The sequence below is a fragment of the Aedes aegypti genome, chromosome 3 (genome assembly GCF_002204515.2).
Source record: "Aedes aegypti strain LVP_AGWG chromosome 3, AaegL5.0 Primary Assembly, whole genome shotgun sequence".
In the NCBI taxonomy this organism is placed as follows: Eukaryota; Metazoa; Arthropoda; class Insecta; order Diptera; family Culicidae; genus Aedes; species Aedes aegypti.
The window spans coordinates 69701893-69773981 of NC_035109.1; the positions used below are offsets into that span (position 1 = coordinate 69701893).

The 72089-nt window shown below is 40.4% G+C and overlaps 2 protein-coding genes and 1 long non-coding RNA gene across 3 annotated transcripts; 2 read left to right on the plus strand and 1 right to left on the minus strand.

Moving 5' to 3' along the window:
• The first annotated feature begins 3491 nt into the window (after positions 1–3491).
• Positions 3492–11615, plus strand: LOC5567546. The gene is made up of 2 exons (XM_001657491.2): positions 3492–3949; positions 10972–11615. The coding sequence occupies exons 1-2, from the start codon at positions 3716–3718 to the stop codon at positions 11491–11493; spliced, it is 756 nt and encodes a 251-aa protein (XP_001657541.2). The 5' UTR covers positions 3492–3715; the 3' UTR covers positions 11494–11615.
• A 4481-nt stretch (positions 11616–16096) lies between these two features.
• On the minus strand, positions 16097–52216 carry LOC110677739 (PAX-interacting protein 1-like). Its single transcript, XM_021848995.1, has 8 exons — positions 51878–52216; positions 50330–50680; positions 26095–27168; positions 25755–26026; positions 25584–25686; positions 21617–25535; positions 17243–17471; positions 16097–17185 (listed from the first exon to the last, which is right to left on the minus strand). The coding sequence occupies exons 2-8, from the start codon at positions 50504–50506 to the stop codon at positions 16612–16614; spliced, it is 6348 nt and encodes a 2115-aa protein (XP_021704687.1). The 5' UTR covers positions 50507–50680; positions 51878–52216; the 3' UTR covers positions 16097–16611.
• A 2727-nt stretch (positions 52217–54943) lies between these two features.
• LOC110679403 lies at positions 54944–55292 on the plus strand. The gene is made up of 2 exons (XR_002502460.1): positions 54944–55098; positions 55169–55292. It is a non-coding gene; the product is annotated as an uncharacterized LOC110679403 (long non-coding RNA).
• Positions 55293–72089: the final 16797 nt, after the last annotated feature.

Below are 72089 nucleotides of genomic sequence, written 5' to 3' on the forward strand. Positions count from 1 at the left end.
CCCGAAATCGCAACTGATTACGTGCAAAGCCTTAAAGCAGCGTTTCCGGATGAAGGAGAGCTCACCGAAGCCCCACTTGAGGACTGCTAGAGTAGTGTCAAAGCAGCCATTAACAACGCAGTTCGTGGCACGAAATCGAAGAAACATTGATTTAACGAGGAGTGTCAGACAGTTTTGGACGAGAATAATGCAGCGTGGGCGATTATGCTGCAGCAAGGCACCCGTCAAAACGTGGAACGATACAAACAGAAGCGAAGACAGCAAACCCATCTATTCCGGGGTAAGAAGCGTGCTGTCTGGAAGAGTTGGAGCGCGCTGTATCGTTTTCGATAAACGCATAAGTGCTACAAGAAACTCAATGCATGTCGCAAAAGCTTTGTGCCGCGAGCCAAAATGGGCCGGGATAAGGATGGAGGTATCTTGACGGACGAACCTAGGGTGATTGAAAGGTGGGAGCCGCCCTATGATGAAAACCTGAATGGCGCAGAGGAGGAAGACCAAGGTAGCAGGAGGAATGGCTTCATCAGTACAGAGGATGAGAGAGACGTGCCAACTCCCACATAGGTGAAGTAAAAATTGCTATCCAACAGCTCAAGAACAACAAAGCAACTGGGAAGGATGGTATTAGAGCGGGACTTATTAAAATGGGCCCGGACAGGTTAGCTACTTGTCTGCACCGATTGATAGCCAGAATCTGGGATACAAAAAAGTTACCGGAGGAGTGGAAGGAGGGAGTGATATACCCAATATATACAAAAAGGGTGACAAGTTAGAACATGAGAACTAGCAGGCGATCACCAGTCTTAACGCAGTCTTCAAAGTGCTTTCCCAGATCATCTTCCTCCGTCTGTCGCCGCTAGCAAACAAATTTGTTGAAAGTTATCAAGCCGATTTCGTGAACGGGCGATGTTGTCGATCGCAACCAAATCTTTATGTTGCGAAGACTATAGTAAATTGTGGACGAGAATGGTTTTCCCGGGAGACTGACTAGATTGATCAAGGCAACGATAGATACAGTACAGTGTTGTATGAAGATTTCGGACATGCAAACATGCAAAGGACTTCGACAAGGCGATGGTGTTTCCTGCCTTCTGTTCAATATTGCACTTAAAGGTGTTATGGAACAGGCGGGCTTCAACTTGCGGAATTCTTCTATGGACATGAGACGTGGACAATGCTCGAAGAGGACTGTTCAAGCATTTTTTTTCCTAGTTTTTGAACGACGTGTTCTTAGGACGATCATTTGCGGAGTATGTGAGAACGGCGTATGGATGAGAAGAATGAACCACGAGCTTGCGCAACTTTACGGTGAACCCAGTATCCAGAAAGTCGCCAATGCTGGAAGGGTACGATGGGTGGATCACGTTGTGAGAATGCCGAGCAACAATCCCGCAAAAATGGTGCTCACCTCGAATCCGGCCGGTACAAGACGAAGAGGAGCGCAACAAGCTAGGTGGTTTGACAAAGTGGAGCAGAATTTTGGAAGCATGGGACAATAGAGAAACTGGAGGCTAGCAGCCATGGATCGAGTTTGTTGACGTAACATTGTGGTGCAGGTCATGTCTTGAAGGACGTAGCGCCATCAAAAGTAAGTAAAGTACGCCTAGCCTCGCTGTCTCCTCTTCAGAGGCACGATATCACGCGATCAGTGATATTGATCTCATCCTTCCCAGGAGCCTCACAGTTGTTCGACTCGCTAATAGCCTCTCTTATAGTGGTTTCTGTTGAAGAGCTAGTCCGCTAAGACCACGCAGATCCTAGCGAGGCTAGCCCGTTCACATCCGATTGCAAATCATTAAGAAATACAATACAGTAGATGTCTCCTTCAACTGGGCAGCTAACTGACTGATACCTCAATCAACAGCTGCAACTCTCTTTATTCATTCCAGGTATATATTTACAATTCAATCACACTTATCCAAATATCATACCTCTCGATAAATCTTCCACACTTTTACCTACGACGACGAATGCTTCTCAACCGACGATTCTTCTACCTGAGGTGCGACACTACCTCTATTCCAACCATTCCAACAATTTCGCAGTGCCATTTCACTAATACATTATCACTTGTGTAATCGTATAAAAACGAGTTGTTTTACACCAGCAAATCCGCTGTCAAACGTTTTTTTTCTATCTTTATTAACGAGATTTTTAGCCCTGGGCTAGTTCATCTCGGGACCAACGGAAAATCAAAAGAACTGGATTATATTTTTGAGACGGCTAGGCTTAACGGATATAGGAATAGTACAATACAAGCAGTAGTAGATAAGAGGGCAAGGGATAAATATAGGAAAAGTATGACAACACTTACTGCCGAAAAAGAGGATTTAAAAAGAGTAGCGGTGAATTTTGATACTAAGATTACACAGCCTTTGGCTAAGAAATTTCGAAAATATGGAGTAGATTTGGTTTTCAGCAGTGAGAGTAGTCAGCTTAAATCTAGATTAGGATCAACAAAGGATAAAATCAATAAACTGAATAGAGCAGGAGTATATAAAATTTCATGCCCCCATTGTAATAAAATCTATATAGGACAAACAAAACGAACTCTAGAAATAAGATTCAAAGAACATATTGCTGAGGTAAAAAAAGCGGACAAGGAATTAGAAAAGGGATTAGCGTATGATTTTAAATCAAAAGTGGCTGAACATGTTTTCCAGGATGGACATCAAATGACAAGCGATAACATAGACATCGTACTGGGACAGAGCCTGCTTCTTAGCTTAGTGTTCTTATGAGCACTTCCACAATTATTAACTTGGAGCTTACTATGCCATGACCATTTTTGCATCGTATATCGTGTGGCAGGTACGAAGAGACTCTATGCCCTGGGAAGTCGAGAAAATTTCCAACCCGAAAAGATCCTTGACCGGTAGGATTCGAACCCACGACCCTCAGCTTAGTCTTGCTGAATAGCTGCGCGTTTACCGCTACGGCTATTTGGGCCCGGTAGCGGAGATCATGAAACATATTAATTTGCACCAAGATATCATTCATTTTGAGCTTTGAAACAACAGTGATACAATGGAACTTAATAGTATCATCACATTTTTATGTCCCCGGGAAAACATTAAGAAACCTACTCAAAAAGAATTTCATTTGCTCGTTAATGATTGTTTATCGCACTACTCGTTGCAAATCCATTTTGACACTCAGCCTAGATCACTGATGCAACAATAAAATATCATTGCAATAAATACAATAAAGCCAGTTATAAAAGAAGTTCACTCGTCTTGGAACTTAATAAAATGCATCTGCATCCTGTGGCACCCTCCTGCCTAGTGACGCCACTGGTCACCACGCTGTATGCAAATTGACCCCATCGCTGGGACCACTACCGGATTCTAATCTTCAACGACCCATCACCATAATGCAAAAGATGTCAGTCAATTGATCCGCGATCGGCGATTGGGTGATATATTGCTAATGGCTTTTAATGTCGCCGTTATGGACGCCTCTTCCTTTCTTCTCTCACCTGCTACTGATCATTCCGTTTGCTGTCGCCCATAGAGATTAGCCACCACTCACCACGATGGCTCAGAATCGATCCAGAGCAGGATTTAACTCAGCCATTTCTACCGAGCACAAAACTTCGTGCATTCTCAGTTTGGATCGGACAGCGATTCACGCAAGACGTGTTCAACTCTAATCTGCTTCGGCATCAAAAACAAAAATCCCCGCGAGTCTACGCGAAACACCTTAGTTCGAAATCATGTGTCGAGTAGTGATTTCCAATTGTATAATTTGGCTTCCACTATTGGTATTGCTGAGTGCATTCACCGACTCCGTACCGGCACCACCGGTATCTCCGTGTCCTAGCCTATTTAGCTACCAGTACGATACCAACCAATCCGAGTATTACGGACTGTTGAACCTGCAATCTCAACCAGTGAAGAACACGGTAGAAGTGGAAGTATCTTTCTCGATCGCCGGCGAGTTACCATCGGTAAGTAGGCTTATTTCAAGTAGCTATGTTACATCAGGGGCATAGCGTAGTGACAAACTAAACTAAAATCGCTTCAACAATGGGCTACTAAACCAACGAAAAGTCAAACCATGCTTTTAAGAACGCTCCAGTAATGAAGTCATCACACCGTCAAGATATAGAACAGGTTCTCCGGCAATCTCTGCCCACGATCTTGTTGGCACAAACAAGTTGCTCGGTGATTATAGTGATATTTAAGCGGTTACGGTTAATTCTGTTAAATCATCGAGTGTTGGTAAAATTTATCGTTGAGCAATACTGAGTAATAAAAGAGAAAAGCTATTTGGAACGTACACAGTAATTAAAGTTTGATTGCAGTGGGAATTCCAAATAGGATGTTGACTGGTATTTTCGTCATCGTCGTTCGAGCTTTGAGAGTAGTCACAGACAAACAGGCATAACAGCTAGAAAAATTATCAATTCAAAACATAGTACCGCGAATACTTACGCCCAACGCCAAAAACACTATATTTGGCCAACCACGAACTAGGTGGCGGTAGTGCACAAACGTCATACTGAACCACAAGCGATGCGAGCACCACGAGTGAACAATGTATTGTAATTGAACGCTATTTCACTGTTCGATGAAAATAATTCGAGTGTTACGTCTGTTTGTCTGTAGAGCAGTCATTTTATCAATTTAAGTTTTAAAATTGGTTCAACCTTGGCATTTTTTCATTTGTCAGGAAAATATGCCACTGAACAAATTTGTTAAAATTATCAACTAAGAATGATAGGCTACTCTCTGGAAGTTTCTTGATGAGGATGTACAAAATTTCATCATCACTTTCATATTTCTAATTTTTTTTTTTTTTTCAATAATTCCGAATCAGTCCCCAGGAATTTTTGAAAACGTTCTTTTCATTGAGAACACCTTCAAAATCCTGAGTTACTAGATTTTTAATTAGGCTAAGGAGTCCTAAATTAAAATCTTGCGCGCTTTCAAACTGTTTACAAAGATTTTGAGCTTTTTCACAATTACCTAGTTGGTAATAATTTGAGGAGAAGGCAATTCAATGCCAAAATTGGCTTCCGGTTTTTTTTTTCAAATTTTTGAGAAATTTTATTTTTAAAATTTTTGTTTTCCAGTTGAATAAAAAGATTTTAAAATTTTATTGTAGATCCTGCCATATAATTTTCATAGCAGGATCACGAGTGCGTTTGTCATCTTGTCGTTTTTAAGAGAGATCAAAAGTTTAAGATCATCGTCTATAACCATGGATTCGAATTTTACTTCACATTTTGATATTGCAATGACCCTTTTTTTTCTGTTCGGAACATAAACCACTGCGACCAAGATTTGATCTATTGTAGTATATCCCGCGTCCTTTGTTTAGTGCATGTCGTGTTACCTTATCACTATTGAGAAGTGATAAAGTATTCGGTTTTCTTACAGTTGTAATTCCTAACTTGATCACAGGAAAGGATTCTAATTGAAAGGTTCCGCTATTTATACCCTCTGAAGAATGTGGTGGGTACACTCTCCACAGGTGCGCCCCTTTATCAGTCAAAATCGGATCCCTTGATAAAGCCAAGAAATTGCACCGATATTGTCCATGCATCAGAATCCTAGTCCTTACTTCTTCAAATTAGAGAACTAAATAAATAAAAGATTAGAAAACAAATTGTTGTATTCGACTCATTTTTTTCCTTGTCTTAAGATCATTCTCGGCAACCGGGTAAACCGAGACTTGTCACTTTCAACAAGGTTTACAATTGTAATAAGGACTAAAAAATGTTCCTTTGATTACTATAATATCCTGTTCTCTTCGTTTGAAGCAGTCAGGACTAGGGTTCACTGGTAGATCTTTACCCCATAACGCACCACGAAAAGGTGATCTACCCGCGTTATGGGTCCATGCACGGCATGACCCTTGCTTCAACAATGGAATTTGTTAATGTTTCGAAAGCATTGCAAATATCAAGTTTTGTTTGCAAAGAAATGTTAGCATCAAGTAATCTTGATCGATATATGTTTTATATTTATTCCAGTCGGATCGTAAATAGTTGAAAGTGGAGTTGATAGAATTGAGAATCGCTCCATGGGATGTTTGAAATGCACTAATGTATTGGGGTTATTGTGAAAAAAGGGTAAAAACGTGAAATTTGCAAACTTGTCACCGCCAGATCGCATGAGACGGACACAAAGATTGGAAGGATGAAAGTAGTGATGTAGGTCCCCACGACCCACATACCAATTCTCCCTAATAACCAGGTTCAAATTAGCAGAACCAGAGACAAAGATTCGAGTCACTTCGTATCAAAGAAAAAGGGATAATTTTTACATGGAAAAGAGTGGGTGTCTTTATTAAACGGTTCTTCTTACTATTTTGTGTCCTCAACTGCTATGAGTTTTGTACTTATCCTAGGGTATGTGGTAACCTAGTGTTGTGCATGTATCCCACGGCGGCAGCGTATGGTCACTTGGAACAAAAGGAGTTATGCTCACCTGCATCAAACCAGAATCTCCAGGAACTGGTCAATGCAGCGGCTATGGTGGGATATCGCGTGACCAAACCGGCGGGCATCGCCACCACCATTTTTGAATTGAGAGAAAGGCCTACATGGAACAAAATATGCGAGCAAAGGCGGCACTTTATTCGTCCATCACAGCACTAGTTGGGAATAGGTTTAGAATTTTCGTCTACTGCTTAACGATCTCAGTGATCATTTTTGCTCTATTCCAATAAAACATCATCATTGGAACGTGAATGGCTATTAATTATAGCATATGAGAGGTAATCACATCCATTTCTATGAGAATTTCCAGGGTTTTACCTCACAGTAACTTCCACACTCCACAAATTTCACGGAACCACACTTCACCACTTTCTTTTCTAGCGTTCTGCTAGTCAGGCTACGAAATAGTTCCACTGCTAGCTTGTCCATCAACTCAATATTGGTGAGTGTACTTCTATATCACTCAGCGGTGGTGATAAGGACAATATAGGTAGACTCATGAGGGATTCTCCCTTATGACGGATTATCGAAACCATTTTATGACACTTACTACTGCTTTGAGAACGATATGGTTGACTTATAATATCTGAGTACCACGATTGCTGCTTTGCCAGACTCATTCTCTGCTCTGATCGATCCCGATCTGTGATATGGGAGCTGAGCACGGGTATTCGTCATCAAACGTCAACATCCCACCGCAAAATCGCTAGTGTTTGGAGGATATTTGACCCACCAAATTGGCAAATAAATTCAAAATCATCACCTCCAAGTTAGTTCTAATAACCTCCGTTATACAGTCAGTGACATAAGTTAGTAACCAAATGCTGTTTTTCCATACAAAATGCCCAAGTTTGGGGTGCTGTATCTCAGCTTCTGGTAGTCCGAATTGGCTGAAATTTGGATGACGAACTACAAATAACTTGAAATTTTGCCTGTAAGGGAATTATTACACTGCTGTCATTTTCCATAGAGTATCAGAGGGTTGTTCAAAGGCAAAAGTAAGTAACCGAGAGACTTTTTAATTTAATTCTAAAACGGTAAGTTGTCGGCTGTTGGTATGTTCCACAAAGTTGTTCAATTTCAGATGTCACACAAATTTGCAGAACACAACAACATTCCACGACTTACCGTTTTCCAATTAAATTAAAAAGTCTCTCGGTTACTTACTTTTGTCTTTGAACAACCCTCTAAAACTCTATGGAAAATGACAGCAATGTAATAATTTCCCTGCAGGCAAAATTTCAAGTTATTTGTAGTTCGTCATCCAAATTTCAGCCAAATCGGACTACCAGAAGCTGAGATACAGCACTCCAAACTTGGGCATTTTATATGGGAAAACAGCATTTGGTTACTAACTTATGTCACTGACTGTAGAAAATATGGGGATTTTTTTTTATTATCAAACAAATTGGGCCGAAGGGTCTCAGATTTTCATGAAACTTTTTCCACAGGCAGGGCTCATGGATATATGAATAAAAAAAAATTGAGAAAAATTCAGGGTCGCCTATTTTTCCGGAAAACTCAGGTGGAAATATTTTGTTTTCCCTTGACACTACTTACTTTGAAAAATCATAACTCAAGAACGAAGCATCGTAGAAACAAAGTTTTTATATGAAAATTTGAGCAAATTTTCTCAAAAATCCAAAAAAAATATGAACTGGAAAAAGTTTTCCACAAAATTTTCCACCGTTGGGAAAATTCGTAAAGAAAAGCCGGAAAAACTATGCCCGAACTCGTGGAAAATTTTCAAAAAAATATTTTCGAGAAGGTAATTTTATAAGCTTTAATCACTGAAATTTTTGGAATGCACTTTTTTTTCGTTTTTGAGTTATGGCCAATTTTGTGAAAAATGTCCAGATGTGCCATATAAGACTTTTCTTTGAAAAATCATAACTCAAGAACAAAACATTGTAGAAACAAAGTTTTTATATGAAAATTTAATAAAATTTTCTCAGAAATCCAAAAAAAATATGAACTGGAAAAAATTTCCACAAAATTTTCCACCGTTAGAGAAATTCATAAAGAAAAGCTGGAAAATCTATGCCCGAACTCGCGGAATTTTTTTATTAAAATATTTTTGAGAAGGAAACTTTATAAACTTCAATTCTAGTAACTTTTAGGAAGTACTTTTTTTTTGTTCCTGAGTTATGGTCAATTTTGTGAAAAATGACCATATTAGCCTTTTCTTTGAAAACAAATCTTTGCATTTTTTACAAAATTGACCATAGATCAGGAATTAAAGAAAAATACAACCTAAAAGTTATCAGAATTGAAGTTTATAAAGTTTCTTTCTTAAAAATATTTTATTAAAAAATTTCCGCGAGTTCGGGCATAGATTTTCCAGCTTTTCTTTACGAATTTTCCCAACGGTGGAAAATTTTGTGGAAAACTTTTTCCAGTTCATATTTTTTTGGATTTTTGAGAAAATTTGCTTAAATTTTCATATAAAAACTTTGTTTCTACGATGCTTCGTTCTTGAGTTATGATTTTTTAAAGTAAGTAGTGTCAAGGGAAAACAAAAAATGTCCACCTGAGTTTTCCGGAAAAATAGGCGACCCTGAATTTTTCTCAATTTTTTTTTATTCATATATCCATGAGCCCTGCCTGTGGAAAAAGTTTCATGAAAATCTGAGACCCTTCGGCCCAAACCCGTACGGTAATAAAAAAAATCCCCATATGTTGGCGCGTCGATCGTCCCAAGTTTATCGTTAAACAGTCAATGGACCAAACGGCGAGTGTGAGCAAATGATGACCCCAGCTACCGCTGATTTTCTGTTGTTTTCTGAGTGTTGTGGTTGACACACGATAAGGGGTCGTCCATTAATTACGCAAGGGTTATATTGGGGGTGGTTCTGACATTTCTTAATCCCTGAATAATACCCCATAGGATTTTCTAAACTCTAGGAAAACATCGAACGCAATAAATAAACTGCAATAAATTTATACATGAATAACCGTAATAAATGCAGTCCGGTCTGAAACCGTAAAACAAATTTGGTAGAATTAATACTGTTCGTTAACCTTCATCCAGCCAACATACTTTTGCATGCTGAAAACAGGCTTGATAGAAACTCCTCTGCGAGGCAAAGAGGAGGCGATTTTGCCGTTTTTCTGAGGAGAAAAAAATAAACTCAAAATAAGATAAACTCAAACTCAGATCCTCAAGCGATTCGAGTGAGAGTGCAGAAAAATGCGAGGATTTTTTCAGACACTCTCTCTCTCTCGTTGCGATGCTCACCATCACTCACACTTCAAACGAACTCTCGAGTCTGCCGCCCGAACAGACAGTCCTCGGGGAGTTGTGAGAGCACCCTTTTTTGATGGAATTCAACTCGTTTTTTTTTTTGTGCTGCATCTTCCTCGCTCATTTTTCGTTGCCTCGCTGCTTAGCATTTTTTGGCTCCCTCGCAAAGAGGCACTGGCAGCACGCTGCTCTAGAGTATGTCACCGAACTCTGATGATGTTGAGGAGAATTATCAAGCCTGGCTGAAAAACACATTATATTTTTTTTGTTTCTTGATTGATTTTGAAGTTTCCTAAAAACTTTTCAAGTCTAGGACTGAATGTTTTGGAAATAAGGTCCAGGCGGTTCAGAAGTTATTCCGGATTGCCTTGGGGTACCGTAATCCGGGGTAACATTGATCAGCGGGGCAACATTGATCGGTATGACCCTTCTCGAAAAAGTTCGAATCATCATTTATTGATGGAACATTTTTAAAGCATGAATTATGCCGCTCTTTTTCACATTCATTAGCTAATGAAAAATGAGGTTTGTGCGAAAATTAAATTTAGTTCATGCCTAAGTTTTGCAATTTTTTGAATCAATGATTTTAATCATTATGGATGACACTACCGTAGATTCTTGTCTTACATGAGTTCTGCAAATGGTAAGAGCAAGGGAAATGTGATTGTCACTAAAAATGGGATCGCCGACAACAATTCCGTAGTCAAATCTTTCATAAGTTTATTCAATTAAACTACATTAACGAACTACTATTAACAATGCGGAAATTGCCTACTTTTAGGCGTTTTCCGTTGTTCAAAGAGGTTTTCTTTATGTAATAACTCGAAAAGTAAATTACTTGTAAAAGTTTGGTCTTCATAGTTGGCTTCAGGGGATATGATTCAAGTAAGTAACGACATTTTCAATACTACCGAACGTTGTTTACATGGGTGATCAATGTTACCCCATATCAGCTGAATCAGAAAATCACTTTAAACATTTATTCAAACATACCTAAATCTCTTGAAAACCAAAATACGGTATATAGTCACGAGCGGTGGGTGCTAGTACTTGTTTTAAAAATACAAGACTTTTGACTTGCATTTTCAAATGAAACGCTAGTAACTCATGATGTAACGCTAGTAACTCATGATCCTGATGAGCTAGAAAGATTTTCATCAGGATCCTGAGATATCCGTTTAAGGGATTACAGTAGTTACTGCATCCAGCAATCGGCATCCCTACACATCCTTCAATTACATAGTTTCAAACGAAAATATTAACTTCCAATTTCTTCCAGAGTTACGTTGGTTCCATCGAAGCTATTGGCGATAACCGGCAGTTGTTGGACCAGATTTCCAAGGGACGCGGTGTCAGCTACCGGGTGAACCTTCCGATTCAGGATCCCCTACCTCGGCTCACCAAGCTGAGCCTCAACGGTAAAGTGCTGTGCACGGGACAATCGGAAAAGGGTGGATTCGTAACCGAAACCAGTCTACGACACTTCTTCCGCACGGATTCCAATTGGCAACAGTACAATCAACACAAAAACGCTGGCAACACCCACAGCAACAATCTGCATAACGATCACAGGGCGGTCGTCAGTCCCACTCGAAAGATACCGGACGACTTCAAGTTGGTATCGGAACGCGAACAGAACCACACCGTGGAGGAAACGGAACATGCGGTGAGTCCCACCGGAAACAGCACAACGTACAAGTACATAACAAAGGTGGCTACCTACAAGGAGTACGTATCCGCGCCGATGGTTCAAAAGACGTCGCATTATTACGTTAACTCGACGACCCGGGAGCAGGTGTGAGGGGTTCGGTGATTGTTCTCCTCCAAATATCTACAATAAAGTTACTTCCTAAGTGTGCATTACCTTACGATCTATGTTAATTATGTTCAGAAAATTGAAATTAAATGCTTGAATAATTGAAACTGTTTTCTATTTCTTTCCCTGATATCTATCATTACATTCAGTTAGCCCTAATGAAATAAAACACATAGTTTGTTATTGAACGCCTTTTTGTACCAATCGTATCTAAGACGAACATCTTCTTGCTGTGATATCTGCAGCCTTTTCAAAAGTTTGACCAAGGATTTTCATATCACAAATATGAGAACTGGATCTATTCATTCGACATAGACTCTTGTACGTTAACATTAAAAATCCCATACATTTCCTTACACCTGATTTTTAACATTATAAAAAAAAACTTTGAATGGCTCGACGCTAAAAGTATCGACTAACCATATGCTGATAGAATAAAAATTCTTTCCGTGACAACCATGGAGATGCAGAGGTGATCTAGTAACAATGGATGTCACACTAACATTCCTTCCCTTCCCAGATGATCGTAAGGATGTGGCCGGCGCCGTTATTGACTTTTTAATGTTTGGAATTCTGGAAAGTGTACATTGAAGATGGAGAGCTACTCCCAAGCTACATCTCTTGCTTCCTTGTGCAGCTTCGATTATTCTGGTCAATCACGGAGTAGCAACTACGATTTTTTTTGTTTTTTTTTTTCAAGGGGGAAATCTGCAAACAGACCCCAACGACATGCTCCGCTGTTTCCTCCACACCAGCACAATTGGGGCACTCAGGAGATTCTGAGTGCTCGAACCTATGCAGGTACTGTCTATAGCAACCATGTCCTGACAGAAACTGCGTCAGGTGAAAGTTCACTTCCCCTTGGTCTCTACTATACCAATCTGACACATTTGGTATTAGTGTAGTATTAGTGAAGGTATCCCATTCCTGCTGCCAGCTTCTGAGCGTTTCCTCTTTACACGTGTCGCGGACTCCTCTGGTACCCCTTTGGTTGAAGCATTGAACATCTCCCTTGATGATGAGCCCGATGGGCGTCATCCTGGCTATGATGCACACGGCCTCTTTCGATACCGTCCGGTATGCACTTGCTACTCTTAAGCACATTATCCTGTACGTGCTTTCCATCCGCTTTAGGTTTCTGCTCGTTCCAACCCCGACTGCCGGGTCACATTTTGAAACATATCTCAATTGAACGAACGAAGCGCATAAAAAATAAAACTTTTGTATCGAACAACGTATTGAGTTTTGCATGATTGATTCTGGAAATAAAATATATATTTCACATCGCCATTTTGGAATTATAACTGAAACACGGTATTTGGAACACATAAGCAACCGTGCCCTAATATCTTGTGTTGGCACCAGGTGATTATTTTTGTTTGTTTGTGTGTGCAACTTTAGTTCAAGTTTGTCATGGCTTCCTAAATACTACTTAATGTGCTAACGTTTGTGACAATCATTTAGAAAAATAAATAATATAATATGCTAGAAATCCACATAATTCCCAAATACACGGTATTAGGCAACACACGGAATTAGAGCAGGTCACGGTAACTGTTTTAAAAGAGAACATTGATTTCAATCAAATCTATAAATAGAGGTGCTAGAGAAAAGTCGACTTCAATTGCTTTTCACACTCCGCTTGGATCGCATCACAGCAGGCAACATATCGGTTTGCTCTGACCGGGCGTGCTTCTCAGGCACAGACATCAATAGCGAAGGACCTAGAAGATGATTTACACAATTTGAGTAGTAGACGATGTTCCTCCCTTCCGTATTCTTCGCCATTTTCTGATCGACCAATCTGGGACATAAGGTGAACAGTATTTAAAAGCTGTTGTAATTTTAAAAACATTTCCCAATTTACGTTCTCGAGAATTTAGGAAATATTCCCCATATTATAAATCAACGATGCTGTTAGAAATCCATACAATGCTAAGAACTATGATGTTATTAAGGTCCGACGGCGCTGCAGTGGCGTCCACGGGTAAATTCTCAAATTTCATGAGATTATGTGGGATAAATTATGTGAACTAAATCAAGTTTTGTTCAATACCGCTAGATTTAGATCATGATAGATAAATCAGGAAATATTATTCAATAAACCCTTTGAAGAACGTTTGTTGGCCCTGAAAAGGGCCGATTGAGCTTGTATGCTTTCTCAGATTAATAGCACTAAGGGATGCTATCAGTTGATTGCCATGGTTAATTTGGGAAACCTCAACGAAAGTGTATATGTAAATAAGTTCTCTGTTTATACGACAAACCAGCTGTATATTTCATGGGTGCACAACAGCAACAGGGTAGCGGATCACAGGGATTTAGTTGAAATCTGGAAACGTAGCTCAATCTTGAAATCTTGAGTGATTTCACAAGCCAGGCGCTCGATAAACAGCTCCTCGGATCAGCCACTCAGGAGGCTCTGGTATTGGTGCCTAGCGGGCTTGTTTCTTGACTGCACTACCGATGCTGAGTTTATCACGAGTCAAAATCTGGAAGCGCGGATCGGTCAACCTAGAAATCTTGAGCGATTTCACAAACCAGATTCTGGATTGGGGGTCGTCCATTAATTAGGTAAGGGTTTATGGGGGGAGGAACGGTTTGAGATTTCTTACGCGCCATACAAATTATTTTTAATTTTCATACAAAAAACCTTACTAGGGGGGAGTGGGTGTCTAAAAACCGCCAAAATTGTCTTACGTAATTAATGGATCGCCCCTTGGCAGCTTGAAGATCAACAGCTCAGCAGGTTTCTAGCACCGAGGTACTTCTCGCTAAGCAAGTTCGGAGGAGCTCTTACCAGCTCGAAAGCGGCAATGGAATGAAACTAAGTCCGACGAAGGAAGCTTGTTTTATAACCTTAGAATAGCAGGTGATGCTCCTCCCTGTTGTGCTCTTCGCTTTCTGATCGACCAATCAGGGAAATAAGTATTTCCAATAAAATGTTGGGCTTAGAATTACTTGAAAATTGCGAAGAATGCTAATGTGTGAGAAATTGGTTGAACATGAATTGTTGCCATGTATGTCTTTTCAAAAGCATTCTAAATATGTCACAATTTTATTACATGTGATAATTTTCCTAATCAAAGTGTTCCCATATAATATGGAACATCATAGACGCTGTTGGAAATGTCACTCTATTTTACAATCGTTGTGAAATGTTGAGCACCCACCCCGACGGCACTGCAGCAGCGTCCGCGAATACAGTCTCAAATTGTTCAGTCATAAATTATTCATGATAAATGAAATTTTGTATGAAGCTGTGAAATTGATTTAGGAATATAAGAAGTCATAAATAAAGTCGGAAATATTTCTCTTTTAACTCTTATCCACAAATTTAATGGCCCTGACAAGGGCCGATGGCTTTGTTAGCTTTGATGCTCTTAAAGATAAATAACACTGTGGGATGTTATCAGTTAATTGCCATGGTCAAACGGGGAATCCTCAACTCGAATGTATAAATTTGAGCAAGTTATTAGCTTATACGACGAACCAGCTGAATGTTTTGTGGTGTGGATGGCGCACAACAGCAACAAGTAGTGGATCACCGGGCTTGAGTCGAAATCTGGAAACGTTGCTCTCTCTTGAAATCTTGAGCGGTTAGTCCAACGCTCGATTAGCAGCACCTTGGACCAGCAACTCAGGGGTCTTCTGGTATTTGTTCCTAACGGGATTGCTTCTTGACCACCAAAGCTGATTTTATCAAGAGTCGAATTCTTGAAGCGCGGGTCAACAGCTCCTCGACTGATGAAATTTGCGGCGGCGATGACGATGGCTGGGTGGACGATGGCTGGGTGAACGCAAACAAGCGGTGATCCGCAAAACGACTGACTCGCCCGACCGTGTTCACAGTTGGACCGCAAATTATCCTGTGGACTGCTTCCTCTTCTTTTTCTTGGCGGCGGCAACGGTGATGGCTTTGGCTTCGGACGGCATCTTCTCTCGCTCGCTCGACAGTTTGATTTGTGCGAAGCAAGACAAACGGGGGGGTCCTTCGCTATCGATGTCTGTGTCTGAGAAGCAAGCCCGGTCAGAGCAAGCCGATCTGTTGCCTGCTGAGATGTGATCCAATCGGAGAGTGAAAAGCAAATGACGTCAACTTTTCTCTAGCACCCCTATTTATAGATTTGCTTGAAATCAACGTTCTCTTTTAAAAACAGTTATTAAACTGTTTGGACAGGTATGTGGGATTCAGTAAGTAAACGACATGAACCTTTGATGTCTTGTCTTTCTTGGAGGTGCTAATCAAGGAATTCCGTTAAGCCAGCAAAAAGTTATAAACGTTTAAAATATTTCATGCCAACGTAATGCTCTTGGTTTTGAAATTCCAATTTCACCCCCGTATAGAGAAGAAAGACTTAGTTCTACGTCAAAACCACAAGTAGGTCAACATTTGGCAATAAACAAGACCGTTCAACAATTGGTGACTTACCTCATCAGATTTCGAGCGTGTGTTTTACAGATCAGATGTGACTTCGTACTTGAGGAGGCCTCTTAATATCACAATTCTGGAAAGCATTCGGACGTTTTAGAATACTTAAAACTGCAGTAATGCAGAGGATATTTCTTTCGATAAAAATGGTGAAGGTTGATTTGATAATTTAGCGTCATATTTCTGCATTCAATTCGCTTTTGAGTTTGTCAACCCAAGTAGTTCGAATTCTTAATATATCTGACTAAGGGGTATGTTTTTTAATATATACTGTATGTGTGTGGCTCATATTGTACGTACTCTCCTACAGGGGTATTAAAATGCACTCGTGAATTCTACTGTCTCGTATGTATGTATATTTACTTTAAATCTTCGATCAAAAGCATTACTTCGAACCTGCGTTGCATTTGCTCCATAAATTACAATTATACTTCTGTCAGCTTTATACACATAAGATATAGCGTTCTTTGAAAATATATCCGCTCGATATAGTAACTATAAATAATTTTCCACGTAAACTCGATAAGTTCATTCATATAGCTCTTATAGTTTCCAAGATCTGTAACCTCTACAATAATACACTCTGTACCAATGTTGCCCACTATAGTATAGCGCATTTAACACACCTGTTTTATTGCTTTCCATGCCACACAAACCCATCCACTACACTTTTAAGAACCGAGTTCCCACTTGATAATATGCGGTTCAATGGTCAATTTCTGTAGCAGAATTGACTGCATTACGTACTCGGTCGTACAGATCTGACACGCACCGTGTTTGCCTTTCTGGATGAACGGTTGGATAAAGATCCGATCTTCCGGACAGCCAATGATCACATAACTGCCCGGTTTCTCCAGATTTGTTTCACGGATTTTCTTCACTGAACGAGGATTCTTTTCCACCACTCCGCCGCTCAGTTCAATCATTTGTTTTACATCCTTGCTGGATGGCTTCACCTGAGGTGTAATGAAGAAAATCTTACCTTCGAAGAGCTTCCTGCGGTTGGGCGATTCGAGCACCTTGTACAGATCGCACTTGAACATTTCGTCCAGCTCTTTCACGTCCAGTTTGTACGGTTCGATGGGCAGGAAGTGGCCAGCTATGGCGCTGTCGGTGATCCACTTGCTTGAAACTAGATACCGAACCGTGATCAATGCGGTTACCAGTTTAACCGTTCGCGCCACCCTTGTCATTACCAGATGAGTTGCGTCTGCCGGGCCACTGGCAATGCGACCTCCAAGAGTCCTGTAAAATGAACGGATTAAGTAAAACTGGCTAATGTTGTCGTCGAATTACACTCACATGACAGCCCTCGTCAAGCCTTCGGTGTTATCGATCTGCGAGAACAGGATATTTGGTATACTATCGGCGTCCGGTTGCCGTTGGCATATAATCTCGGCCGGAATCGGTTCCAGCGGGGGCAGAGTGCGCAACTTCTTCACAGCCGTTGCCGGCTGGGGTGGTTCCGAAAGACTACGTTTGACTCGTTCGTGAGATTCCGGAGTTAGGTTGATCGGAGATTTCCAAGCAGCTGCAAGGTATTAGAGTATTATTTGAACATGTGTTGGAACGAGTACTGCAGAAACAGAACTTCTTCTTCTTTCTGGCGTTACGTCCCAACTGGGACAAAGCCTGCTTCTCATATTAGTGTTCTTATGAGCACTTCCACAGTTATTAACTGAGAGCTTTCTTTGCCGATTGACCATTTTTGCATGTGTATATCGTGTGGCAGGTACGAAGATACTCTATGCCCTGGGAATCGAGAAAATTTCCTTTTACGAAAAGATCCTCGACCAGTGGGATTTGAACCCACGACCCTCAGCATGGTCATGCTGAATAGCTGCGCGTTTACCGCTACGGCTATCTGGGCCCCTTAGAAACAAAACTTAATTCAGGGGAATAATCTTTCAGGCGTTCGATTATTGAACCAATGAGGGAAGCATGATATAAGACAAAACCTCTACAGATCGCGAACTATTTTACAAACCGGTCGCTGCATGGATGCTAAATTCATGATTTGAGGAGAAACTTTTCACGTTAATGACACTTGTTTTTAATTATGAATCGTGGTTTACGGCTAACCAGCCGAGTGGAAGTTTAACAACTACCGAAAAGCTAAACATTACATATAATTTGCAATTCTCACTGAGAAGACGTGTAACTTTTTCGCAAATCTTCACATCAATTTGTCCATCTAATCCAATTGGAAGCCTTGGATTGATTGGATTGGATTGGAAGCCTTGGAATTGGATCTAACCCATTGGAAGCCTACACAATAGAAATCTCAGCCACCACGTCGGTGGAGAGTGTTGTGTGGCATTTCACTACCTAAAAAATAATGCGCTCTCGGGCTAGGCATTGGATATATATAGAAAGCGTTGTGTTTGGATGGGCATCTAATTCTTCCGAAAGAGGTGCACTTTGCGAAAGAGGACCACGTGATTATTGAGCTGAAATCGAATTCAGGTTAACTTCTGCGTTCATGAGTCCTCTCATGGCGTAGTGGTTAACGCGCCCCAACTAGAGATCGGGGAGTCGTGAGTTCGATTCTCACTGAGAAGACGTGTAACTTTTTCGCAAATCTTCACATCAATTTGTCCATCTAATCCAATTGCAAATTATATGTAATGTTTAGCTTTTCGGTAGACGTTAATGACGTTATCGTGTGAAAGAAGATAACATTTATCATATCAATAATTATGTAGGTAGAATCTCAAATTTTCAAAATGAATAAATGTTTCGCAAAATTTTAATATCCGCCGTCGTGATTGTATAACCCTTTGAAAAGACATGTTCTGCTACCGATTTAAAATCGTGGGTCATCCCCTTGGCTATCGTCTTCCGAGCTTTTCCTATTTCCGCTAAGTGTTCCTTGAATATAACATCGAGAGACCGCTTTGTTTGACCAACGTAGGTCTTGCTGCACTGAGTACAACTGAGTTTGTAAACGAAAGCCTTGTTTAGTGTGTTAACCAGGTCCTTGGTAGAGCCTAACGACGTCTTAAGTTGATTGTCTCTGCTGGAAAACACCAAATCGAATCCGAAATTTCTAGCTTTGGGCGGAGCTGATTGGTGATGTATCTGTCGTATGGGATAGGGGCTCTCTTCATGTGTTCGATAATAGGGGCGTATCGTCAAAGCACTCCGAATATGCTGTCTTTCCTTTTAGTCGAAGATGACTTGTACATATTAACGACGATGTAGACACATTAACAAGACGCGAACGTACAAAACAAACATGCGAAAACTCGTTGGCTGACAAGAAATGTGCAGACGTTGATGGAGGTTCCGTCGATGTTGGAGACACCTAGACCAGGTTTGGTTTAGCAGGCATAGCTTGCAATGGTGTCGAATGTACTGGTCGTGCTGCGTGCGACGATGGCGGCTGTGACACCGGAACGGATGGTGCTGGTGCGGAGAAGGGCGTGACAATTGAGGCTGATGCAGATTGCAGGCTTGAAGCAGACTTTCCAAAGGTAACTGATGGTTAACTGCGTTGGACTAAATTGTACCGGAAGTTTGAGTACTACCGGCACCAGTTCGGTTACGCAGCGGGTTGATGTCCAACCGAAGCATGCGCCTGGCTTCTACTTACACGTTGTGCATCACGTTGTTGTCAGCCGTCAACAAGGATCCGAGGTAGACGAACTCGTCCACCACCTCGTAGGTATCTCCGTCTATCGTGACACTGCTTCCTAGGCGGGCCCTGTCGCACTCAGTTCCGCCTACCAGCATGTACTTTGTTTTCGACGCATTCATCATTAGCTCGACTCTTGTTGCTTCGCGTTTAATTCGGGTGAACAAATCTGCCACCGTTTCAAATTTTCTCTCAATAATGTTCATGTCGTCCGCGAAGCAAACAAATTGGCCGGATCTTGAGAAAATTGTGCCTCGACTGTTAAGTTCGGCTCTCCGCATGACACCTTCAAGCGCAATATTGAACAACAAGCACGAAAGTCCATCGCCCTGTCCCCGCCGAGTCTCGAACGAACTGAAGTGTTCGCTCGAGATCTTTACGCAGTTTTGTACACCGTCCATCGTTGCTCTAATCAACCTTGTGAGCTTCCCGAGAAAGCTGTTCTCGTCCATGATCTTCCATAGCTCTACACGGTCGATACTGTCGTATGCCGCCTTGAAATCGATGAACAGATGGTGCGTAGGAACCTGGTACACACGGCATTTTTGGAGGATTTGCCGCACGGAAAAGATCTGGTCCGTTGTCGAGCGGCCGTCTATGAAACCTGCTTGATAACTTCCCACGAACTCATTTGCTATAGGTGATAGACGACGGAAGAGAATATGGGATAGCACTTTGTAGGCGGCGTTTAGGATGGTGATATTGCATGATAATTTTCACACTCCAGTTTGTCGCCCTTTTTGTAGATAGGGCATATAACGCGTTGCTTCCACTCCTCCGGTAGCTGTTCCGTTTCCCAGATTCTGAATATCAGCCGACGCAGACAAGCGGTCAAACTGTTCGAGCCCATCTTGATGAGTTCGGCAGTCTGTATCGTTCCACGTTTTGCCGCGTATCATGCTGCAGCATTGCAGCCCGCGCTGCATTCTTCTCCTCCAAAACCTCCTGGCACTCCTCGTCGAACCAATCGTTTCTTGAGCTCCGTTCCACATATCCGACAATGCTTTCGGCAGCATCGTTAATGGCTGCTTTGACTGTCCTCCAGCAGTCCTCAAGAGGGGCCCTATCGAGTTCGCTCTCATCCGCCAACACTGCCTCAAGATGCTGCGCGTACGCATTGGCGACATCCGGTTGTTTCAATCGCTCGTGATTGTACCGAAGCGGGCGTCGGTACCGTTCATCATTGATGACGGACAGTTTTGGGCGCAGTTTGACTATCACCAGTGGTCGGAGTCAATGTTAGCGCCACGATAGGTTCTGACGTTGGTTATGTCGGAGAAGTGTCGTCCATCGATCGAAACGTGGTCGATTTGCGATTCTGTCTGCTGAGGTGATCTCCAGGTGTACCGATACGGGAGGCTGTGCTGGAAATAGGTGTACGAATGGCCATGTTCTTGGAGGCGGCAAAATCTATCAGTCGTAGGCAGTTCTCGTTCGTCAGCCGATGGGCGCTGAACTTTCCAATCGTCGGTCTGAACTCCTCCTCCTGGCCAACCTAAGCGTTCAAATCTCCTATGATGATCTTGACATCGTGGCTTGGGCAGCGATCGTACTCGCGTTCAAGCAGCGCGTAAAATGCGTCCTTGTCGTCATCAGTGCTTCCGGAGTGGGGGCTATGCATGTTGATTATGCTGAAGTTAAAGCTTTAACTTTAACTTCAGCACTTCGTCATAAGCTTGTCGTAATGGGATTCAATCGATTCCGTGATGTACTCTTTCTCAGCTTTTCAATCTAATAGTCCATCTTAATCATATGGCTAACGGATGTTAACTTTTCTTTTAGACACTTTTTCAGAAAGATTCTATAACATTCCCAAAAAAAACATTGTCCTGAAAACCGTTCCAATCATTTCATTCCCCAGAAAACCAATCACCAGAATCAATTATTTCCCAGCAAACTTTATACCTACTAAGTTTCAAAATAATAATCATGAACAAGGCTTTTTTACTTATTGTACCATATTAGGATGATGGTGTTTCCCCATAAGATAAAGCCAACCAAAAAAAAAGCTAAGGAAATACCAGAAAAAATATACTCACTCATCAAATGCATGACCAGGTTGTAATCGATCCGGAACGGAGAATTCAGATTGAACTGCTGATACTTGGGCCCGTCGCACTGCTGCATCGCGGTCAGATTGCCCAGAAGAATATCACTCAGCCAGACCGTATTAACCGTCGGAATGTTCCACTCCTTGGCGTACTTATACTTCTGATTGTCGATCCGTTTGCAGATCAGCACGGTGTTCGATTTGCTGAAGTACGGTGTCATCTTGGCTCCCGATTCTTCGATCATCTGTTTTATGCGGAGACGCTCTTCGCCTTCGAAGCCCGTGATGGACATGTTGTGTTTGGTGGCCGGTTTCTGGTTACCGAAGATGGAAGGCGTCGGCAGATGGAGAGCTTGCCACGGTGGGAGCAGTTGTTTCTGCAGGACAATGTCGTTTAGCCAGTAGCTAGTGATGCACCGTTTGGAGTCGCGAATGGCCTGCATAACGACACCATGGCGCTGCGTTCTACAGAGGACATGCGTAACTTTGGGGCTATAGTACTGCTCTATTTCGCCGCCATGTTTCTTGATTACCGTTTTCCAGTCTTCGATATCGTTTTTGTGAGTTTCGTCGTACTCAATTATGAAGAAGGTGCAACCCAGCAAGAACAGCTCCGGGTGTAGTTTAAGGTTCGGATTGTGTCCGTAGTATTGCGGTCTTGGCAGTGGGGCTCGTCCGGGGCTAAAGGGCGGAGCACCCTTCATAGTGGAAGGAGATTGTGGAATTCCAGGGGTTCCCGGAGGTACTTGCTGAACGATTTGATTCACAACTGTACCTACAGGAGCTCCCGAGTTGGTAATGTTACCCAGAGTACGACGTTGCTGCTGCTGCTGTAGAGCTAGTAATTCTTGGGGTGAACGAGGAGTCATGGTTTGCTGTAGAGCTGCATTGTGCTGAGCAGTCATCAATCGCAGAGTTCCAGCAGCAGATGGTTCAGCAGCCGCAGCTACTTCCGGGATATTAGGAACTACGCTGCCATTAGCTCCAAGGCGATTGCTCAGCATATTGGCTAAAGCAGTTTTAGTTTGGTTCTTCATTTGTTGCGATCCCGGTGGAACATTGGGATCTTGAGGCTGACCAGCACCTGGTGGTCCCACAATTGTTTGCTGAACAATAGTGGCCGTTCCGTCACCAATTACATCCGAAGGAAATGCGCCAGCTCCTCGAGGGGAAATTGCCTGACCTTGTTGGGGTTGCCCAGGGACGCCTTTTTGAGCTTGCTCACGTTGGATCTGCATTTGAATGAGTCGGTGCTGTTGTTGCTGGCGCTCAAGTTGCATTCGCTGCTGTTGCTGAGGCGAAACGTTTGGATCCACAGGGAACTGATTCATAGGGCTGCCCGGAGGAACCACATTTTGTTGAGTGATTGGGCTAAGTCCTGGTGCTCCTGGACGAACAGCTCCTTGTCGAGCAGTTTGCTGCTGAATCCACTGCATTTGCTGTTGCTGATTCAATCCTGGTGGCATAGGACCTCTGTAGATGATCTGCTGCTGACGAATGCCTGGTTGAGCTCCGGGATGGCCTGGTCTTGCTTGGAAAGCAGCAGCTTGCTGTTGCCTCAACATCTGACGCTGCTTCGCTTGCAAACGATCAATGTACTCCTGGCGGCTAGCAGGATCCAGCTTTTGCAAAGTGGCATGCGTTTGCGGATCTAACTGGATGAACTGTCTCTGAACTTGAGGTCTTAACGTAGATCTAACGAACTGTCCACCCGGTTGACCGGATACTTGTTGTCCAGGAACTGCAGCTCCAGGTGGAACGATCGTTTGCTGAATGATCGTGGCACCAGGAGGGATTCCTTGTGGCGGTTGGGAAAACTGCTGAATTGGTGACTGATTCGGTTGATTTGACTGCTGAATAGGACTTTGAGGGGTCCATTGTTGTTGTTGACCCGTGGATTGCCCGGATATCAACTGCTGCTGAATGATTTCACCATTGGGACCTGTCTGTGTCAGTATTTGTCCGCCATCCATAGATTGTTGCGTTTGTGGTGTTCCTGGACCAACAATTTGCTGTTGTACCACCATGCCTTGGATATTTTGCTGACCTGGTTGCTGGAGCAATTGATGAACTGTTCCTCCACTGGTTGACAGCGTTTGTTGGATGATTTGCTGCTGGGGTTGGCCAGTTTGTCCGCCCTGGATCGGTTGCTGAATAATCAACTGTTGTTGTTGGGACTGTTGCTGCTGTTGTTGCGATAGCATTTGCTGCTGAATAATGGTTTGCTGTTGATTGGGTGCCATTTGCTGTTGGACTACAATGGTTTGCTGTTGTTGTTGTTGCTGACCCTGTTGTGGACCAGACATCATTCCAGGACCAACTGGTGTCATAATTTGCTGTTGTTGTTGCTGTTGCGGACCTGGCATGCCCTGTTGTTGCAAAGTTCGTTGCTGAATTTGAACAATGTTTTGTCCCATTGCAGAGCCGGATTGGACTGGTTGTTGGAGCATTTGTTGATTTTGCGGCTGTCCCGGAACTGGACCAGCCCCACTAACGATGATTTGCTGACCTTGCTGTTGTTGCTGCTTCTGCTGCAAATTTTGCATGTATTGGATTCGTTGCTGTTGAGTCATGGCTTGCATTTGACCCGGAAGAGGTCCCGAGGAGGAAGTAATGATTTGCTGCTGATTGCCGCCCTGATTGATAATGACAATATTTTGTGGTTGTCCTCCAGGTTGACCACTGGTTGAAGGCCCTTGCAACACCTGTTGCTGCACAATGCGCTGCACAATCTGCTGTTGTTGAGGCTGCTGACCCGGTTGCAATCCAGAACCACCAGGCTTTTGCATTTGCTGTTGCTGTAGAAGCTGTTGTTGCGATTGTTGTTGCTGCTGCTGTTGTTGTTGATTCTGAGGTTGACCCACTATCAGCTGTTTTGTTATATTTTGATAGTTTCCGGAAGAAGAAGGATGAATGATGGTTTGTTGGATAATTTTTGGTTGCTGGCCAAGACCACCCGGAAGTTGCTGGATGTTCTGCTGTTGGATCATCTGGCCACCTTGACCAGCCGGTTGACCAGGTTGGGTAATCTGCTGTTGAGACAGCGTCCGCTGTATCATTACGGGTTGCTGCTGCTGCTGAACCTGACCAGGTTGCTGTCCCGGAAGCTGTTGTATCGTCTGTTGGCTGATCTGAAGCTGTTGTTGCTGCTGTGGCTGCCCAAGTTGCATTTGCTGCTGTTGTTGTTGCTGCTGCTGTTGCATGCTCGTGGGAGGTCCCTGATTGATAGTTATCTGACGAATTATCTTTTGCTGCTGGATTTGCTGCGGCCCATTTGGTCCTTCCACGCCCGCGGTAAGGTTTGACATGATTTGTTGGATTTGCTGTTGTTGTTGGGTTTGCTGTTGTTGCTGAAGGTTTTGGCCACCTTTGAACACGACCTGGATGTTCTGTTTTGGTTGACCGGCCTGTTGCTGCTGAATAACCTGCTGTATTATCTGCTGATTTGGTTGTCCTTGTTGCATGGATATTTGATTCTGCTGAATCAGCTGCTGCTGGGATTGAACAGACTGCTGTTGCTGATGTTGATGCAGTACTTGCTCTTGCTGCTGAGACTGAATGATTTGCTGTTGTTGTTGTTGTTGTTGCTGCTGCTGCTGTTGTTGCATTTGCTTTTGCTGCTGTTGCAACAGTTGTTGCTGTGCCATTTTCTGCTGTATTTGATTGACGTTGTGCTGTACTTGTTGTTGCAAGGTTTGCTGTTGCAAATTCTGTTGCTGTAGCTGAACCTGATTGGGTTGCTGCAAGACTTGTTGCTGTATCTGCTGCATTTGCTGATGCTGTTGTTGCTGAAGTTGGACATTTTGGAGCTGTTGTTGTTGTTGCTGCTGCTGCTGCTGCTGCTGTTGCTGTTGAATTTGTATTTGTTGCTGTTGCAATTGCTGTTGTTGTTGTTGCTGCAATTGTTGCTGTTGGTGCATCTGCATCTGTTGCATTGAAGGTTGCATAGGCGATTGATTTGGTTGCTGCATCTGCTGTTGTGATTGCTGTTGTTGTATTTGTTGAGGCGGATGCTGTTGCGGCTGCTGTTGTTGATGTAAAGTTTGTTGTAAAACAATACTGTAAAAAAAAGGAATAAGAATTAAGATATTGTACCTAATAAACAATAAACAGTAAAATTTCGATACCTTTGTCCTTGAATGGTCTGCTGCTGCTGCTGTTGCGAAAGTTGTTGTTGTGAAATTTGCTGCTGTTGGAGCTGTTGAGGAATATGTTGCTGTTGTGGATGTGGTTGTGAAACTTGCTGTTGTTGCTGCGGTTGCTGTTGCCCTTGATTGGCAATCTGCTGAGATGGTTGTTGCGGCGTTTGCTGTGATGGCTGTTGTAATTGAACTTGTTGTATCGGTTGTTGCTGCTGCTGATGCTGTTGCTGAGTATTCTGCGACTGCTGCATTGTAATCTATGCAACAATCGATGTTTATTGAAACACGTGTATATGTAATAAATGTTAATGTTAATATTTCTTACCTTTTGAAACTGTTGCTGGACTTGCAACTGAGATTGTTGCTGTTGAAACTGTATTGGTTGCTGCTGTTGTTGTTGTTGAGATGTTTGTTGATTTTGGATGAGAATTTGCTGCTGTTGCACAACTTGATTGATGGGTCCGCTAGGTCTGTTCTGATTCTGCGACGACTGTTGTATTATGTGTTGCTGTAGATGCTGCTGCTGTTGTTGTTGCAAATGTTGTTGAAGTTGTGCTTGTTGAGAACCTGGTGGCCGAACGAGTCTTGGCCCAGATGTTTGCTGCGAATTCTGGAAATTCGGCTGTATCTGCTGCTGGGGAGACTGTTGCTGCTGTTGAGAATGAGGTTGTGCTGGTTGCTGAACTGGTACCGCTTGAACTGGGGTCGTAGGTCCTTTCTGAGGTTCTTGATTCACAGAGAGACCTTGTGTCACTGGGATTTCTTCTTCTTTCTTTGTGTTGCTACTTGTCGGAACTTCAGTCTTGGCAAGATTTTCTTCGAAATCGAATCCAATTATATTGGATAGAGCTTTTTCTGGTTCCGCTTTTTGAGCGGGAGTTGCAGGGCGTTGCACTTGTTTAAATATTCGTGGAGTGATAACCAATCGTGGATGATAGGATTCACTTGCTACGAGGTTCTTCACCTTCAGACACTCAGTAACCCAATCTGGAGTGACAACGGCTACGTCGGTAACGGTGATAGCCTTAGCGTAGATCGACCCTTTGGTGTTTCCACTGATGAGGTGAGTTGTCTGCTTGTCAAACAGATTCCGCACGTTACCTCCGTTGAAGGTGATAATAGCGTACAATTTCTTCAGATCACGGTTGTCCAGCTGAGTTGCGGCAAATGTGAGATTGCTGAACAGTGCTGACTTCAGCGGGAAATAGGCCTTTGTTGACACCAGACGACCGAGGCGGATCGATGCTAGAACCCACGCTTCTGTTACTGATGGAACGTCGTACAGTTCCGCCGCTTGTGTTATATCGTTTTCATCGTAATTTGCGCCACAAATTACGTGCGTAATAAAATCCATATACGAGGAGATTGATGCGCCGCCATCTTCAAGTAATTTGGCGATCTGTCGTGAAGTATAAAAATAATGATTGTTTACATTCGTTATATTATGTGTTAGAATCGTGAGATCAATTCTCACAGAAGTTCTTAGGCATAATGGTAGTAGAAATAAGGGGTACATGCTATGCTAGCCAATCGACAAATCTCCTCTGAGCTAAGTGGTTCGTGCGTCACTGTAAAGGCTACAAGGGGGTGCCCACAAGGTGGGGTACTTTCACCGTTGCTTTGGTCACTGGTGGTGGACGAGCTTCTAGATAGCTTAGAAAGGAGAGGCTTCGAAGTGGTAGGATATGCAGATGACGTGGTCATCATTGTACGAGGCAAATTTGAAGACGTTATATTCGAAAGGATGCAGCTAGCTCTTGATCATACCTTTTCCTGGTGTCAACGAGAGCAACTAGGAATAAATCCTTCCAAAACCACCATCGTACCTTTCACAAAACGTAGGAAGGTACAATTGACATCCCTTCTCCTAAACGAAACACAACTGACTTGCTCAAAGGAAGCCAAATATCTTGGTGTCATACTTGACTCCAAGCTAAATTGGAATTCACATCTTCAAACAGTGGTGCAAAAAGGCCTCTATTCACTCTGGGTATGCTCCAGAGCACTTGGTAAGAAATGGGGCCTGAAACCAAGTATGATTATGTGGATCTATAAAACCATTGTTCGTCCTAGAACAACTTATGCTTCTCTTATCTGGTGGCCTAAAACAAAAGAGGCTACGGCAAGGGCAAAGTTAAACAAAATCCAACGTATTGCCTGTATAGCAATTACTGGTGCAGCATGCAGTACACCCACCTCTGCCTTAGACGCGATGCTTAATCTGCCCCGGCTGGATCAATTCATAAAGCTGGACGCTGAGAAAAGTGCGTTGAGGCTGAAACGAACAAAAACCCTACTATCAGGTGATCTTACGGGTCACCTCAGTATATTAAATGAATTTTCTATAAATCCAATTGTAGAAAAGTGTAGTGACAGGATGGAAATGGTAGTCAACTATGACATACCCTATAAGGTGATCATGTCTTCTCGTCAAGAATGGGAAGAAGGTGGACCCAACATCCCTCCAGGGTCTATTAAATTCTACACAGATGGTTCCAAAATGAATAATCTGGCAGGTTCTGGAGTCTACGCATAGCATACCATAGCATAGCATAGACTGACTGTACATGTCAATGGTTGCTACTCCGTGATTGATCAGAACTGGTAATAATTGCACTGCGATCCAAATGAATAAGGGATGGGAGTTTCCGCTTACTCTCGGAGTGCAATTTTAGCAGATCTAATATTATTGATCAATAACGGCGCCGGCCAAGTCCTTACAGTCAGTTGGGATAGGAAAGGAATGTTAGGGTGTAATGATTGTTGCTTCTAAAGACCGAGAATACCTCTGCATCTCCACAATCACCACGGGAAGGGTGTTTATTAGTGGAAAAGGAAAAGATCTGGGAGTCACCTTTGGTCGGTGATGCGATCCATGGATAAGGAGGAAAAATACGATTTATACCTTAAGCTAGTTTTTAGTTTTGTCTCAAAAAGTTTTTGGTAGAAGATTTAAAATAAACGTCAACATCTATAATGTCGAACCATTCAAAAGAAGTTTTTATTAATGGCGAAAAGAGAAAAATATATGCGTTTATTTTAAATTATATGAAACAGGAATAATGCCGACACTTTTAGTGACGAACCATACATAGTTTGTTTGAAAATTATATTAAAGTATTATTGAACATTTATGCCTCAAGAAGAAAAGTCTTTGGTAGAAGTTTTAAAATAAACCTCGACATTCATAATGTCGAACAATTCAAAAAATATTTTAAGTAAAGTCAAAAATTTTATATGTATATTAGAATTGTATGAAACAGGCATAATGCCGACACTTGTAGTGACGAATCATACAAAGTTTGATTGAATATTACAAAAAAAGTAACGCTTTCATGAAAAAATGTGTTATCATAAGCATGAAACGAGCTCACCAGTTGGTAATCCATCCTCGACTGAACACGAATATCTTTTCGCACTCACACAGCGCGAACAGCAAAACTTCTCGGCGCCCCGAAAACGAACCGTCTTGCTTGGGCTTTCCAAAACACTGCCCAGCAAAACCCGCGAAACGGAAACCAAACTCCCGGCGTCTCGAAAACGAAGCGTCTTGCTTGGGCTTTCCAAAACACTGCCGTGCTGGGCACGCGAAACAAAAAAACAAACTCCCGGCGTCTCGAAAACGAAGCGTCTTGCTTGGGCTTTCCAAAACACTGCCCAGCAAAACCCGCGAAACGAAAACCAAACTCCCGGCGTCCCGAAAAAACGAAGCGTCTTGCTTGGGCTTTCCAAAACACTGCCCAGCAAAACCCGCGAAACGGAAACCAAACTCCCGGCGTCCCGAAAACGAAGCGTCTTGTTTGGGCTTTCCAAAACACTGCCCAGCAAAACCTGCGAAACGAAAACCAAACTCCCGGCGTCCCGAAAAAACGAAGCGTCTTGCTTGGGCTTTCCAAAACACTGCCCAGCAAAACCCGCGAAACGGAAACCAAACTCCCGGCGTCCCGAAAACGAAGCGTCTTGTTTGGGCTTTCCAAAACACTCACTGGCAGGTTCTGGAGTCTACGGACCCCGAACAAAAACCTCAATTCACTTAGGACAGTGGTCTACAGTATTTCAGGCAGAAATATATGCTATCTTAGAATGTGCGTTACTATGCCTGAAGAGGAAATACAGACACGCAAATATATGTATTCTCTCCGACAGCCAAGCGGCTCTTCAGGCGCTTAACACTTACACGTGTAACTCAAAACTAGTGTGGGAATGCATTCTAGCTTTGAAAAAACTAGCTCTCTGCAATCGAGTTAACCTATATTGGATCCCAGGGCATGCGGGTCTAGAGGGAAACGAAATTGCTGATGAGCTGGCCAGAAACGGATCTGCTAATAGGTTCACTGGCCCCGAGCCATTCTTCGGAATATCAGACAGTTTCTTAAAAATGGAACTGAACAACTGGCTGGTTAGCCAGACCTCATCAAACTGGGATGCATCTCCTAATACGAGTCAGTCAAAAAGGCTTGTAAATATAAACCCAAAGAAAACCCAACAACTATTAGGTCTCAGCAAAAGGGATCTCAGTTTATACACTGGTCTAGTAACAGGACACTGCCCCAGCAGATACCATTTACAAAAGATCGGTGTTGTTCAAAACTCCAACTGTCGCTTCTGTGACGATGAGCGAGAAACATCAGAACACCTCATCTGCTATTGCAGTGCACAAATCCATCGTAGGTCCAGGATATTTGGTAAGCCCTTCTTAGAGCCTGCCGATATAAGGATCGCAACCCCCAGCAATGTTATAGGATTTATTAAGCTAATTGCACCAGACTGGGGGAATTCTCACACTGCAGCTTAGGACCATTATTTCTCAATAATAAGGTGTTCATGAGCTCAGAAGTACATAGATCATTTAGTGACATACATGTCACTGGATGATGTATGTACTATACATACAGTAAAAGGGGATATCACAATAGTTCAAGTTAATTGGACGCAGTGATTCAACACCCGACAAAGAAGGAAAAAAAAGGGTGGATTTGCAAGTGAAAATTATTTTGGAGACCTTGCGGAATGTGAGGATGAAAAAAAATAATAAACTGGGTAAGAACAGATTGAACATATTATAACGATCAACTTTGGGATTAAGGTACCGTGGGGCAAGTGGGTAATGGAATTCGCATAGTTGAGATTCTTTAAATTCTAGAGACTTAAAATTGAAACAAAAGAGGTCGTGTATATTTTTTAGCTTGACTCCCACCAAATATAAGCAGCATGCTGAAATTAATTTTTATGAAAAATTGAAGAAAAAAATACAGAAAAAGTTTTTGAAAAATGTCTCCTTACTTTTCATTTTCCCTAAAAGTGGGGCAAGTGAAAAGTTTACCGTTTTGAACAATAATTTCAAAAAGAAACAGTTATATTCACGATTTCTATTAGCTTTAACATTTGTTAAGGCTTCCCAATGAACAATAACACAAGTAACATGTAAACAAAGAAAATGTTATTCTTTTCACTTGAATTTTCTTCTGTTCAGTTATGTTAGTTGAAATGATTCGACAACATTATAACTGCAACATTTCCAATGTTAGTTCTTACATTATAGGACAGCAATTGCATTTCTGCTCTGTAGAATTTCCACCGCTCGTTATTTGTTTTTGAGAAAGTCGAATATGACGTCGGGTAACTCTTCGGGAGAAATCAAACGGAATTCTTCAATAACGTATTTAGAATATTTTTTATGCGGATAGACCTATACCCCATTTTTATGTTTTGAACTAGTTTACATAGACATTCCACGAGATTTCCGTGTGTTCTCTAATATTGCAACTTTTCAGTCAACGTCTTCCTTTTAATTAGCTGCCCGAAGTAGACATATTAATATTGCAATGTTTGGCAACATCTTTTAGAGAAGTTCCATGATTTCTAATAGCTTTTAACGCTTGAGTATAGTGTTTCTTGAATTATCAGCACGTTATGTTTTTCTATGATGATTGCGAACCATGTTTACTTATGGTTACTTAAGTACGCAAACTCAAAATCAATCTTTTTTTTTTTTTTTTTGTCGGTAGCGATAGGGGTAGTACTGGCACTCTTAATCTACCCTAAGCTCCTTCCCAGCGTTTGCTTTTATAAGCCTCTATTGCGTTCATCACACAGACGTTCCTAAGCAATGTTGCTCAAATGGTCACTGTGTACCCTAGCAGCAATCAGCCCTTACCGTAGTAGTTTTGCAGTCTAGTACTTTAGACTACTATCAAACTATGATAAGACCTGAAATGCTACTAGAGTGGTTAAAGTGAAGAACGAAATAGTTTTATTAAAAGGTCCTCATTCCCCATTTCATTTCATCACTCACTATCGTCACTTTTATTTTCGACACTATCACGTTTATCACCGATTATCACTCATCAACTTTCGTAATACACTTCAGATATACTTTCCATTATATCACTTTTCACACCACACCATTTTTATATAAATTCATTGTTATTAGCATTCACCATCTGTTAGCATTACTAAGTAATTAAAAGATATTCAATTTAAATGTTTCATTATTTTTGTTGCTGTAGAGTCATTACAATTCAAACTACAATTTAGCACTATCAACAAAGTTACAGTAAAACAAAATCACTTCGATCCATTTTTCTGCACTCGCTGTCATTATTAACACTTTTATCATGCATATTTGAAGAACTAGGCAATAATGTTTATATTCAGAGAAATGATTGCAAAATGCATTATGGCCTTTAATAAATTAGTAGAGTTCACATCATTATACATCATTATTATTATATTTTTAACAAAACTATCAGAATCACTTAGAATTTCATTTTCATATTTTCATCACCATAGATTTTATTATAAACACACTATTAGCACCAACACAATCACTAAATTTAATAACAAGTGTTACGCGCAGTTCCACCAAACACCCATTCTTTGTTGCATTATAAAACGATTGATCACACGTTAGCTTCGAAACTTAACAACCATTACTGATTAGTACAAAGGATGCTACAGCTCGTGGTAAACGAACTGAACCATCAACAACCAGCACTGGTTTATAAGTAACTAATGAGCCCTGGCGGTCCCTCCGTTCGAAGAGGACCTGATAATATGCCGAAACATATTAACAGATCCTCCGCCTGAATGCAGCCGTTTCATGATAAATCATGAACCGTTAGAGGTGTGCCAAAGTATTGGGAAGGTGATATGTTTCACAGACGGGTATTATTATGGCGCACCTTCTACTTTGGCACCGTCAAACCCTGTGATCGTGGCCAGGGAAGTACGAAAACTCAAAATCAATCTCTAATGATAAACTTTTCACTTGCCCCACCTGATAAGAAAATTGACGGTGTTTAAATTTAGTTATTTTTAGGTCTACGTCGAAATAATTCTAAAACTTTTTTATTGCGGTTTGAAACTGTCACAGAGGACAACTAAGAAGTGGTACAGGAAATTATTTTCCGCAACTTTTTTCCACTGAAAAAATTAAAATAAGATTGTACGCCGCCAACTTGTTATGGAGTAACAGTTGACAAATTAATAATTTTTCGCTGTATTATGCAAAAATGGCTGAAAAATCTCAGAAATCTCTTACCTATCGTAATGTTCTGAATGGCCTCAAAGGTTTACGCATGAATTTAAAACGTTAATTCACATATTCAGTAAAATATATCAATTGTTTTCACTTACCCCATTTACCCACTTACCCCGCGGTACCTTACATTAGAAATACACATTATCCATTAAGGGTAATTGAGAAAGATACGCTCTCAAATATACATTTTCGGACCGATTTTGAACTCTGAACATTTTGATAAGTTCAGTCCTTCTGGACACAAGGTTAGAAAGACTTAAAACCGTCGACTAATACAAACTTTTGACCGCTACCGGAATCTTGGCACCAATTATGACAGGGCTCCACGAATACCTCCTTGGAGTCTTCCAAAAGTCTCGAATTTCGGGAATCCACTATAAGTGATTTTTTAGAGAATTCCTCCAGGAGGGGTTTGACATAATTCCATTTGGTATAATGACGTTTGAAAGACAGTCGATTGGCTTAATAGTCGTTTAGAATAGCAGTTGTTTGACATAATAGTCATTTTTCATAATGGCCTTTTAACATAATTCAAAATGGAAGATACTGCACTGGTCAGTGGTGCTAACGTGTGACGTAGTGGGGGGGAAGCTCTCCAAAATTGAACAAAATACATTGTTACGCGAGAAATTGCTATTGCAGAATCCAACTTTTAACAGGAAGACTGGAAGATAAACCTTTCACACACACACATGTATCTTTCATGAATAAAGTCAAAGTATTACTTATTTTCACATGAATATATCATATTTCAATGAAATGCATCGACTGTGTTTGCAATTGTGCGTTCTCGCCCCAACTACGACACAAGTTGGCGCCTATGGCAGTAGTACAGTATTAGCCCGATCCATAAGGTGCCTTAAGGGTTGGTAAATGCTGGGCTTGGCGTACCATTGGTAGTTCGCATACCTGAAGGAATAAGAAAGACCCCATTTCTGGCCCTTATTCTTTTGCTCAGCAACTCCTATCCCTACCTCCTCGCGGTACCGGGGTAAGAGCAAGCTTAGTGAATATCGGTTTACCAACTCCGGTGGGAACTTTGGTCGTATGCTGACAGGGAAGGGGGGAGGGGTTTTGCTTCTGCAAACATGGAGCGTCTGTACTCTATGATAGGAGCGGCTCACAACAGCGTCTGTTCGCCCTGTCAGAGGCGGCTGATCATCGTCCGAGTGCCCGAGATCGACTGTATACTAAACTGTGCACTATGGCGCTGGCTGCTTGGTCGTTCATAGAAGTTAATATTCAATGTTATCTTCTTTTCCAAGCAGCCTAGATAGCCGTGTAGTGTCGGTAGTGGTTGTCTCAACTGGCTAAGAATAACACTACGGATTGCCTGATCTTGTAGTAAAAATCTACTAATCAGGTAACCCCAATCCCAAGGTGTGATGCGACCCGTGCTGATGGATGAATGGTTGAGGGGGTTTAAAATATGCTCAATCGCTAACGGAGCCTGGAGAGCACCAGGGCGAACTCTCCAGTATGTAGCTCTTACTGCATTAGGGCGGGGCAATGATGCAGCGGACCGTCTTTCCCCAGCGACTCGTGGGACCAAAAAATGAGTGCAAATAATCAAACCAAAATAAAAGGTGTCGACTGCCTCCCTCATTTCGAAAAAGGCCTCTCCCAGTCGGAAAAAACGGAAACAGAGAATGCTTTTGGTAAGCTTGGACTGACCGAAGATGAGCGCATGAAAACATGGAAACCGACCCCCCCTGACACTCCCGAAGGACCCAGGACTCCATCCTTCGGTTGAACCAATGGACGACGAAGAGGATGGAATTACAGTCACAATAAACTTGACAGGATCGCAGCCATCAATCACAGGATCGAACGTCACCTCGGGTCCTATTGATGGGAAGACCGATCAACATCCAACAGATGACGCGAACAAACAAAAACCTACTGGCACCAAAAAGATCACTCGGAGCCAAAGGAAGCAGCTAAAAGCACTCCGACAAAGTGGCTTAAGCCGCCCTGAGGCCCTATCCAGAATCACGGGGGGTGAGGCTATGGTGTCAACTCCTTCGAAACGCACTCGGCAGGACCTTGACAAGTCTACAAATGCTGAAGAAGAACATAAGCAGAAACGGATGAAACAACACCTGAATCCGAGAAAGCGCGTTGGGCAACAGGAAACCAACAGCTCAACAGCCTCGACGATCAACAAACCCCCACCAGAAGATAAAAAACAGACTAGTCTAAGCTACGGTGAAATTACCAGTCGCAGGAGAGTCGGAATAATCCCAAAAGACTTCCCCACGACCCAACTTTCAACGACTCAGCTGGACGTTCTCCAGGAGGCACTGCTGCTTCGGGTTGAACAACAACGGAACGCGACAATGAAGCCCAAGTTCTCTAACCTTATCTACAAGTCTGGCCATATGCTTCTTATTTGTAAGGATCAGGAGACTGCGGAATGGGTAAAGGAGATAACACCTGCATTAAATCCCCTGGAAGGCGTTGAGTTGGTTGCAATGGATGAGGATAAGATTCAACGTCCAGAACTGATTCGAGCCTTCTTCCCTCAAAGCGCACAATACACCGATGATCGTATCAAAGCTCTCATCGAGAGTCAGAACGATCTGATAACCAACAACTGGCGTGTCATGCAACGGCTCACTCCTAACAACAAGCATGTGGTGTGGGTCTTTAATGTAGATGGACCGTCCATGGAAAAACTCATTCAATCCAAGTTCATCCTCAACTACCGCTTTGAAGAAATACAGTTGAGGAAAGTAAAGAGTAGCATCCCACAACCAACTCCCACCATACAGGCTAGCTTGTCTTCCTCTGATGGAAAAGATGCATGTTTGACCTCACTTCCTGGCCCAAGCGGTGTCACCTCAATGGCTCCCAATAAGGGCAGTGGAAATGTCAAAAGTGTAAAATTGACCACAGGGGATAAGCCAGCAGGCCTGCCTAGGTAAGGGAAAGGACAAAAACCAAAATCTAAGACATCCCCCAAAATCAAAAGTTGATGATCCGCAACATCCAAAGAAGGACGGCAAACGTCCGGAAAATGCGGAACGCCTCAGCAATGATTAATATCCTCCAAGTGAATCTCCATCATGCTCAGTGCGCAACAGATGTGCTTTGCAGGAGATTCACAAAAGAACACCTTTCCGTGGCACTGATTCAAGAGCCATGGGTCAACAAAACTCGAATACAAGGTATTCAACTAAACTCGTGTAGGTTGGTATATGATGACAGCCAGCTCTCTCCCAGAGCAGCTATTCTAATACGCAATGATACTAAATGTTTTCCAATTACAGAATTCATCAAAAGGGACATCGTGGCGGTCAGGATGGAGGTTTCTACTGCTAGGGGCAGTACTGAGATCATTATGGCGTATTTCCCTGGCGACGCAGAAGACATTCCTCCTCCAGAGATGGCTGCTCTTGTCTCTTACAGTCAAAAACACAACATCCCCTTCGTCATCGGTTGTGACGCCAATGCTCATCACCTTGTATGGGGAAGTACAAACACAAATATCAGTGGTGAGCATCTTTTGCAGTTTCTTTTCTCCAAAAATATTGACATATGCAATGTCGGTGATAAGCCTACATTTGAAAACATCTTACGACAAGAAGTCCTTGATCTGACTTTATGCAGTCAATCCATCTCGGATAAAATAAAAAACTGGCATGTTTCTAATGAAATATCTATGTCAGACCATAAACATATAGTCTTCGAGTGGGAAGGGGGTCTAATGATTCAAAAGTCGTTTAAAGATCCCAAGAAAACTGATTGGGAAACCTACTCAGCTATTCTCCGTTCTGAAGACTATATAATAGAGCCGAATATTCAGACTATTATACAGTTAGAAGCAGCTTCGGATTCTATTAAAAACAAAATTCTAAATGCTTATCAAGAGAGCTGTCCGATCAAAACAGTTAGTTCGAACAGAGATGTTCCAAGGTGGAACTTCAACCTTGATAAACTCAGAAAAATTGCTCGGAAGGAATTCAACCGAGCCAAACGCACTTTTGATTGGAGTCTATACCGAAAGGCTCTGACAGAGTATAACAAAGAAATGAGACGAGCAAAACGGAAATCATGGGTTCTCATGTGTGAAAGCATTGAGAAAACTCCCGTAGCTGCTCGACTTCATAAAACTCTTTCGAAGGATCACTCCAATGGTTTGGGAAGTCTTCAAAGGACTGACGGTTCTCTCACTGTGGAACCTTGTGATACACTGAGTGAAATGCTAAGAGTTCACTTTCCTGATTCAATCCCACAAACGAGTCTAAATGCTGAAGGTGCCAGACTTGACGTCTCCGTTCCACACGGGTTCCTATCAGGGGACTCAGGAGCAAAAAGGGACGCAATAAAGGTTGCCAAAGAAGCTTTTACTCGCGATAGGGTTGTTAGGGCAGTGAGATCTTTCGAGCCATTCAAATCTGCTGGCATGGATGGAATCTTCCCAGCGCTTATCCAAAAAGAGGAAGAGACACTGATTCCACACATGGTAGAGATTTTTAAGGCAAGTTTAGTTCTGGGACACATTCCAAATGATTGGCGTCAAGTTCGAGTTGTCTTTATTCCAAAAGCAGGAAAAAAGGACAAAACCAACCCTAAAGCATTCCGACCGATAAGCCTATCCTCGGTAATGCTTAAAATCATGGAGAAGGTATTATGCGAGTATATAGATTCTAAATTTATGAAAACTATGCCTCTTTCTAAATCCCAATTTGCTTATCAAAGCGGAAAATCAACGGTCTCAGCACTGCACACGCTAGTGAACAAGATCGAGAAAACTGTGTGGTACTGAATGAACATTGTCATAGATCTTGTCTTCCAACCCTGTTATGATGGCTGACAATCAAAAGCCTGTTGAAAGATATCCGAGAATGTAGCAGCGGATCGAACATCAAACGATCTAGTAGGCATGGCACAACTTTGACGCACCCACTCCTATAGTAACGTCAGAATGGAATGAAAGGTTTTTCGTGGGGCTCCCGCTTGCCAACATCGATTCTGAGCTTCACATTTGGCGATCCTGCCAGGAGTTTTAAATAATATTTCGTGTTCCTGGAGTACCTGGATTCGTTAACAAGCGGGAGTGTCCACTAGAAAATGTGTTTGTGTCGAATGCTTCTTGAACCGCGTGTGAAAATATGTGTTCAGAGTGATTGTGGAGTGAAGTTTGAATCTGGTAAAAGGGCATATATCTGTAAGTAAACAGCAATGTGGTATTTTTCTATGAACAAGAGAAAACTGATTGAAGAGGAAATATGACATGAATATGTATTAGCCGCTTCACTACTCGTTGAAGCAGCAATGTTTCTCTCTGTGCTTGTTGTTGTTCTTATTGAACACCAGCATCACCTCAACTATTTGAGTTGCGCGATGCAGGCTTTGAAGTGAATATTTTGTTTTGCTTTTGAATTCAAACAGACTACTTCGATAAAAATATTTGAATGTATAAAAAATGGAGAAAGTGTTTCATCTGTTTTATCCGATTCAAAGATTATGTTATATCGAGCTGATTCATCTAAGTTATGAAGTGCGCATTCTGCTTTTATCAAGGACCTATTTTCTGCATAAGTTGAACGGAAGAAGAATAACGTTAGGAACTGAACTGTTTTTTTGCAGAAGTCAGTTGAACATATCCGTGCAAAATGTATAATAATATGTATAATTTGTATAATAATGCAAAAGAGAAGTGAAGTGTTAAAATTCTATTAGTGGTTTTCTTGATGGTTAATCAATTTGTATAACTTATCATTTAGTTATATCAATTGTACAAAAAAAAAACGCCCGTAACATTTATCAACTCTGCAATTTCTATATAAACAATAATAAAATTTCGCTTTGTTTGGATGTGATCATTTTATCGTTTCTTCTGTGATAATACGCACATTTCTATATTTTATCTCTCCTGCTTTCAAATGAAAATAAAATAGTTTTAATCAAGTAAGATAGAGTGAAAAATGAATGTTGGAGTGTGCAAATTTTCCTAGCCATGGGCGATTTTGAATTGATGTTCCAAAAGTAGATTTTTCGTTCCAATTAATCGATTTTTTTATGTTGGCACTACATGAAATCCTAATTCATGGGATTTGGTCTTAATTTGAGCCGTTGTCCTTATAAATTTGCTTACGATTGGAAAAATCGAATCGATTTAAAAAAAAAAATGGATACAAAGGATTCGATTGAATAAACGAAACGATTCGACGTATCGAATTTGAATCGATTCAGTATTATCGATGTTTTGGCCAAATTTGCCCAATAGTGCACATGATTGTTTTCTTGCTTCAGTACATTGTGTATCCAGTAATGTTTACAAGTTAAGTGTAAAGCATACTGAATCGGTAATTTTTTGTGAATTTTGTGTCGATAATCGGTGAGATCCAAACTATTCAAATCTTCTCAATTCATTATTAGTTCTAAATAAATGCCATGTAAAAAAACATGTATGAATGCAAATAAAATGTCAACAAGGGGCCCAGGTAGCCGTAGCGGTAAACGCGCAGCTATTCAGCATGACCAAGCTGAGGGTCGTGGGTTCGAATCCCACCGGTCGAGGATCTTTTCGGGTTGGAAATTTTCTCGACTTCCCAGGGCATAGAGTATCTTCGTACCTGCCACACGATATACACATGCAAAAAATGGTCATTGGCATAGTAAGCTCTCAGTGAATAACTGTGGAAGTGCTCATAAGAATACTAAGCTGAGAAGCAGGCTCTGTCCCAGTGGGGACGTAACGCCAGAAAGAAGAAGAAAATGTCCTTAACGCGACTGGTAGTTGCAATGGAAAAAATGTCCTTAACACAACTGGTGTTTGCAATGCAAAAAAAAAAATGTCCTTAACGTGACAGGTGGTTGCAATAAAAATAAATATTCTTGCCGCGATTGGAGTTTGCAATAAAAAAATGTCCCTAAAAGCGACTGGTGGTTGCAATATGAAAGTAATGTCTAACACGACAAATGGTTGCAAAATATGTCCTTAACGCGACTGTTGGTCGCAAACTTGTTCCTATCAATCAATGTTATTGATATTACTAGCGCGACTGGTGGTCGCATATTTGTTCTAAGCAATGGTGGTGTACACTTGCCTCCGCGACTGGTGGTCGCATGGTTGTTTCTATGAAGTGCTATTGATGTTGTTAACTCGACTGGTGGTCGCATACTTGTTCCATTGTGGTGTACACTTGCTACCGCGACTGGTGGTCGCGTATTTGTTCCTAATAACTGCTATTGATGTTGTTAACTCGACTGGTGGTCGTATACTTGTTCTTAGCAAGTATTATTGATGTTGTAAGCTCGACTGGTGGTCGCATGCTTGTTCTTAGTAACTGCTATTAATGTTGTTAACTCGACTGGTGGTCGTATACTTGTTCTTAGTAACTGCTATTGATGTTGTTAACTCGACTGGTGGTCGTATACTTGTTCCTAGCAATTATTATAATTGATGTTGTCAGCTCGACTAGTGGTCGTATATTTGTTCTAAGCAATGGTGGTGTACACTTGCTACCGCGACTGGTGGAAGCATACTTGTTCTTAGTAACTGCTATTAATGTTGTTAACTCGACTGGTGGTCGTATACTTGTTCTTAGTAACTGCTATTAATGTTGTTAACTCGACTGGTGGCCGTATGCTTGTTCTTAGCAAGTATTATTGATGTTGTAAGCTCGACTGGTGGTCGTATATTTGTTCTAAGCAATGGTGGTGTACACTTGCTACCGCGACTGGTGGAAGCATACTTGTTCTTAGTAACTGCTATTAATGTTGTTAACTCGACTGGTGGTCGTATACTTGTTCCAATCAAGTAATATTGATGTTTTAAGCTCGACTAGTGGTCGTATATTTGTTCTAAGCAATGGTGGTGTACACTTGCTACCGCGACTGGTGGTCGCATACTTGTTCTTAGTAACTGCTGTTAATGTTGTTAACTCGACTGGTGGTCGTATGCTTGTTCTTAGCAAGTATTATTGATGTTGTAAGCTCGACTGTTGGTCGTATATTTGTTCTAAGCAATGGTGGTGTACACTTGCTACCGTGACTGGTGGTCGCATACTTGTTCTTAGTAACTGCTATTAATGTTGTTAACTCGACTGGTGGTCGTATACTTGTTCCTATCAAGTATTATTGATGTTTTAAGCTCGACTAGTGGTCGTATATTTGTTCTAAGCAATGGTGGTGTACACTTGCTACCTCGACTGGTGGTCGCATACTTGTTCTTAGTAACTGCTGTTAATGTTGTTAACTCGACTGGTGGTCGTATGCTTGTTCTTAGCAAGTATTATTGATGTTGTAAGCTCGACTGGTGGTCGTATATTTGTTCTAAGCAATGGTGGTGTACACTTGCTACCGCGACTGGTGGTCGTATATTTGTTCTTAGTAACTGCTATTAATGTTGTTAACTCGACTGGTGGTCGTATACTTGTTCCTATCAAGTATTATTGATGTTTTAAGCTCGACTAGTGGTCGTATATTTGCTCTAAGCAATGGTGGTGTACACTTGCTATCGCGACTAGTGGTCACAAATTGGTTCCTAATAAAAGTAATGCTCATATGCATGCGCGACTGGCGGTCGAAAATGTATCTATAGAATAATATATGTAAGCCCAATGATGTCTAGTAACTTAGTAGATCAAGGTATGTTATATCAAAACAACTAACAACAGCCGAACAAGTCTTCGAGTAAGTATTTCCGTGAAAGTACGGTGGTTTGAATGTGCAACAAGATGAGAGTCAAACGCTGATGCTACTCTGTTCAACATGTATATGTCAGTTTATTAATAGCAATATTTTGTCCAAAATAAGTTCGTCTTAGAGATGTCATTGCATAGAATTAGCTTGCCGTTTCTAATGAATGGAACGACATTCAACCGATCAATAAGTTCAACACCGTATCCTACAGCGGAAAAATGTTTCCAAGTCGCATGAACAGTTGAGATATGAGACAGTATACATCGGGGAAGTTCTTAGCGATGTGAAAGATAGATCCTGAATTTCTAAAAGCTTTCGTGATGACGAAAACGATGTGAAAACTCATCACTTAAAACTTTTTTTTCCTGAGAAGAGGGAGGATGTGTGGTACTGAATGAACATTGTCATAGATCTTGTCTTCCAACCCTGTTATGATGGCTGACAATCAAAAGCCTGTTGAAAGATATCCGAGAATGTAGCAGCGGATCGAACATCAAACGATCTAGTAGGCATGGCACAACTTTGACGCACCCACTCCTATAGTAACGTCAGAATGGAATGAAAGGTTTTTCGTGGGGCTCCCGCTTGCCAACATCGATTCTGAGCTTCACAAAAACCTTTAATGCAAAAGAAATCGCTCTTATAGCATTTCTTGATATTGAGGGCGCGTTCGATAACGCTTCTTATTCGTCTATAGGTTCGGCAATGTTGAGGATAAACTTCGACCCATGCATTGCAACCTGGGTACATGCTATGCTAGCAAATCGACAGATCTCATCTGAGCTGAGTGATTCGCGCATTACTGTAATGGCTACAAGGGGATGTCCTCAAGGGGGAGTACTATCTCCCTTATTGTGGTCATTAGTGGTGGACGAACTGCTAGATAGCTTAGAAAGAAGGGGTTTTGAAGTTGTTGGATACGCAGATGACGTAGTCATTATTGTACGAGGCAAATTTGACAGCGTTATTTCATCAAGGATGCAAATTGCTCTCAATCACACACTCTCCTGGTGTCAAAAAGAGAAACTAGGAATAAACCCTTCAAAAACAACAATTGTACCGTTCACAAAAAGACGAAAGGTACAACTCCACCCTCTTTTCTTGAACCAAATACAATTAGTTTACTCAAATGAGGTCAAGTATCTTGGCATCACACATGACGCAAAACTAAATTGGAACACCCATCTTCAAACAATCATAAATAAAGGTCGCAATTCACTCTGGGTTTGCTCAAAGACCTGTGGTAAAACATGGGGTCTAAAACCCAGTATGATCATGTGGATCTATAAAACAATCGTTTGGCCTAGAATAACCTATGCGTCCCTTGTTTGGTGGCCTAAGACAAAGGAAGCTACGGCTAGAGCTAAGCTGAACAAAATTCAACGTATTGCCATAACCGGTGCAGTTCGTAGTACCCCCTCGTTTGCCCTAGATGCTATACTCAATCTGCCCCGGCTGAATCAATTCATAAAGCTGGATGCTGAGAAAAGTGCTCTTAGGCTAAAACGATCAACAGTCTTACTGTCAGGGGACTTAACAGGTCACCTCAGTATATTAAACGAATTTTCGATAAATCCTATTGTTGAAAAATGTAGTGACTGGATGGAAAAAGTGGTAAACTATGACTCGCCATTCACGGTGGTCTTTCCTTCTCGTGAGGAATGGGATGGACGTGGACCCACCATTTCACCAGGATCTATTAAATTCTACACAGATGGTTCAAAAATGAATAATCTGACAGGGTCTGGAGTATACGGACCGAAAACCAAAATCTCTGTCTCTCTTGGACAGTGGCCTACAGTATTTCAAGCAGAAGTCTATGCAATCAAGGAATGTGCGCAGCTGTGTCTGAAAAGAAATTACAGACATGCCACCATCTGTATTTTCTCTGATAGTCAAGCAGCGCTTCAATCTTTGAAGGCTTTCACTTGCAACTCAAAACTTGTGTGGGAATGCATTCTTGCACTGAAATCCCTAGCTGAACACAATCGAGTTAAGCTATATTGGATCCCAGGACATACGGGTCTAGAGGGTAACGAAATTGTAGATCAGCTAGCAAGGAATGGATCAACTAATATGTTCATTGGTCCAGAGCCATTCCATTGCATTTCAAACTCTGCACTAAACACGGAATTGAACAACTGGTTGTTCGGTCAAATTCAATCAAATTGGAATACAGTTTCCAATGCGAATCAGTCCAAAAGGTTCGTAACAATAAACACGACACAAACACAAAAACTTATAGGTCTCAGCAAAAGGGATCTCAGAACATACATCGGTCTAATAACTGGTCACTGCCCAAGCAGATACCACTTATACAAGATCGGTGTCGTCCAAAACACAAATTGCCGTTTCTGTGACGAGACGGACGAAACCTCACAACACCTTCTCTGCTCTTGCAGTACACACATCCATCGTAGGTTCAAAATATTTGGCAAGCACTACTTACAGCCAGCTGATATTTGGAACGCATCCCCCAGGGAGGTGGTTAGCTTTATTAGGCTGATCACGCCAGATTGGGGGAACTACAACACTGCAACCTAGGACTTCTGCCCATCAATGGCAGATGGTTCAAAGTTCAGTCAAATGCGCAAAGTATTCCGGAGGCACATTTGCTACTGGAAAACATTGTGTACATAGAGTAATAGGGTATATCACAATAGTCCTAACAAATGGACTCAGTGATCCCACACCCGACAGAAGGAGAAGAATGACGCTCCGACATTTAAGGGGAATGGTCCTTTGGAAATCTTGGTGTCAACTGAACAACTGCGCCGGTCTCAACAAACACAGGGATGCAGGATGGGAGCATTTTGACGTACGAGCGTGAGGTCATCAAAAGGTGGAGGCAGAACTTCGATGAACATCTGAATGGCGCTGAGAGCACAGGCAATGAAGGACGGCACAACGGGGGAAAAGCCTTCGTCAGTATTGCGGGCTGAACTCATAAAGATGGGCCCGGAGAGGCTGACCATTTGTCTGCACCGGCTGATAGGCACAATCTGGGAAACATAACAGCTACCGGAGGAGTGGAAGGAAGAGGTAATATGACCCATCTTCAAGGAAGGTGACAAATTCAATGGTAAGAACACTATCGATCGTTCGCCCATTTTAAATGAGGGCTACAAAGGACCAGATCTTTACTGTACGGCAAATCTTTCAAAAATGTCGTGAATACCAGATAACAAAAGGGGGGGGGGGTGGCTTCGCTGGCTAAAACCCAAAATATCGATCCTTTTATGACAGGCATACTTTACACCAGCCATAAACTTAAGTTTGCCGAAAAATACACACTAAATTTTCATCAAAAAATTGCCCAAAACCGGGTTAATTGTAATATACTCAAAAATAGCAGTTTTTCGCAAAACTAAGTGGAAAAGTAATATTTTGGTGACAGTTTTCACACGATCAGACAAATATAACTAAATTTGAAGATTATATGTGGATTTTAGGCAATTTGCAAATTTTTCCGTGATATGGGTCGAACTTTTGCCCCGCTGATTCGAACTATGGGCCAAAAATTGTTTTCAAGCATTTATGCAAAATCGAATACACTTCAGAGCAACCTTATGATAGGCCTAGAAACGCCCTCACATAAAATATTGAAAAAGATTTTATCTTCAATTGGTTCCATGCAACGAAAGTTTGACCAAAAATTACAATATTCACGTCGAAAAACAACAAATAGCCATAACTTTTCCAAATTTCAATCGATTTTAATGATGTTTGGAGTAGAAGTCTCTTACTTGAATAATATTCGAACCACAATGACATTTATTAGATTTGTTTTGAATTGAGCTAGAAATCTTAAAAAGAAACTCTTACCCCACTCGAACTTTTGCCCCACTTTAGTCTATTAAACTTGTAGAGCAATGGAAGATCATGGACGAGAACAGCTTTACCGGGAAGCTCACAAGATTCAGCAGAGAGCAGGACTTAAAAGTCTAGGCACGATTTTTCCGAGATCCGAAAATTCTTCAGAAAATTCTTCTAACTCAAATTAGTTACTTTGTGAGGAAAATAAATTTGGCCTACCTGGAACCAGTTCCACGGAGGTACGATAAAGAACCGAAAAATTACACAAGATCAAATGGGACAAAGTTAGTCTCATTGTCTTATTTAGTACTAACATGACATCCGTACACGCAGAGAAAATAGACCTTTTTGTTTCAAAAATAAATATTATTGAAATTATTTAAAAAAAAACTACAATTATTTTTGTTGAATACAAATATTAAATTTTGTTGTTTCAAAAAAATTGATTGTTGTTTTTACACCAAACTGATGGGAACACAAGTTGCATGGATTCAACAAAATATTTTGTTGATTGTTGGCATAATATGTTTCGTTTAAAAAAAAAGTTTTTTGGTTTCAAAAAAAACCCTAATATTGACACACATACATATTTATTACATGACAGTGTATGTGTATGTTTTCTCACTAGTATGTACGCAAGGCTTGTTAGACGCCTTTTCCATGATTTTAAACATAACTCCAAATTGATTCAACAGAAGGAATACTGATTATTGAAGTTAAAGGAGTTAGAGACGCGCTGGTGGATTTTTCGCTGAGTTTTGGTTTCTCTTCAGAAATTATCGAACGTCTTCTGGGTAAGACCTTCCGTTGGGAAGTATTGATACCGCCATAATTTCTAGCTGAACGGACAAAATGCGTGCATGGATTGAATGTTTGGAGAATTGCCCAGGAGTTATTGTGCAGAAACGGCAAAAGCAATAAGAAGGCAATAACTCATCTGGTGATTATTTTTAAATTGGATGTTAATAAAATCCAAATGGAGAGAAAAAAGTCTTTCTATTTATGATCATTTCAAATCAAATAAACAATAATGAATAAATGGGGCTACCTAAGAAATTAAAAAAATGAATCAAAAATCTATATATGAAAACAAAAATTATTCTTTTTGTTTTTAAAAATACTTTTTTTTGGTTCAAGAATTATAAATTTTAAAAGCAACACAATTATTTTTTTGTTTCAACATAAGGTTTTGTGTTAACAAATATATTTATTATGAATTCAAAAAAACTATTTTTGTTTGTGTTCACGACTGATTGTAGAAACAAAAATATATGTTTTTGGAACAACTATGTTTTGTTGTTTTATTCAAAAAATTATATTATAAGCCGAGAAATGATATTTTTTTTGTGTTGATTTCGATACATAATATTATTGATTTTAGAAATCATTTCTCTACGTGTAGTTAGGTTGGATTAAGATTTACACAAATAAAAAAAAAGACACGGACACCGTCTTCAGCATTTTAGCTGCACAGACTGTAACTTAACAGTACACAACGGATAATCATTTTCCATTGGCACTGTCGAGAAACATTCCTCGCAAAAAGACTAACCCACACCCCATGACACGATGCGCTTAATTACCTGACGACTTCTAGAAATACTTCCACGAATTACTCTAGAAATTCTTTTTTGGCTTACTCAAGGAATTCCTCCGGGGATTATTTCACGAATATAAAACACTAAGCTGAGAAGCAGGGTCTGTCCCAGTGAGGACGTTAGTGCCAAGAAGAAGAAGAAGATAACTCCAGAATTCTTTCTAGGGATTTTTTCAAGAACTCCTCCAGAGATTGATATTGGATTTCCTCCAGTTTTTTTTTTTGTTTCCACCGATATTTCTCCTGGCATTTCATGCAATTCATGCAGAAATTCCCCCTAAAAATTCAGCAGAAATTCCGCCAGAAATTTTAAAGCACGATCAAAACAAGCGAATAAAAATATCTCATCTGTATCGGTCCGTGATCGGCAATGTTTTGCAGGTCGCAAGCTTGAAAAATAAGAGCATTGAACGAGAGGCTAAATGAGAGAGCGATGATAAAACTCATTTCTCTCGCTTATTTACCGATGGGGGTAGGTGTTTGATTTTACAGGTGTGATAAACAATCCCAAAACATCCTAAAGCAATAGTGCCCCCAGGTTTGGAGTTTGTTTAGATGGGTTTCATCATGCACTGTTATACCTCCGATTAAATCAGAGTTGTAGCGGATTATGATAAACACACTCTCATGATGTGCAGCGGATCATGATTGTTACAGATAGCGAGAAGTAGGGTTTTGTTCTTCTTCGTCGTAAGCGCTACTATTCGTCGTATCAAACTTTAAATGTTCCACTACGGCGGATATTCAAACTTACCTGCAACATAGATTCATTATCCAAAATTACATGTGAGAGCTGTTATGGTTTGTACACTTGTACACCAAAAATGCAATAAAACTACTGTATTTTGGTAAATAACTTCAGTTCAATCATCAACTTTGCGCTTTTTTTACCGAAATCGCATGGACGAACACGATTTGGGAGAAATGCTTAGCGATCGACTGAGCCACACCACTTTCCAACACAAGTTTCTTCCCGCCCCCGTGGGTGACTTACTTCGCCGGGCACTTATTTTCACTATGGAAAACCTTCGTACTTCTTCACTGAAGGATTTCATTCCAATCACACGCCGTAAAACTTTAATAAATCACCAAATTTTACGAATTTTTCTCAACCGCCGCGTATAATTAAGAATGTAAACAAAGTTCAATCCGTCGTACTGAGAAAAAAAAGCTTGTGTGCATCAATGTGTGCGCGACGCTCGACGTAAAAATACGATTCCTTTGATTGTGTTGTTTTCGCTGTACTGTGAGCAAATGCCATAATTGTACGGTCAAAAGGAATTGTGTTCATATGTTCGGGCTGAATTTTGATGACGAACAATTAATTTTAAAGGAAATTAGTATATTCCATCATGCTGAAGGAATGGAGGGAGATGCCCGTAGATCTATATGTTCTAGTAAAACATTTTATTATAGCGTTGATATGTTGTGTTTTAACCACTCAATACACACAGTGAGCCGTAAGTTGTGAGACGAATCTGGAAACTGATTGCGACGGAGTTGAAAACGATACGACGGATTGAGAATACGGTAAGATGCATTTTCTTTGCATTATCTCCAAAAAGAGATCAAGATTTATCAAAATGTTATTGTACAATGCTAAAGCCGTTTTGAGAAAGAATTGTTTGGCATCGGTTTGTATCAGCATCATTAACTGCAATACTGGGAAAATTGCAGCTCTCACTGATCAATGCTTAATACGATGGATACTAGCACATCACCCTAAGAGATATTCTCAATTTTCTCAGAATTCAACTCCTGATCTTCTAGGAACCGCTTCAGAAATTCTGTGAAGTTCCACCAAGGATTTCTTCAGATATTCCTTAAAATTTTCCTTCAGGGATTTGACAAGGGGTTACACTTGTTTAAATTCTGAAATGTTTTCTCTAATTTTCTTCAATTTTTTTTAGTTCTCGCGATAGAATTTTTTTTTCGTGTTTTTTTTTAAAGGCACTCTGTGCTCGTGACCACTACTATGCCGGAATCAGTTCATCTGTATCTTCTTTACCGATACAGATCTATTTAAACTAATCTATATTTACATCTACTTTCACTCTCCTCTACTCTTTTACTTTCACAACGAGCAGGTAGTAGGAGAGTGCTCTGCTGTTAGTCCAATCGATTTCCATAAGCCATAGTCCATTGCTCTTGCGGTGGTTCATTTTTGCCGTGTTCCTGAGTCGTTTGAGGCTAACTGCCTTCGAAAAGGGTCAGTTTGTCTCAGTCACCATCTGATACTGACGGAGAATGGATGTGCTCCCCAAAGCACGCTCCTCCGTGCGGCGTCTTCTGGTGGCTGGACGGATTTTTTTTGTGGAGGGGCTGGGAATCGAACCCATGACCTTCCGCTTATGAAGCGAAAGCGTAACCTCAAGGCTACGGACCCCTCTATATAGAATAGTTTGAACTAAAGATTTTAAAATCATTTTGATTTCCGAGCTACGAAAAATTACACAAAATTCCAAAGTGTACCCCGTCTAAAGGCGGGGTTGGGTATTAGAGGGTTAACCCTCTCTTTTGTATGATAGCTCCAGAACTCCATTGATTTTTGAGGAACTGGAACCAAACCGAATTAGATGAATACTAAACAATGGTTACTTGAATATGATTTATTAGTAAAATTATTGTTAAACAATCAATTTACTATTGAAAAACAACCACAATTTTTAACTTGATTTCGAAAAATTTAGCCCATTTGCAATATTAACGCTTCTTCCGTAAAAAATATAGCCGTTTAAAGTTGTGGGAAAGAGCGGATTAAGGAATGTTAATTCGACAGATGTCATCAGACGGATACAAAACCGGTGAAATCGGATCGCTAGTTGGATCGGCGTGATTAGCATGCAGATGTTCCAATCCGAATAGTACCTTAACCACGGCAATGTGATGACCACATGCAATGTCCTACTTTGCACTCCAATGACCCCCTCAGTAGGAAGATATACTAACCTTCGGATCTAGCGTTCCGGTAACGAAGCACTTGACACTCTTGAACAGATCGTCCCGTATCTTAAGATTCTCCAAGGCGCTGGTAGCTGTGGCCGTTCCTGCCGTTGCCGAAGTTACTCCAGCGGAAGTGCTAGCCACAGATTCGTTCGCCGGTCCACTTTCATCGTTCACACTCATCGTCCTGGGCTGTGAGGCGGCGACACGTATAATGAGACGGCAACAATGCCAACCACTGCGAAAACTCAAACTTCACGGACAGCAATCCATTTCGACCAGCATCGTCGGTAAGCACTTTCATCACTAGGTTTCTGACCGGAGTACACTAAATATAGTAATCTCAATGGAATAACGCTGAGAATTAAGTCAAATTCATATTCGTACAGAACACTGTTTTCACACCAAGCAATAAACTAAATCAAATCGAATGCAAAATACAGGGGATAGGCAAAATGATTGAGATAGGCAAGAAATTAAAAAAAAAACGATTTTACAATCAAGAAACAAAAATTTTAAAAACAAATTCCTCAAAATGCCTTTTTGGAAATTATCTGAAATTTCGAAAAAACCTCAGGAGTCAATTCCGGCACAGAAAGAGGAAAACACATTATTACTACACGCGCATAATTTTATCTAGGACTTTACTAGTCCAATAGAAAATCAAGTTACTCAGCACTTCGAAAATATTCTCAATCAAGAGGAAGTTTTCGAAAATTTCTGTAAGAGCTGATGTTCCTCAAGGCAGCATTTTGGGACCAATATTATACAATATTTTCACATCTGACTTACCTGAAATAACCTCAGGGATGTCAAAAATATTTATTTGTGAATTACACGGGCCTCTCCGCCAATGGACGAAGCCTACGTGTTATCTGTAGTAATTTGCAAATTAGTTTGGATATGTTTTCTTCATACTTGCAAATATAGAAGATTTCTCCTAATGCTTCCAAAACTCAGCATATAATATTCCCACATAAACCAATAGCTCTTAATGGAATTTTCTTTGAAGAACTCCTGTATGAATCTTTGGAAGATCTACAAGAGTAGCTACTAAAAATATGTTGTATCAAAAATCTCCGGAGGAAATTCTTGAATAACATTTTGTAAAAAAAGGAGAAGGAAAATAAAGACTTTAGATATAATTTAGGCTAAAAAGAAACTTTAGAGGCCTTCTAAATAAAATATAATCATTAATGACTTCCATCAAAATAGAGACCAAGTCCTGGTCCCGCTTCTGAATTCTTGGAAGATCGACTTGATGTGAGAACAGCGTCCTGTACGAATAAAAATCTAAGTCACTCTACGCGACTTTGAGCTATATCCACACTTCACAGCTTGAAGTTCAATCCTCACTTCTAACTACGACTAGGATTCCACCGAAAAGAGCAATTTTGTTATGTACACATCCTAAACGTAACCAAGCACTCTTCTTGACAGAATTTTTTACGGTGGTCACTTCCTTCGTCATCGTCGTCGAGAACCACCATCAGAGAAAGAACCCCGACGGAAAAAATCACGCAAGCGTGTATTCCTGTTGTTGTGTATACAAACCACGGCGAAATCGGGAAAACCACCAACACACTCAAACACTTAGCCAGCCGTCCCCAAACGGGAGGAGGCCGATGCAAAAAGAGGAGACTCAATCCTCCCGAAGCAAAATTTTCGGGCACTTTTGTAAACAACTTTTCACCCACGAATCACGACCGAAACAGTTCAATTTTGGCTCTCTTTCGTTCCCGGCACCGAATTGTACAACTGGAGATAACTTTTTTCGCGAAATGCACACTTTTTCACCGATTTTCACGGCAAAATGCTTCCGAATCAAAAACGCTGCTGAGGGAAAATCTTGACGCAGTTCGATTTTTTTCTGCCACGAACCGGTGCGGTGGTGTGCGTGCGATGTGCGGTGCGATGCTTTTTGGCAGTCAGCAAATTTTTCTGACAGTCCGCCGCTGGCATAGGGTGACCATTTTTTTGGTAACTTTAGTGTAGTGACCTTCCATGGTTCAACTGACTGAAGCCCAACAGATAACATACGGAACAGGGACCTCTATATGCTTGAAATACGAACGGACAGCGAGATGCGCATCAGGACAGACGGCTGACTGGACAACTGTAGCTTCAGGAGATTTTCCGATTTTTAGTGCACGAACAATTACAAGTCAGGGACTTCAATGGACAGAACATTTTTGTATTTCAATAATAATTTAATTTCAGGTCTTTCCTCTCCAAAATCTCTTTTAAGACTGCTCTATTAAACTTGTCATTATATGCTCGACTCCTGCGATCTGTTATTTTCTCGATTACTGTGATTGATCCTATTTAACTTAAAACATTATTTTCATTATTAATCTTATTCCCTACATTCGCCTTTTTATCTACTCTCTATTAAATCATTATGTAAAATAAACATCTATCAAAGTGTTGTCGAATTGCCAATATTTCTCTTTGATTTCTCCACAGTTTTGTTTGTTCTGTATCAATCTCCAATGATTGAATGAAGGATCATTTGCAACCTTGAACGCTCGCTGATTAGTGTTACCGATCTCTCAATTTCCTGATAAATAATCATTTCATTCGTCATTGGCCTTGGACTTGTCTTGAATAATTGACATTTGATCTGTTTGGAAAAGAAAATGTTATATTTTACGAAAAAGAATGAACACTACACTACAAATGATACGGATTAATACTCAGTTCTTCATTTAAATTAATTTTTATTGAGCATTCTGTTATTCTTGATTCTTTTACTTCTTTTTCTCCCATTTCATTTGAAACCAAGGTAAATTTACTTTTCACGTGATTTTGATGTTTCTATTTGATCTCTCCAATTTTTTTATTGTTCTTCATCAATTTTCGGTAATTGAACTAAGGATCATTCACATGTCTCTCCATTTGCTATCGAATTCGTCATTGGCCTTGAGCTTAGCTTCAATAATTATCATTTGATGTTTGGAAAAAAAAATGTTATATTTTATGCAAAAAAAACAAACGAATGGTATACAACTAATGATACAAATTAATACTTAGTTCTTCATCTAAATTCATATTCATTGAATATTCTATTAATTTTGAGTCTCACTTCCTTTTCTCCCATTTCATTTGAAACCAAGGTAAATTTATTTTTAACATGATATTGTCAAAATTTTCATCTTTGATGTCTCTTGTTTGTTCACCAATCTCTGTTGATTGAACTAAGGATCATTCGCAACCTTGAAAGCTCAATGATTGGTATAACCAATCTCCCCATTTGCTAATAAATATTCAAATTCGTCATTGCCTTTGAGCCTAGCTTCAATAGTTGTCATTTGATCTGTTAGGAAAAAAAAATATTAATTTTTACGCAAAAAAAATAATGCTATGCTACAAATGATAGAAATTAATACTCAATTCTTCATCTAAGTCTTCTGATAAACTTTATTCTTTTACTTTCTTTTCTGCCATTTTATTTTCAACCAGGTTAATTTTTTTAAATGTTTTTTATGTGCTGTTCGCAATCATTGGAAACTACGTGTTATCTGTTTCCTTCATATTAAACCATATCTTTGTCTTGAGATGAACATGGATTGTTATTCTTCTTCATTTCCTCGCCGTCGTTTTTTGCACAAACGATTTTTAAAACTTTTGTTTTACCTTGTAGTTTTTCTTCCAATCAGATCTTGATTCTGATCTTCAACAGCACCATTCGATTAAATTTCAGACCCGAATGACCGTAACCGATCAATGGGTCTTTATTTAAACAAACAAACAAAACCTTTCGACTATAGATACGGTTAAACTGATGTTGTACTAAAACTTCATTCAATTTTTAATAAATGGTTTGCTTTGAAAAGAATTACCATTGTCACTTTGAAGAATCAACATATTCTGCTCAAACTTTGTTTAATATTGACAGCATCGAACGGTTCAATTTCCAATACCTTTCATTATCTGATACGTGTGATTTACCGATTCATGCAATTTGAATTTTCATCTTAAAGTAAAAAAAAATTGTCTCACAGTATTTTTTATAAATTTCAAACATCGATTGCTCATTCCTGGGCACCAAAATTTTTTACATTATCTATTGTTACTTTTCCAGTGTGATTACAATAAGCGATTTTATTGGCCCTTAAGACAATAAATTTTGGCTAAACAATTGAGGCTCTGAAGTTATTATACTTTGATATTTGATTTTATAGCTATTGTCTCCTCCATGTCTCCTCAATACTATTCTGTGACTTAAGACACGAGTTAATGCGTTAGAAATTTTAGAGTGGTCTTGGAAATGCTCACATAGAAATAGTAAACTACACTTCAGCTCGCTACACAGAAAACATTTCGGTTCTGATTTTATTTGCAAAGATTAACTGTATTTGGAAGGACAATTTCTTTTTAAGCTTCGATTGCTTTTTCTCTTCAAGTCTCTTGCATAGCTTAACACTTCAAGTCTCTTCATAAAAATTAATAAATTAATATCAATTTAGGACTTGAAAACGGATTTTTCATAGAGGACCATCATAGAGGAGCTAGGGAGTCAGAAATTAAGGTTGGAGATAAAGTTATCGTAGCAATACAGAAGAAGAACAAAACGGATCCAACTTTTTCTCAAGACAGATATACAGTACTATCCAGAGAAGGTGGAAAACTAGTCATTCGCTCCGAACGCGGAGTACAATATGTAAGAAAAATTCAAGATGTTAAGTTAGTGCCATACGAGATGAACAAACCGAAAACAAATGAAGCAGAATTGACGGGTTGTTCACTAGGGATAAGTTTCGATGCAGCAATGGGTATAAATTTGTATCATTTAGCGTAATTCATATTTTGCATTTACGAATAATATTTTCCTTTTATAAACAGGACAAGATTTGATTAATCAAGATATCAAACAGGCCAGTAACGAATTTGACAATTTTCCATCAATTGAAGAGTTTAGTGTTGCGAATCAACGACCGTGGAAGGCTGCTGAAGAGGTAAATGACCAATCAATGGAATCTGATGAAGAACGCCACCAAGAAAGAATGGAAAGACCGAAGAGAAATATTCGCAAGCCAACCAAATATAAAGATATGTTTTTGTATAGAGTTTTTGAATAGAATTGTAACAGTTTTTGAATATAGTTTTGTATAAAGTTTTTTTTATAGAGTTTCAGAAGAGTTTTTAAACAGAGAGTAGATAATTAGGCGAATGTAGGGAATATAATTAATGGCTATTGAACAATTTATATTTGATCACAGCAATCGCGGAAAAGAAAGATGATCTTAGGAGTCGAGTATAGGAAACGAAATTTAATAAATCAGTCTTAACAGAGATCTTGGAGAGAAAGCACGAAAACTCGTTGTTCTCATTCTATAATTTTGTCCGTTTGTCCCGTCATCAAGATTCATTTCAGTTCCTGTTTGTCGTCTGAAGTTCGTTCCTGTCGCTACCTGCCGTCTGAAGTCCGATCAGTCCTGTCGTTGTCCAACCGTTAATCAAGTTCCGTCCACGTTGCTGACGAGCATCTGAAGTTTGGTAAAATCTCACCGTAGTCCAGTCAAACAGTTTGCCTGTCCGTTCGTCAAGATCCGTCGTAGTTGCAGTTCGTCGTTTAAGTTCCGCTTATCCTGTCCGCTAGCTCATCGAGTCTATTTGTTGGCCATTTGCCAGTAAAACCATGGGAGGTCACCACATTGTAGTGACCTTCCATGGTTCAACTGACTGAAGCCCAACAGATAACATACGGAACAGGGACCTCTATATGCTTGAAATACGAACGGACAGCGAGATGCGCATCAGGACAGACGGCTGACTGGACAACTGTAGCTTCAGGAGATTTTCCGATTTTTAGTGCACGAACAATTACAAGTCAGGGACTTCAATGGACAGAACATTTTTGTATTTCAATAATAATTTAATTTCAGGTCTTTCCTCTCCAAAATCTCTTTTAAGACTGCTCTATTAAACTTGTCATTATATGCTCGACTCCTGCGATCTGTTATTTTCTCGATTACTGTGATTGATCCTATTTAACTTAAAACATTATTTTCATTATTAATCTTATTCCCTACATTCGCCTTTTTATCTACTCTCTATTAAATCATTATGTAAAATAAACATCTATCAAAGTGTTGTCGAATTGCCAATATTTCTCTTTGATTTCTCCACAGTTTTGTTTGTTCTGTATCAATCTCCAATGATTGAATGAAGGATCATTTGCAACCTTGAACGCTCGCTGATTAGTGTTACCGATCTCTCAATTTCCTGATAAATAATCATTTCATTCGTCATTGGCCTTGGACTTGTCTTGAATAATTGACATTTGATCTGTTTGGAAAAGAAAATGTTATATTTTACGAAAAAGAATGAACACTACACTACAAATGATACGGATTAATACTCAGTTCTTCATTTAAATTAATTTTTATTGAGCATTCTGTTATTCTTGATTCTTTTACTTCTTTTTCTCCCATTTCATTTGAAACCAAGGTAAATTTACTTTTCACGTGATTTTGATGTTTCTATTTGATCTCTCCAATTTTTTATTGTTCTTCATCAATTTTCGGTAATTGAACTAAGGATCATTCACATGTCTCTCCATTTGCTATCGAATTCGTCATTGGCCTTGAGCTTAGCTTCAATAATTATCATTTGATGTTTGGAAAAAAAAATGTTATATTTTATGCAAAAAAAACAAACGAATGGTATACAACTAATGATACAAATTAATACTTAGTTCTTCATCTAAATTCATATTCATTGAATATTCTATTAATTTTGAGTCTCACTTCCTTTTCTCCCATTTCATTTGAAACCAAGGTAAATTTATTTTTAACATGATATTGTCAAAATTTTCATCTTTGATGTCTCTTGTTTGTTCACCAATGTAGTGACCTTCCATGGTTCAACTGACTGAAGCCCAACAGATAACATACGGAACAGGGACCTCTATATGCTTGAAATACGAACGGACAGCGAGATGCGCATCAGGACAGACGGCTGACTGGACAACTGTAGCTTCAGTGAGATTTTCCGATTTTTAGTGCACGAACAATTACAAGTCAGGGACTTCAATGGACAGAACATTTTTGTATTTCAATAATAATTTAATTTCAGGTCTTTCCTCTCCAAAATCTCTTTTAAGACTGCTCTATTAAACTTGTCATTATATGCTCGACTCCTGCGATCTGTTATTTTCTCGATTACTGTGATTGATCCTATTTAACTTAAAACATTATTTTCATTATTAATCTTATTCCCTACATTCGCCTTTTTATCTACTCTCTATTAAATCATTATGTAAAATAAACATCTATCAAAGTGTTGTCGAATTGCCAATATTTCTCTTTGATTTTTCCACAGTTTTGTTTGTTCTGTATCAATCTCCAATCAGTTGACAGCTTTTACCCATTGCCTACAGACGTGTCTTCGCTTTGCTCCCGTGCTCTGTACTTCGTACTGCTTTCGATATGAGTAGTGTTCGGAAAAATACTATTGTCATCGATTTCAACGTTCTTCCGGTCCGACCCGATATTGGCAAAGTCCAGCATTTTCTGGAGAACGAAATTGGCCTGAATCTCGCTGATGTCAACAGTATTCAATTACACCACACCCGCAACTGTGTGTACATTGAAGTGAAAGATCATGACATTGCGTTGCGGTACGAGAAAGCGAACAACCTCAAACGCACTTTGGTCTATAAGGACAAACCGTTCAAGATCCCCGTGTATGTGGACAGCGGGGCAGTCACTGTTAGAGTTTGCGATCTTCCACCTTCCATGCCTCATTCGACCGTCGGAAACTTTATGATGCGGTTTGGAGATGTTCTCTCCATACAGAATGAACGCTGGAAAAACTATTTTGGCGGAGTGTACAACGGAGTACGGGTTTTGCAGATGAGGATTCAAACTTCGATTCCATCCTTCATATCCATCGAAAATCAGACCGCTACGGTTCTGCATCCAAATCAGACCAAAACATGTAAGTACTGCTCAAGAGCAGTACACCCCAACCAAAAATGTTTGGATGTAACTGCATCCGAAAACGTGACCAAAACATCTACAGCAGCAACTACATTACCCGCGGCCGAAACAAATTTCAACGAGAACGAATTCCCATCGATGCATAGTAGTCATCCCACTTCTTCTTCCCGTGATACGTTCAGTGAAATTCTGGCAAGAGGCAAACGTGCGCTTGCGGAAGACAAGAACAAGCCAAAAACAATACCTGCGGACCAACCAAAGCAAGCTACAAACAACACCGATGATGATGACGACGACGACGACGACAATGGCAACAGAGACAGCTCATCCTCGCCATGCGAAAGCTACGATTGTAACAACAAGCGACGGCTGTCAACCAAACGCGGTGCAGAGACGAAAAAAATGTGTGCTATGCAGGGATCCCAACGTGATTGCGATTCCCACTCACCTGTTATTTTCAATTCGAAAAAATAGTATAAATCGACCCCGTGAAGCTTTTGGGCGTTTGGGCCTTCCAAATAAATTAATAAAAAAAAAAAAAAATCAATCTCCAATGATTGAATGAAGGATCATTTGCAACCTTGAACGCTCGCTGATTAGTGTTACCGATCTCTCAATTTCCTGATAAATAATCATTTCATTCGTCATTGGCCTTGGACTTATCTTGAATAATTGACATTTGATCTGTTTGGAAAAGAAAATGTTATATTTTACGAAAAAGAATGAACACTACACTACAAATGATACGGATTAATACTCAGTTCTTCATTTAAATTAATTTTTATTGAGCATTCTGTTATTCTTGATTCTTTTACTTCTTTTTCTCCCATTTCATTTGAAACCAAGGTAAATTTACTTTTCACGTGATTTTGATGTTTCTATTTGATCTCTCCAATTTTTTTATTGTTCTTCATCAATTTTCGGTAATTGAACTAAGGATCATTCACATGTCTCTCCATTTGCTATCGAATTCGTCATTGGCCTTGAGCTTAGCTTCAATAATTATCATTTGATGTTTGGAAAAGAAAATGTTATATTTTATGCAAAAAAAACAAACGAATGGTATACAACTAATGATACAAATTAATACTTAGTTCTTCATCTAAATTCATATTCAGAGTTGTGTGTGATCCTTCGACCTTGACGCTTGCTCCTGCGAGGGCCGGCGATGAGGACAGGATCAAACATGTCGCGCATCGGTCGAGTGAAAGTGAAAAAGTGGTGTGATCGTTTAGTTGTGTTTGATCCTTCGACCTTGACGCTTGCTCCTGCGGGGGCCGGCGATGAGGACAGGATCAAACATGTCGCGCGTCGGTCGAGTGAAAGTGAAAAAGTGGCGTGATCGCTTAGTTGTGTTTGATCCTTCGACCTTAATGCTTGCTCCTGCGGGGGCCGGCGATGAGGGCAGGATCAAACATGTCGCGCATCGGTCGAGTAAAGTGAAAAAGTGCCGCGTTCGATAAGTTCTTTTTGATCTTTCGACGTTGACGCTTGCTCCTTGGAAGTGCGTCAAGAAAGCCCGAGCAGTCGTCGTGTTTCCTTCATATTAAACCATATCTTTGTCTTGAGATGAACATGGATTGTTATTCTTCTTCATTTCCTCGCCGTCGTTTTTTGCACAAACGATTTTTAAAACTTTTGTTTTACCTTGCAGTTTTTCTTCCAATCAGATCTTGATTCTGATCTTCAACAGCACCATTCGATTAAATTTCAGACCCGAATGACCGTAACCGATCAATGGGTCTTTATTTAAACAAACAAACAAAACCTTTCGACTATAGATACGGTTAAACTGATGTTGTACTAAAACTTCATTCAATTTTTAATAAATGGTTTGCTTTGAAAAGAATTACCATTGTCACTTTGAAGAATCAACATATTCTGCTCAAACTTTGTTTAATATTGACAGCATCGAACGGTTCAATTTCCAATACCTTTCATTATCTGATACGTGTGATTTACCGATTCATGCAATTTGAATTTTCATCTTGAAGTAAAAAAAAATTGTCTCACAGTATTTTTTATAAATTTCAAACATCGATTGCTCATTCCTGGGCACCAAATTTTTTTACATTATCTATTGTTACTTTTCCAGTGTGATTACAATAAGCGATTTTATTGGCCCTTAAGACAATAAATTTTGGCTAAACAATTGAGATATTGACATTCTTTGGTAATGATCAACTATTTTGTCTATTGGTTCTGATTCTTCTTTGAATGAGGGTAAAATACGTATGTTTATTGATTGATGCCTGCTATTATCGTATGATATTAAAATATTGTTTTTATAAGTCGCATGATTTTAATCAGCTTTCCACAAACAGTGCATTTGATGAATAATCAGAACATTCAAGTCAGTGTTCATAATACCGTACTGGATTGCTGTATATAAAGATCTTTACTTCTGACATGATTTTTAAGTTGCAGCTATCTTAACATGTTGTTGATTTTTGCATTAATTTACTTGTTAACTTTTTCAATCAATAGTACTTTGTTTCAACACAAATAACCTATCTTACTTTTCTTTTAAAGTTTCAATTTATTTTATTATTCTCATGTTTGCTGAATATGTAGTTTAGCTAAAATTTTTGAAGTCATCATTTTATTTTGAATTTGATCATTGTCCGAATAACAATAACATCATTTCGCAGTATTAATAACATGCTTGACGTCGATGTTAAAATTAACGAACGTTTCTAAATTTTACTTCACTGAACAAGTTTTTGTTGATGCTTCGTGAACCAAAGTAGTTATCCAATCGATAGATAAATTTTGTTACAAATTAGAGTTTTTTTGAGGATTGCTTTTCATTTTAACAAAAAAAAAACTGGATTTTAAGTTTTGATGATTGCACACGATTAAATAATGAATTCTTGAGCATTAAGAAGAAAATTACCATAATCGTTTAACAAATTTTCAAAAACCAGTTTTGTTTACTGAAAACCAAATCAATGTTTATTTAAATATATAATTGGATTGCACTTGCTATCTGCAATGCAGTGATAGATTTTCATGATAATATCTTTGAATTTGAACGTTTTGATTGTTGATGATTGCTGATGATTATATGATGGATTCTTGAGCTTTAATAAAACTGATTCATCATAACATTCTTCGTCTACTTCCTCTTCTTCTCTTTTCTTTTCTCTCCTCTTCTTCATATTTCTTCTTCTTCATCTTCTTGACATATCTTCTATGAGTATTCTTGATGAGTCCAATCAACCCACTGAGAGGTTGATTCAAATATGAGTCCAATATTGAGTCCAAAACGCGATTATTCAACCCACTCAGAGGTTTTATTATCAATCCGTTTCTGAATTCTAAAGGTGACACCCACGCAGAGGTGTTATATTGAATCCTTTAAAGAGTCCAAGATGAGGCCAATCAACCCACTCAGAGGTTGATCTTATACTGAGTCCAAAACCTTTAGGTTTTATATTGAATCCATTATTGAGTTCTAACTATGACCAACTCAAAGTTTTCTAATGAAATCAAAGCGATGCCACAACTCGATATCGTGTTATGAAGAGTTGATTGTATAACATAAAATTCTAGGTCGTATATTCGCTTTGAATCCATTATGAGGCCGTTTACTTGCCCTTAGAGACTAACCAACTCACGCGAAGGTTGGATATTCAATATTTTCAAACATGTAGTGCGTTCTGAAGCTGTATATTTGCCTGTATACCAATCTTCGTTTTGAGTCATTTTGAATGAATCTACACAAAAACTTGTCAGCCAACTCGAAGGTTGAATATATATCATCAGTCCACTCATATACAGATCGATGTGAGAGATTGGATATCCGATGTATTAACACGATTACTGAAATTTCATTATGGTATGCATGATATTATTAATTCATAATCAAAAAATATATATATGTCGATTCATAATAAAAAATGTATGTCGATTTCTTCAATACAATTATTTTGCAATGTCATAATACTTTGACAACAAATGAAAGTCTATTATTGATCTCATTGTGATCGATAAACCCACTAAGAGTTGAGTCCAAAATGCGATTATTCAACCCACTCAGAGGTTTTATTATTGATCCGTTTTTGAATTCTAAATGTGACACCCATGCAGAGGTGTTATACTGAATCCTTTAGAGAGTCCAACATGAGGCCAATCAACCCACTCAGAGGTTGATCTGATATTGAGTCCAAAACCTTAAGGTTTTATATTGAATCCATTATTGAGTTCTAACTATGACCAACTCAAAGGTCTGTCCTCAGGGACTCACCAGCCCACTCGAAGGTTAGATATTCAATGTTTTCAAAACATGTAGTCCATTCTGAGGCCGTGTATTTTTATTTTGAGTCAGATGTGAGGCTGTATATTTGTTCGAGTCCACTCAAAGACTGACCAACCAACTCGGAAACAGAATATTTATCTTTAGTCCATTCTGATACTCATAGACCGACTCGTAGGATGATTTTTTTTTTTTCAATATTAAGTCCATACCGAATATTCATTTTAAGTCATTTCGAATGAATCTACACAACGACTCGTCAGCCAACTCGAAGGTTGAATATATATCATCAGTCCAAAATAAAATATATGCACATTAGTCCTCTCAGAGATTGGATATCCGATGTATTAAAACGATTAATGAAATTTTATTATGGTACTATTCATAATAAAAAAAAATATGTATGCCGATTTCTTCAAAGTAATGATTTTGCAATGTCATAACACTTTGACAACAAATAAAAGTCTATCATTCGGTTCTAGATCCCGATGGGACCAATAAACCCACTCAGAGGTTGAGTCCAAATAAGAATGCTCTATCAGCCAACTCAAAAAAAAACTTATAAAAAAAATCCGTTTTCAAGTCCTAAATTCATTTAATTAACTCCATGGAGAAAATAATAGCATGATCAAATATTTATCAAAAATTCGTTTGAAAGTTCTAGATGCATCTGCTTAAACCCATGAAGAAAATAATAGCTTGGTCAAATCTCTCACTTATTCACGATTGAATCATATTTTGGTCACGAATTTGGTTAGGTAAATTTGATTCCATAAAACTCACATATTATGAATAAAAATGACTATTGTACATGATTTCGCAGAAACCACATTACTATAAATTTAACAAAATCAAGAGGTGTCAAATAGAAATAAAATGTCTATCAATTCATGTTGATATAAATTGAAATGATAATGATTTCTCTGAAAGCCATGATTCTACATCAACTACAATAACCAGGTTTACATTCAGCAGACTATTCAATGGCGATTCAAATAACTTTTACACGTTCAACAAACCAGCAAATGCACGCAGGTGTTTCAAATTCGTTATATATTCAAATAGTCGCTTTTTACCCGTTCATCAAAGAATCGGAATTCAAATTCTTAACTTTGTACTACCATGGTACTATAGCAACGACAATCAATTGTTTTTTCATCTAATATACTTTTCAACTCAACGATTTTTCAACTTTGAGAAATTTGGAAAAAATATATAAATCTTGGTCATCATTGTTTGATAATGTAAACTTTACTCACTTATTCTGAACTGCGCCAATGTAGTGACCTTCCATGGTTCAACTGACTGAAGCCCAACAGATAACATACGGAACAGGGACCTCTATATGCTTGAAATACGAACGGACAGCGAGATGCGCATCAGGACAGACGGCTGACTGGACAACTGTAGCTTCAGGAGATTTTCCGATTTTTAGTGCACGAACAATTACAAGTCAGGGACTTCAATGGACAGAACATTTTTGTATTTCAATAATAATTTAATTTCAGGTCTTTCCTCTCCAAAATCTCTTTTAAGACTGCTCTATTAAACTTGTCATTATTTTCATTATTAATCTTATTCCCTACATTTAGGAGTAGAATTTTGGTGGTGTAATTTTCAAGGAAGGAGCCTACCCACCCCCTCGTAACGCTTTTTGTATGAATATTTTACAAATTTTGTATGAGCCGTAACACCACGAGGACACCCACCCACCCCCTTTAGCGTTATGAAATTTGTGAATGGGCCCTTAGCCTGTCGAGTACGACAATCACAAGAAAAAATAAGCCAATAAGGGCCTAGGGCTCATTCATTTATTTCATAACGCTAAAATTGACCATTTTGGACACCCACCCACCCCCTTGTAACGCTTTTTGTATGAACATTATTCAATTTTAGTATGGGCCGTAACATCCTCAGTGATGAACAGAGTGATGTTAATGGTTCAACGGTTTATTGGCAAGTGATAACAGAACATAGCTTTAAGTAACTAACTAACTTATTCATAGCCTACTAATCAAGGGTTTGCTTCTTAACACTCAGGACAGGGTTTATTCACAAATTTCATAACGCCAAAAATGGCCATTTTCGACACCTACCCACCCCCTCGTAACGCTTTTTGTATGAATATTTTACAAATTTTGTATGAGCCGTAACACCACGAGGACACCCACCCACCCCCTTTAGCGTTATGAAATTTGTGAATGGGCCCACACCCACCCACCCCCTCTAGCGTTATGAAATTTGTGAATGGGCCCCTATTCACAAATCTCATAACGCTGAAGGGTGTGGGTGGATGTCCTCGCGCTGTTGCGCCTCGTACAAAATTGGTAAAATATTCAAGCAAAAAGCGTTTCGAGGGGGAAGGTGGGTGTCAAACTGGCCATATTTGGCGTTATGCAATATGTTAATAAACCTTAAAGGCCCAAAAACAATGATAGCGGAACGGCAACGGAATGCGGAACCGGTTCGCTAGCATAAATCACACCATCTTGACTAAACTGTCAACGAATGAAAGCGAACCTACACTGACTCGACAAGCATGTTATAGTTCATGCCGACGAACCGGTTCCGCTTTCCGTTCTGCTATCATTGCGTTTGGGCCTTGAAGGTTTGTTTTAAAATAGAGCATGTGATGGAGCGCATGAGACCGCAATGAGACACATCTCAAGAAGAATGAGGTGGACCAAAAAAGATCTCACAATGTACAGCGCGCCCGTGCGCTTGCTAGTAATGAGCTAGGGGGTGCGGACTCGAACATTTCGGTTGTTCGAATTGAACAGAAGCTTTTCCCTACACTGAGATGAATCTACCTGTTAAATATATGTGCATTGCACATATATTTTTGCAATCAAGCTTTGCACTTGTACTTTATTAGTCTTGCACATAAATTTGGGAATGTTGTTCATATTGGAATTTATGTGCAGCGCAAATACATAACAAATGCCTGTAAACTAGATTTTATTGGGCTTATTAATGCATTGTATTTGTAGGCATAATTAATTAATAACGCTGCAATTGTTACAAATAGTTTATTTAACACAATTGTTATTGAACTAATAAATATTGTTTTTTTCTTTCTTTTATTAAGTGTGTAAAAAAGCTTTATAATTATAATTGCTTCTTGAGTTTTGCGGCTTTCGGTTCGTCGTCATCAGTTGTTGTTTCCAGTGCTCGAATCGGACGAAGAGTAGATGTGTGCTCCATCTCCACCTGCGGATGATGCATATCATGCGGAACGCGAGTTTTTCTTGGGGATAATTCCCCCGTGGATTACTCCTATAGCTAAGTATGCTGTTTCGCTCAAGAAAAGTAAAGAAATTCCTTGACTGAAAGGGTCAAGAAATTTCCTACAGAGAGCCCCCTTTGAAGTGACATTTCTTCTCAACTGCGTACTGCGATCAGAAAAAAGTGATTTTCTTGACCATTTCTTGGGAGAAATTTTCCACGCATCGAGATAGGCGATTCCTTTTCTTGTCAGTAGCAAACCGGCCTTATAGATGTAAAAGTTGATCAAAATTTACTAGAACTGCCATCGAATCCCGAATTTGGTGCACACGTGAGAGAATCATATTTCCCCACATTTCCCTAGACAAAAGTGGTGAATTAGTTGCTCAAGTTTGTTTGAAGTGGGTGGATAATTTTACTTACAGTTTCTTTTTTATAATCAGCAAGGTAGATATTCGGCTTTCGTTGATGTCTTTCCGGAAACGTTTAGGATTGAAGGTTTGGGAGTGCAAATTTCATTATGTTTGTAGCCACTTGGAAATTATGTGCGGAAGTTGATAATTCTCAACTATAGGTTTATACACTCGTAATTTATGTTCCACTTTAATAAGTTTCAAAAATGTGTCATTGGAACTGTATTATAGTGCACATAAAAATCAAATGGTGCATATAAAATCGGGCGACGAGCTCCTGAAACAGTTTTATCTGTCTTGCGCACATAAAATATAATGGAGATTTGATTTCAGTGTAGTATGAGAAAAACATTATACTTTTGATAATCGTTTATCGTTGTTCCTAATAAAATGTCGCTAAATTATCTAGCAATTATAGAAAACTGGTTAAAGTAATTGTGGAGAATGCATCGGTGTACCCCTTCACTACTGCACGAATATCCATTCTCACCATTCTGGCAACCGTGCACTCTTTGGTGTACGACAGCTGGGAGAAGAGAAAAACCGTTTTTTTTTTCAGTTCAAACCTAACACTCGCCGCGTGCATACAAACTTTGTATTTCTCGTTCAATAAAACTATCGTTAAAAGTTATTTCCGCGTGTGTTCTCATTATTCCGCTGGTTCTCCCAAATCCCCGGTGAATTCCCCGATCCGCTGTGTTGCCTGTTTCTGCTAACAGGTTATGGGCCCAGCGCAAGGCCCCCGCGGGATTTGTGAAAGTGAAGAAAAGTTTTGGCCGGCCGAGCTGAGCCGCCATTTCTGGTGTTCCGCTTTGGAAGCGAAGAGTGGAAAAGAACTACGCGAAGGCCCCATCGTGCGGGTGTGTTAGTGAGTTTGCCGGCCGAGTGAGAAAAAGTGCACGAGTGCAAAAATGGCCGACGCGAAATTTTCGATCCCGAAACTTAACGGGACGAATTGGGCAACGTGGAAGTTGCGGGTGGAAAACTTGTTGGCCCGTGGCGATTTATGGGATGTTGTGGTCGAGGAAGTTCCCGACGAGTTTGACCGTGACGATGACTGGGAAATCGCGAATCGCAAGGCGAAGGCGACGTTGGTGCTACTGTTGGAAGACAGTCAGCTCGCCATAGAGAGAAAGTGTGTGAACGCTCACGATGTGCTCGGTGCGTTAAAGGCGTACCAAGAGAAGAGTACCCGTTCGGTGCGCGTGTCCTTGCTCAAAAAGTTATGTGCGATTAATCTTTCGGAGCGCGGTGACTTAGAACAACATCTGTTCGAAGTCGACGATTTGTTTGACCGTCTCGACGCCGCGGGCACAACTCTGGACGCAGATACGAAAATCTGTTTGTTGTTGAGGAGTCTCCCACCCTCCTTTGACGGGCTAGTCACAGCTCTTGATTCGCGGTCACAAGATGACATTACGCTCGAAGTGGTTAAGTCCAAATTGATGGACGAATTCCAGCGCCGGCTGGAACGCGACGGTCATCCGGTGAAGAAAGAAAAGGCAATGAAAACTGCCGTAACGAAGACGGGTGAAACGCGCGTGTGCTTCTATTGCAAGAAGCCAGGGCACTTGCAACGCAACTGCCGCAAACTTCTCGAAGCGAAGAAAGAAGAAAACAACAGCTCGTCATCCGGCACGAAGCCGAAGAAAAGTGACAGTGTAAAAGCGAAAGCAGTACACAGTGATACGAGAGGAATTCCCGGATAAAAAATACAATACAAAAACAATATAACGTATTGAAACAGTACCATTCAATATATTGGAAATACAATACAGTATTTTGTGAAATGACAATACAATTACAGTACAATATATTGTTTTCAACAGTTCACTGTATGGTATATGAGATTTTTGCAATATAATGTATGGGTGGTTAAGTATCGTAACAATACAAATATAGATATTTTCTCATACAAATATTTTGAAAACACAATATGATATATTGTTCATGTATTGTCTTGATAAGCAATTCGTGTATTGTTGTACAATACAAAAACAATTCAACAAACTGTATCATGGTTGCATGTCAGCTAATGTCAAGTGACTTCTAAAAAACTACTTTTTTGACTTTTTGAATATTTTCCACCCAACATTTCTTGCTTTTTGAACTTGTTTTGTTTATTTCTTTCAGCAAAGCTACATAGAAAAAAGCAACAGTTGTTTTACGCGAAAATAGGAATTTGACCAAAATTGTAAGGTATAAAACCAATTAAAAACAATACAATGTTCTGTTACAACATATTATATTGTTTTTGAATTGTATATCCAAACATGAATAATATTGCTTCGACATTCACTTACAATACGCTGTATTGTATCCAATACGTTATATTGTACATTAATGGTTTATTCCATTCACTGAATGATACGTTTTTATCCGGGTTGCTTTCGTTGTGAATGGTGAAAATGGGCGATCCTGGATTATTGACAGTGGTGCCAGTGCGCACATGACGTGCGATAAATCTTTTTTCACCACATTCGAAGAATCTTGCGGAGGGTACATTACCCTCGCTGACGGTAAGAAAACGCAGATTCTTGGTGAGGGTGCCGGTGTGCTTCATGGGATAGACGGTGACGATGAAGAGATCAGGATCGACATAAGTGGTGTAAAGTACGTCCAGGGACTGTCGACGAACCTAATTTCCGTTGAGAAACTAGCTCAGAAGAAGCTTGATGTAAGTTTTAATAGTGATGCACAGACAAACAGACGTAACACTGACTAATTTTCCATCACAACCAAAGGCGTGCGCATTGTTTTTCTTCGCGTTTGACGTTTCACACTACCGCCATCTGTCGGTCTTATTGCACGAAACACCTTTTCGTGCAACATGCTCACCAAATGATGATGGTGTAAACTGGGCGATGGATTTTGAAGAGATGAGTTCTAAGTGTTACGTCTGTTTGTCTGTGAGTGATGGTTGCCGTATCATCGATCCGAATGGAAACGTCGTTGCAACAGGAGTTCGTTGCGGCGGCCTGTATCATTTGCGGCAGGCAGAGTCTTCGCTGCAAGCTGCAGGTGGGCAACATCACGAGAACTGCCAACACTTGTGGCACTGTCGCCTCGGTCACCGCGATTGGGCGGCTGCGGAACGCATCAACAAGGAGGAGTTAGCAACGGGAATGAAGGTAGGTGATTGCGGTCTTAGACTTGTATGTGAGTGCTGCCTTGAAAGCAAAGCGGCTAAAGCTCCGTTTCCGAGCATTGCCGAAAGGAAGTCAACCAGGATTCTCGATATCATCCACACTGATCTCTGTGGGACCATGAAAACCAACACGCCGAGAGGGAATAGATTCGTCATGCACCTCATTGACGATTACAGTCGTTTCACAGTAACTTACCTGTTGAAACACAAGTCGGAGGCGGCCCAAAATATTATCGACTTTGTGAAGTGGACCGAGAATCTATTTGGTCGGAAGCCCTCTGTAATCCGATCTGACGGTGGAGGGGAGTTTGATAATAAGCTTTTGCGAGATTTCTATCGTGCTAACGGAATAAAGCCACAGTTCACGACACCCTATACTCCCCAATCGTGTAGCGGAGAGGAAAAACAGGTCCATCACTGAAATGGCAACCTGTATGCTTTTGGACTCTGGACTTGATAAGCGCTTCTGGAGCGAAGCTGTTTTGACCGCTACGTCCATACAAAACCGTATACTGTCTAGATCAGTACCTAAAGACTCCATTTGAGATGTGGTGGGGACAAAAGCCGGACCTTGGCCACCTGAGGGTGTTCGGCAGTTCAGCGTACGTTCATGTCCCCGACGTGAAACGCAGCAAGATGGATCCGAAAGCAAAGCAGCTCATTTTCGTTGGTTACTCAATGGAGCATAAAGGTTATAGGTTTGTGGACACTGAGACTGACTGCATCACCATCAGCAGGGACGCCCGTTTCATAGAGCAAGAGAACGGAACGTCGTCCGTTGAGATTCCAGCTTCGGAGAACGGGGCCAGCAAGAAGCAAGCGAAGGTTGAGATCAATCCGAATCCGTTCAAGGAGGAGACCAACACCGAGGAGATTAGCGAAGAAGAAGAAGAGTTTAGCACCCCACGTGCTGAATCAAGTGGAGCCTCGGGTCCGGTCCGTAGATCGGCACGGGAGAACCGAACAATTCCAAAACATCTAGAGGACTATCTGTTGGAGTACGCCGTAGGAATAGCGGCATGCGCGATTGAAGAACCGGATGATCATCTGGAAGCTCGCATCAGCGGAACGGTACATGGGAGCTAGTACCTCTGCCGCCAAGGCGGAAACCCGTCGGTTCAAAATGGGGTTTTAAAGTCAAGCGGAACCAGGAAGATCAAATAGTGAAGTTTAAGGCAAGGGTCGTAGCACAGAGATACAGTCAGAAGGATGGCATAGACTTTGACCAAGTTTTTGTACCAGTCACTCGGCAAGCTACACTTCGTCTGTTCCTCACTATCGCCGCTAGTGATCCTTTATTGAGAGATAAGCGGAAGTTAAATGGAATGATTTGGCAACAGACCAGCAGTGCTGATTTTGCTCGGCGTCGAGAATAATATTGTAACACGGACATGACTTCCTCATTGCTATAAAGTGTATTTTGTTTCGTTATAGATCTTTGAGCTACATATCAAAACTAATGAACAGCCGAAAAAATCAAAAACTAAAAATCGCATTGACAAAAATTTAAAAAAGTAAAACATTTCATTTTTTTTGCTTCATGCAAAATTATTTTTACCGAAATAATTTCAAGCGGATTACATTACTCCTCAAGAAAAGTTCAAAACAAACATAACGCATGTTCGTTTGGCTCACACTTTGACAGCTCTCGCTGCTCGATTGGCTCACACTTTGACAGAAATGTCAGCTTCCGCGAATCTCTCTTATAAAGGATTTCTAATCGCCGCCAAGCAGAAGCTCATCGTTCAACACCTGAATATTAGGACTGCATACCTCAACGGTGTGCTCGAGGAGGAGGTTTATATGAGGCAGCCTCCCGGTTTTACAGTCAAGGGTAAGGAGGAGTACGTCCGCCGGCTTAGGAGGAGCATTTATGGGCTCCGTCAGTCAGCTCGCTGCTGGCATAAGAAACTAAATGAAGTACTCACCAAGTATGGATTCAAGACATCTGCGGCCGACCAGTGCCTGTATATGAAGAATACGGATGGAGTGAAAGTGTTTTTGATAGTCCACGTTGATGACATTCTAGTGGCGTCAGCAGAAGAAGCGAATGTGAAGAGGGAATTCGAAAACCTAGGCCGAGAGTTCGAGTTGACATGTCTGGGCGAAATACGTCATTTTTTGGGAGTGGAAGTCTTACGTGAAGATGGCGTGTTCAAGATCAGGCTGAAGCAGTTTATCGATAAGCTGATTATCAAGCACGGAATGGAGAATGCGAAAACTACGAGATCACCAATGGACATCGGTTTTTTTGAAAGACGGCGCAAACAGTGAACCGTTTGAGGACGTTACCCTGTATCGAAGCTTAGTCGGAGGAATGCTGTACTTGTCAGTGGTTGCGCGACCAGATATTGCAGCTAGTACAGCGATATTGGGAAGGAAGTTTTCGGAGCCAAGTCAAGCCGATTGGACCGCTGCAAAGCGATTACTACGGTACCTGAAAGCAACTCGTAACTATTATCTTCGATTGGGCGGTTCTGCAGAAGATCCACTGGTTGGATACAGTGATGCCGATTGGGCAGGTGACCTCGTCAGCCGGCGATCAACATCGGGATTCATGTTCTTGTTCACTGGTGGTACAGTTTCGTGGGCTAGTCGCCGCCAAACTTGCGTAACGCTCTCTTCCATGGAAGCAGAGTATGTCGCGCTAGCTGAAGCGTGCCAAGGGACCATCTGGTTGAGGCAGCTTCTTCGCGATTTCGATTTCAACTACGATGAAAGAAGACAACCAGGGCTGTATTGCCTTCATTAAAACGGAGAGGTCAAGCAAGCGATC

What these genes read in the sequence shown, in the direction of transcription:
- LOC110677739 (XM_021848995.1), bottom strand. Translation starts at nt 50,506, where the DNA reads ATGAGTGTGAACGATGAAAGTGGACCGGCGAACGAATCTGTGGCTAGC. An exon ending in CAGACCATTCAAGGACAAAG is followed by an intron (nt 25,687 to 25,754) that starts GTATCGAAATTT and finishes TTTTTTTTACAG; the next exon opens with TATTGTTTTACAACAAACTT. An exon ending in CCTGGTCATGCATTTGATGA is followed by an intron (nt 17,472 to 21,616) that starts GTGAGTATATTT and finishes AATACCTTGCAG; the next exon opens with CTGCTTGGAAATCTCCGATC.
- LOC5567546 (XM_001657491.2), top strand. Translation starts at nt 3,716, where the DNA reads ATGTGTCGAGTAGTGATTTCCAATTGTATAATTTGGCTTCCACTATTG. An exon ending in TCGCCGGCGAGTTACCATCG is followed by an intron (nt 3,950 to 10,971) that starts GTAAGTAGGCTT and finishes AATTTCTTCCAG; the next exon opens with AGTTACGTTGGTTCCATCGA.